Raw genomic sequence first — 72,089 nt, forward strand, 5'->3', positions numbered from 1 at the left:
TATATTCTATGTGTACTGTATATTGTAAGTCGGTCCCTAAGCTCAGTAAGTGACAGCAGCACAAAGCATGTGCAGGGAATCAGCAGAAAAGAAGATGGGGAGCTACTGGGGCATCTTTGGAGGTACAGACCTTTACTGCTAAAGGGATGTGGTTACCTTGGGCTGGTACAGAAGCCCAAAACATAATGTACAACATTTCTAGCCTACTTCTTTGGTTAAGATTTAATTCTCCTTTAAAGTTTGAATGATTTGATTAAAATGGAGTCTATGGGAGATGGCCATAATTTGGAGCTTTCTGGATAATGAGTTTCTGGATAACGGATTCCATACCCATATAATTTTTGTCACCCTCCAGTGATCAAACCTTTCATTCTCCTTTAAAGGAACAGTTCATTGTAACAATAAAAACTGGGTAAATGGATAGGCTGTGCAAAATAAAAAAAATTCTAATATAGTTAGTTAGCCAATAATGTAATGTATAAAGGCAGGAGTGACTGGATGTGTAACATAATGACCAGAACACTACTTCCTGCTTTTCAGCTCTCTAACTCTGATTTAGTCAGCGACTTGAAGGGGGGCCACATGGGACATAACTGTTCAGTGAGTTTGCAATTGATTCTTAGCATGCAGGTCAGATTTAAAAGCAAACAGTTTTGACCTATGTGCCCCCCCCAAGTCACTGATTGGTTACTGCCTGGTAACTAATCATTGGAAACTAAGAGATCTGAAAATCAGGAAGTAGTGTTCTGACTATTATGTTAGACATCCAGTCACTCCAGCCTTTATACATTACATTTTTGGCTAACTAACTATTACAAACATTTTTTATTTTACATAGCCGATTTACCCTATTATTTTACACTGAACAATTCCTTTAAAACCATTAACATTTATAATGAATGTACAGGTATGGCATCCATTATCTGGAAACCTGTTATCCAGAAAGCTACTAAATACGGGAAGGCCATCTCCCATAGACCCATACCTGTATATTGGAAAGTTGCTGAGAAAGATATTTTGCACCTTGCACTTGTAGATGACTCTTATAATTTCTGAACGAGCTTTGACTCGGCCTTTCATTGTTTAGGGTTGAATGGCATTTGTCGATCTACTGTATAAAACTACTACAGGGGAATATAATAAAGGTCGCTGGTGGAAGGTTGCAGTGCAAAAAATTTTTCTTTTGTGTGTACAACTGTCCCTTTGTGCATATTTAGCAACTCATTCTCCAGTGTAAAAAAGATATTCTATTTGCGCAAATAATATGTCATATTCAAGCGCTATGCATATTCAAAATCGCATATTCAAAATCTACAATGTATTGTGTGTCTAATGAAGAAAGAATTTTCCATTTATTGAACTCCCCCACATGTATCTATGTTATACAGGTATTGGATCTGTTATCCGAAACCCATTACCCAGAAATTTCTGAATTCTTTTAGATTCCCATATAATCAATTTTAAGACAATAATTCACATTTTTATGAATAATTTCCTTTTCTCTTTTATATAAAACAGTAACTTGTTTTTGATCCCAGCTAAGATATCATTAATCCTTCCTTAAGGCAAAACATTCCTATTGGGTTTAATTTAATTGTGTTTTTTTTCGATTTAAGGTATGGTGATCCAAATTATGGAAAGATCTCTTACCCAGAAAACCCCAGGTCCCAAGCATTCTGGATAATAGGTGCCATACCTGTACCTAAAGGCCCTTTACCACCATTTTTGTTCCATTCATGCTTTCTAATCCCTGTACCTAATGATGCTATGGATCTATCCATACTGACACTACTGTATGATTACTAGGCATCTCTCATAGTTTCCTTTTTGGCCACAAGAGAGACAATTGGCTGTTAATGAATCATAAGCAGTTATTATTAATGATAACAAGCACGCAAAGATTTGTAAGCTGTTAGATTTTAGTGATCAGGCTAGTGATCAGGCTAAAAATTTTTTATTTGCTTACATTCTTGCCGAGATGTAAATGTATTGCTATGAGAGCACTAGAAAAATAATAAAATCAATTATGTAAGCCTTTCTATATCTCATAAACAAGAAATTCCCATGATGGTAACAATTATAGTTAATATCAGCTTACAAATAACAAATACTCAATACGCTGCAGATTTGGTTTGAAGGCCACTGGTTTAGTATTTATGGTTCAGTACTAAAATACAAGCACAACCATAATGAGATTTTTTTGACCCAGGGAAAAAGTGCAAAAGGACTAAAAGGTTCAAGACATGGTTGGAACTAGGGGTAGGCAGAAGAGGCAGCTGTCTAGGGTTCTTGAACACTGGGGGCACAGTCAGCAATGCCTCTTCTTGTTTACCCCTCCAGCCTGTAATTTTTATTTAACTTTGCTCAGCAGTGTGCTCCACATACTGTAGGAATCCTCTGTAAAATACTCCCACAGAAATTAGGAGCAGAACGCAGCTGGACTGGTGCAATCTCTATTGTATGGTATAAGAAAGAAGTGCTTCGGACTAAAGGAAAGGGGATGGAGCAGTTAAGGGAGGTTTGGGAAGCTGAAGGGTGAGGGTGGTGGGGCTTGCCTTGAGTGTCATTATGCTGTGGCTGGGGTCTGTTGCAAGAGTGCACAGAGCACTTCCACCTGGTGGGGTCTGACTTTGGTGACCCTTTTTCTTTTATGAAGCACAAAGCATGAACTCTATTCTACCTTTTCAATGATCTGGTAGTGTTAAATGTATTACCAGCAATACAGTGCGTGAATTGAAGTGAAACAAATGGATGGATGCTATATGCACCAAGCAAAGAGTGGCATGCTAAAATAAGCCTCTCCCACAACTAGAAGCCTCACCCACCACCACTTTCTGGTTTCACCCATATTAAAGCAAAGTCATTTTTCTATTTCGATTTTGGTATTTCCTTCTAATGAACAGTTTGATGCCCAGTATGCATAGGCTTACCTAAGTATGTTTTTCTTGACTGCCAATTCTGCTTCTGCAAACACAGCATCCTGCCTATGTATTGTGTATCATAATACAGCCTACCCCAGCATATTCTATATTACTCCACCTTATTTCATATATATCATTCTTTCACCATTCCTCATTCTGCAACTGTTCTCTATCTTAATTTTCTTGTTCTTCTCTACTTATCTCTACAGCTTTCTCTGATGCCTCCACCTTCTTGTATGTCCCATAGACTTAAGAGAATTGGCATCTAGTGGGCAAAAAAACGTGTGTTTTAGACTATATTAATCAGTATCATTAGAACAATGAACCTCTTAAACATGGGCTATTAGTTTGTTGTAGAACTCACCCATTGTGAAGAGAGGTCCAGGTGACCAGCCTGAACCCTCAGCTTAGGGAGAGGACTACCATATAAAGCAAAAGGGCAGGCACTAACAGAGACCAATCTTCCAGGCAGGCTTGTCAAATCATCAAGTAGTTTATTTAAGTACACAAAGATACAACCTTACGCATTTCATATCACTCAGATACTTAATCATAGCCTAGATGTTTACACTTCCAATAGCATATTTAAATCAATAATTTATATTTCAACCAATTGGAGTTAGGTATAATACATCTAAGTAAACGAGGTTACAATTGGTATCTCTTGATATGCCATCATTCAATAAAGAATACTGGGCAGGTTAAGTGCCATCTTGGTACTCTATTTCGAGGTCAATTCAAATCAACAAAAACTTTATGAAGACAGATATAACAATAAATTTATAAACAAAGATATTCAAAAAGTTAGGAATATGGTGACAGGGATTAGTAAATCTATAACAGAATGTAATAGTTAAATAGTCTAGACTCTGTTCACTCCATATGATAAACTATTTGTAAACCAGGTTTACTTGATAATAATAATAATACTATCATAAGAACTATTTCCGTTTTAGAGAGGTTTCATTTAAAGAAGGAAAGGCTGTTTGCACCTGGGTGCCAAATGTTAAGAGGATGTGCCTAACATTTGTCACCCCCAAGTACAAATAGCCTTTCGTTCTCCTTTAAGGTAGCATTGCAACATCCAAGTAGAGATAGAGGACAGGCAGGAGGAGTCCTGAGCTAGGAGTTCTGGGTTGAGATCAGGAGAGGTGAGATAGATCTGAGTATCATCAGCATAAAGGTGGTATTGGAAGCCGTATGAGTTGATTCGTTTGTGGAGGGAGGAATTATAGAGGGAGAGTGGCACAGGACAGAGCCTTGAGGAACCCCAACAGAAAGAGGTAAGAGAGAAGATGCTACTCCATTGTAGGAGACACTGAAAGACTGATTAGTGAGGTAAGAAGTGAACCAGGACAAGGCCAAGCGAATGGAGGGACTGGAAGAGGAGAGAGTGATCCACAGTGTCAAATGCAGCAGAGAGATCAAGCAGTATTAGTAGTGAGAAATGGTTGTTGGCTTTAGCTATTAAAAGTTCCTTAGGTTAGGGCAGTTTATATTAAATTTTCCTGTTTGAGATAGTTCCCCTTTAAGAACAACCCCAGAAAGCTCATTGCTAGTATGCCAGTAGTTTAGAAAGCAATTGACCTCATGGCCTTCTACTGTGAAGGCAAAGGACTCACTACAGTATCTTAAACTGTATGTTTTTGTTCCAGAAGGAGACCATCAATCACAAACATCTTTGCTGATCCTCACATGTATGGCTGGATCCATACATTAGGAACTATCCCTGGAAAGACTGTTACACAATTTAAAATCATAACAGTACTAAACCATCTTATTTTGATTATTTTATCCCTTTATAAAATAAGTCTGAAAGCATTTAAAATATAAAAGAATGTGGAAAAGTTATAATTAAGTGACTCCTTAGAAATCTCCTTCAGTTGATAACTTGGGAAAGTTAACAGATGCCAAGAAAAAAGGTGGCTGACATCCTGCATAGTAAAGTGCATAAATCATTTACATAGCTTACAATATTTGCAAGGAATAAATATGGTAAGTCTCTTTCTTACTTAATTCAAGTTAAATGAACAAAGTCAAATGTAGCACATAGAAAGGATCAAAGGACGATAAGCTCAAGAAGTAATCTTAGACTTTCACTCTGTTCTGCATACTGTGACCTGAGACTATAGAAAATAGGTGTGTTTGTATCTGTTAGTTGCCAGCTCCTACACAATTTATGTGCTGCTCCCAGGAATGTATGACTTGAACCAAGAGTGCTGGGAATAGTAAGCATTACCCTTTCTCAAACAGATGAACCACAAAGGATTAGAGCTGAAGACAGGCCTGAACAAACCTCTGCCTGTTAAACAATTGTTTACCTTCTCTTTAGAGTCAGGATAAACCGACCAGTACCCCAGGCCACCTCATCCAAGATGAGAACCCCGAATTATGTGTCCCACCTTTGCAAGGCATGTGCCTATTCTGTCTTCCCCTTGTTCTGGCCATGTTTTGCTTCCTGTCTTGGTCTTGGACCTGCAAGACTACGATTAGTCCTTCTGCTTTTGGTACTTACAGCTTGGCCTCATTAGCCTCTCTTCACCAGGTCCAATCCCAGGAGGGCTGGATGTTGCTGATTCCTAAATCTGTTCTTTACATCAAGACAGGCAACAATCAATAAGGAAAAGTTGTGCTCACCACTAATTTTAAAAAACATTTTAAAAACATTAGGTGGGGGTGCAATGAGGTTGTGACCACAAAATACATATAGACAAATAGAAGAGGTCCTCTGCACTCAACCCATTATCAATATATTTAAGACAGAGACATTTTGTGCATACTGCTACTGAAAAATGCCTTTCCCATATGTGTGTATATATATATATATATATATATATATATATATATATATATATATATATATATATATATACGCTCAATTTTCATCTGATTCTACTGGTGTCTAATAAAAGGGCAGCCAAATTTGGGAGTTTTACTTTGAAAGCAGCTAGTAAGTTACAGGTAAAGCTTAGTCCCTTTGTAAAATGTATAATGAAGCAATAGAATTCTTAATGAATCTGAATTTTTTTCTTAATGAAAATTTAGCGTAGGACTGGCCAGATATGGGATGACTTTGACGTAGTTGGTCAGCTTAAATATATTGCAATATATGGACAAACAATCCCTGTTTTGTTTAAAGGGTAAGGCATTTTTCAGTAGCAGTATGCACAAAATGTCTCTGTCTTAAATATATTGATAATGGGTTGAGTGCAGAGGACCTCTTGTATTTGTCTATAGGCAGCAATCAATAAACAGGGCAAAGGCAGGAGGGAACAGAGCTTAAATTGAAAGCCAAAGTTGATTAATGCGTTAAAAATGCTGTTGACTCCAATATAAATTCTGTTGAATAAAATAAATATTTTCTTTTAGTAAATCTTATACTGTTGGAAAATAAATTATTTGAGAAAGACCAGAAAATGTAGTGGAATAAATATCCAAATGGAATTGGCTGGAATAAAGTAGACAAATGAATACAATTATTACTGGTAAACTCAGCCAGTGATGAAGTGAAGAAAAGAAAACTGTAAAAACACCTTAAATACTGTTCAAGTGTCTGATTAAGTGTTTTAGGCTGGCTATTGGTTGACTTTATGAAATATTTTAAAAGCCAAACAGGACAATCCTGTATACAGTAACATACTGTACACTGAGTGACCCGTGCCAACATTGAATTGATGGTTATATCCAAAGACTGCTTTGCAGACACTTACAGAGGGTGCTCTGATATTGTGATAGAATTTGACACTTTTACTGTATATTCTGGAAGACCATACAGATAAACCACTTCCTTAATGAATACATAAGCAGTTTTAGAAGCACAGAGCAGACCTGACTATGATCCAGTTTGGTTTAACGGTCACACAGTATAATGGTGACACTTTCCGATGAATCATTAATAGATGACTAAGGATGACTAAACATGCCAAAGGATGGGGTTTAGCACGATGTGCTAAGGGTCTTTCCTGGGACCATACCTCACTGTGAGGTATAACAGGTCCAGGTCTGCAGGAGGTAAATCTAGGAGTTATTTAGTGTTAGTAAGATTTTGTCATAGTTTCTCTAGGAGCAATAGAGAGGCTCAGGGTATGTAGTGAGCAGTTTCCGCTCCAATAAGAAGTAGTGGGGTATGGACCCCATGTGAGAAAACCACTAGCTCAGGGACTCAGTGGTGAAGCGAGGACCAGTGAGGGTGCCGAGACCCAAGATCCCAAGCTGATTATTCCTGGGTAGGAAGCTTTCACTTGAAAATAAAGGACTCTTACTATTATTCTGTGGACATCTGATTTCCTTTAAAACTACTTCATTGTAACTGTTCATTGTGAATAAGAAAGTTATTTTGCTGCAATCACCTCTCTGAATGGATCCTTTGCTGCACTGAACTACACCAGGTACTGGGTGTTGCCCAGGTACTTGTGGGTCTTTGGCACAAGACAAGCAGTTTTAGCCTGGTCGCACACAGCCATAACACACAGCTAAAACACACTCAAGTGTTGGCTACAGGAAGTAGAATGAAGAAAATGTATTTGTCCATGTCTCTGAGACAGTATACTGTATGTACCCTGAGAATAAAGGGTTGTGTTAGGTCAAGATGGACAAGGACAGGAGGGAGTAGCAAAGGATCTTTTAAATTTGTCAAAGGCTTCTTGAGCTTGTGAAGTCCAAACAAACCTTGACCATTCTTGGTCAGCTCAGTGATAGGCCTGGCAAGTGGCATTCAATATGGAAAGCAAGGGAACAAAACCAAAATCAGAACCAAAAGAAGTGGGTAAAAGCACAGTTGGGACGACAGTTAGAATAGATAGAACTTCTCGAAATGGCTAAAGATTCTTGAAACACGTTGAAGTCAAAGGGCGTCAAAATAATTTTCACATGTGACAAATATTACACACACAAAGTGTGTCAATGGGTGCCACAATTATTTTAACGCTCATCCATTTTTACACGCATTACTTTTTTGTCACAGAGAATTTTTTCGCTGGTTAATTTTTCGCAGCAGTTTCATGAAAAAATTTGCAGAAATTTGCCATGACTTCATCACTTCTTGGCATCCTAAAATAGCAATTCATTTATATTGGTTGAAGACAGAGTAATACAAGAATATAGTAACTTAGTGAACAGGGGCAAAGATTTCTTTTTTTCTACTACAAATATTATTTTAGTGCAAAATACGAAGTTTTTTTTTTAAAACAAAATGGAGTCGATTTGTACTTTAGGAGCCAATAGAGCCTGCTAATGTTTCTAGACTGTACACATTCACCATATTTCTAAAGTTAACGTTTACAAAACCCTGACATTTGCAGGCATGGTATCATCTAAATGATAGCTCTGAAAAAAACACTCAGATTTTCAAAAATCACTTTTAATGATTCATTTTTGATGGGTAGTGCACAGCTTTCAGTTTTAAAAGTATGTGTTAAGAGGATAAGAGTTCTTCTGACAAACTTCTAATGGGTACACTTCACAATAAATATTCCTTACTATTTATTAGCAAAAAGAATCTGAAATAGCACTTAATTTAATTAAAGGGTGGAAAGTTGGTTACAAATCACCTAGTACTCCATAAGAACTGCTGCTACTTTAAAGAAAAGGCAAGGCCTATTTACTTGGGGGTGCCAAAAGTTAGGACCCACAAATAATTGTATATACTTACCTGAAACCCCGGACCGGTGCTACTATTAGCAAAAAACTGCACCGTCCATGAGTTCTTCCAGCGAGCACCCTGGAGTGATCAGTTTCCACCTTTTTCTTTCTTTGTGCGGATGCACATGTGCAGTAGCTTGAAAAGTCGAAGGAAGAAGTCAAAGGAAGCCGATCACTCCATGGTGCTCGCTGGAAGAACCCCCAGATGATACTGTTTCCTGCTGATAGGAGCACCGGCCCGGGGTTTCAGGTAAGTATATACAATCACTTGGGGGTACCTTTACTTCTCCTTTAAGTAAAAGATATTGCTTATTCATTGGGGAAGTTGCTGTACTTTAACATCTAACACTGTTACAGAGCAATCCTTTTGAAATAAAAAATAACAAAAGTGGTATAAAGGTGATACTTTTATTGGCTAACTAATATAATCATAGCAAGCTCTCAGAACAGTTTAGTTCATTTTTCAAGCTAATTACAATGAAGCTGTGGTGTTCTCTGGTATGTATACAACATTCAGCTCACAGGTCAAATGACCAACAAAAAGGAATATTGGAGTGTAGAATCAAAATAATTCCATTTGATCTGTTAGTCCATATACACACATGTTGGTATTTCTGACCTGGTACAGGCATTTCTTTTCCTGCAATTACATCTAACACTGAAACAGCCCTTTACTGAGGTGGGGTCCTGAAGTGGGTCTTCTGACTCACTAAAAAAGTGGGAACTGCATATCTGCAGGTCAGGCTGTGGGTCTATATTTATTGTCTTATATTATATATATTATCTATATTTTACTAATTTTTTAAAGTTGTTCTGCCCCAGCCCAATTCTGGTGATGTTACTTCTAATTTGTAGCGACAGCACTTCCTGTTTGGGTCATGGATAGGGGGTCATGCATAGGGTTACGGATAAGACTCCACCTTTATGCTTTACGGGTGTAACTATGACAGCATATAAAAGGGGTAATTTATCATATGCAGTGCAAGGTGCCAAGTGCAAAAAAGGGGCTGCAATTAACCATGTTTTCTGCATTTTGCAATTTACACTGCACTTTGAAAAGAGACCTCTTTTTAGCAGCACTGTATTCATGAGGAGCAGTTAAGTATAAGCATGTATGGGTATCTCATCCTATAAACAGCCATCCACTAACATGCGTGACTGGCAAATTAGTGTGTGCCAGCAAAGGCCACAATAGAATTCTGTACTTATGGCCTGTTACTTATTTTCTGCCATTAAGGACAGGAATGCTTTGTACCAAGTGACCCAGCACTCAACACCTTGTGCCAGATTTTTTTTATCCACAGCTAGACCCTGGATGCAAGTGCTGTCTTAATGAGTCGTTGTTTTTACACCTCTTCGTGCTCTTGCACTTGCATCTAGGGTCTCTGTAAATGACCCCCAATGTCTTCTCAAGAGTCAACAAGAGTCACAAATTATGCATACCAGTGTCCAGTGGTTTAGGAGATTCCATGTTTGGGTTTGGGTACTGTTGGGTACTGTTGCATCCTATGTCCAGAATATCACTGGTCAGAGAATACAGACCAATGCCCTATATCCCTAGTGGACTGAAATAAGGTTGTGGTCTTCATTTAAAAGAAGGCTAATATTAGACATTGAAAGCGTTTTAAAATGTAATGTACTACTGCACTGGTAAAAGTGGTGTGTTTTCTTCAGAAAAACTACTATAGTTTATATAAACATGCTGATGTGTAGCTATGGGGGCAGCCATGCAAGCAAAGGATACACAGTAGTTCTGAAGAATTCCATTGTATACTGCATAGCTTATCTGTAATCTGCTGTGTATCCAGTGCCTTTATTCCTTTTTCAACTTTGAATAGCTGCCTCCATGACTACACAGCAGCTTGTTGATATAGACTATAGTAGTATCTCGGAAGCAAACACACCACTTTTACCAGTACAGTGCAACAGTAATTTTTGTTGTAATAACTTTAAAATGCTTTCATTCTTTGGTGGTACTGTCCCTTTAAGAAAGACAGATAGCAAAGATGGTGTATTTGTATTGATTAGGTCAAGCAGAACACTTTGGTGAGACTTCTAGAAGTGATACTGTGTGTCTAAAGTCTGATTTTTTAATAAATGTGAAATATTTTTTTATGTTTAATCAGCAAGTCAGGTTGCTTTTAATGTCTTCTTAGAGTCAAATATCCTGCATGCGATTGCCCAGTGGCTGAGGATATGGGTTCTCAAAGTGAATGTTTGGGTTCTGGAGCTTTGTTACATCTTCTGTCCAGAGTATCATTAGTTGCAGACTAGAAACAAATGTCCTATATCACTGATGGACTGAATATCTTTCAAACTAGTGGTGTAACTATAGGGGAAGCATACCCCACAGTCACAGGGGGGCCCAGGGGAACAGGGGGTCATGGACTGTGGGGTCTACTAATAGAAAACCCCCTCCTCTCCAGCCGCTCTCTTACCTGCGGTGAGAAAGGGGAACACAAGCGAGTGGGTGGATTCGGGGTGAGAAGTGGGTAGGGTAGAGGCAAGAAGGGAAGTTGGTGGGAGGATGGGGATCGGAGTGAGCTGAGCCCCTCTGAAGATTATTTTGCAGAGGGGCCCAGTGCACTTTAGTTATGCCACTGTTCCAAACTAAGATAATAGTGTTTTTATGTTTCCATGGTTATCCAGCAAGTCTGGTTGCTTTAAACTTGTTATTGCCAGATACTGTATATCATGACCTAGATGAATGAAAACCGTATACTATTTCATAAATGTACTAAATGCTGTCGCCACACAAATAGTCCAGCCAATAATATGCTTATTGTATTTTATTGATAATTATTTATGCATCTTTGGAGCATGCTACTGAAGCAGTTTTTATTAAACCACTCGATAATGTTATGAGCTAAATATTTCTGTCTGTTATGTAACATATTGGCAACCTAACAAGCAAATGTTTGCAGTTGTCAACTTAACAGAGTGGCAATGAAACAGTTAAAAAAACGTGCTAGAGAAATTTCTAGCACATTTCCAATTATGACTCAAACAGGGCTGTATTCATTATGTGCTGTGTGTCATAGCACATCTATTCTTAGCTTTGCCATCTGCTTTCTCCCATATATTTTTATTTATAATCTTAACACTTTGGCAGCAAGGAGAGTGGACCACAATGCTTTGCAAGTTGGCTTGACAGTTCTTAACATGGAAATGGCCAGGTGGACAGAGTTACAATTAAATTTCCCATTTTACTCAGCAACATAGGCCATGTGATGTAAATGGTGAAAAATGTAACAATCTTTGTGGTTTGTTTTTGTTTCTTTAATCCATTTTAATGCTACTGTTTTTAACACTTTTGAGAATCACCGAGTACATTAAGCACATGTTAAACTGTTACCATACAAGTATTTCAGAACATTTTTTCTTTATAACTTTTTCAAATTGTTTTCATGTAACAGGTTAATTACTGTATACAGTCTTCTTCGTAGATAGTAACATAGTAACATAGTAAGTAAGGTTGAAAAAAGACACATGTCCATCGAGTTCAACTTTTTTTTTTTTTATTAACTATCTGCCAGTTGATCCAGAGGTAGGCAAAAAAAACCCATCCGAAGCCTCTCCAATTTGCCTTAGAGGGGGAAAAATTCCTTCCTGACTCCAAAATGGCAATCGGACTAGTCCCTGGATCAACTTGGACTATGAGCTATTTCCCATAACCCTGTATTCCCTCACTTGCTAAAAAGCTATCCAACCCCTTCTTAAAGCTTTCTAATGTATCAGCCTGTACAACTGATTCAGGGAGAGAATTCCACTTCACAGCTCTCACTGTAAAAAACCCCTTCCAAATATTAAGGCGGAACCTCTTTTCTTCTAATCGGAATGGGTGACCTCGTGTCAGCTGGAAAGACCTACTGGTAAATAAAGCATTAGAGAGATTATTATATGATCCCCTTATATATTTATACATAGTCATCATATCACCGCTTAAGCGCCTCTTCTCCAGCGTGAACATCACCAATTTGGCCAGTCTTTCCTCATAGCTAAGATTTTCAATACCTTTTACCAGCTTAGTTGCCCTTCTCTTGGACCCTCTCTAATACAATAATGTCCTGTTTGAGCGATGGAGACCAAAACTGTACGGTATATTCTAGATGGGGCCTTACAAGTGCTCTATACAGTGGAAGAATGACCCCCCTCCTCCCTTGACTCTATGCCCCTTTTAATACAGCTCAAGGCCTTATTTGCCCTTGATACTGCTGACTGGCATTGCTTGCTACAGCCAAGTTTATCATCTACAAGGACTCCAAGGTCCTTTTCCATAATGGATTTGCCTAGTGCAGTCCCATTAAGGGTATAAGTGGCTTGTATATTTCTACATCCCAGGTGCATGACTTTACATTTATCAACATTGAATCTCATTTGCCAATTACAGTAGCTGCTCAGATTGCCAGTTTGTCAAGATCCTGTTGCAAGGATGCTACATCCTGGATCTAATTAACTGGGCTGGATAGTTTTGTGTCATCTAAAAACACTGATACATTACTTACAACAATCTCCCCTAAGTCATTAATGAACAAGTTAAATAAAAGTGGACCCAATACTGAGCCCTGGGCGACCCCACTAAGAACCTTACTCAAAGTAGAGAATGTACCATTAACAACCACCCTATGTACCCGATCCTGTAGCCAGTTTCCTATCCACGTGCAAACGACTTCATTAAAGGAGAAGGAAACCCCCAGGGCGCTAAACCCCTCCCCCCCTCCCTGTGCTGCCCCCCCTCCCTCCTCCCCCTGGCCTACCTGTCCCCCTGGGCAAATGCCCCTAACTTTTTACTCACCCTCTGCGCAGGTCCTGTCCACGGAGTACGCAGTCGCCATCTTCTCCCACCCGCGTCTTCTTCCTGCTCTGATCGGCGTTTTCTGGCGCATGCGCAGTAGGAACAGGTACCGGTACGGCTCTACTGCGCATGCGCCGAATGTCACGAAGTGAAATCGGAAAACTTTGTGACATTCGGCGCATGCGCAGTAGAGCCGTACCGGTACCTGTTCCTACTGCGCATGCGCCAGAAAACGCCGATCAGAGCAGGAAGAAGACGCGCGTGGGTGAAGATGGCGACTGCGTACTCCGTGGACAGGACCTGCGCAGAGGGGTGAGTAAAAAGTTAGGGGCATTTGCCCAGGGGGACAGGTAGGCCAGGGGGGAGGAGGGAGGGGGGGCAGCACAGGGGAGGGGGGGAGGGGTTTAGCGCCCTGGGGGTTTCCTTCTCCTTTAAGCCCAACAGACCTTAGTTTAGAAGGCAGTCATTTGTGGGGCACAGTATCAAACGCTTTGGCAAAATCCAAATAGATCACATCTACTGCCCCCCCCCCCACTATCCAGAATCTTACTTACCACATCATAAAATGCAATCAAATTAGTCTGACATGACCTATCCTTCATAAAGCCATGCTGATTGCTACTCATAATGCCATTCACTAGGACAAAATTTTTAATGTGATCCCTTAACAAGCCTTCAAATAATTTGCCCACCACAGATGTCAAGCTTACTGGCCTATAATTGCCAGGCTGAGATCGAAATCCCTTTTTAAATATTGGAATAACATCAGCTTTTCTCCAATCCATAGGCACCATACCAGATGAATCTGAGAAAATCAGAAATAAGGACTGGTCTAAAACTGAACTAAGCTCTCTTAGAACCCGGGGGTGTATGCCATCAGGCCCTGGAGCCTTGTTTACATTAATTTGTATTAAAGCTTTTTGAATCATATCCTGAGTCAGCCACTGACTAGATTGAGCTGAACCATTCGTGCAGTTATAAAGTGAGCCTGTGAACCCAGACTCCTCATACACTGAAGAAAAGAACTGATTTAACACATTTGCCTTTTCTGTATCTGTTACAACCATACTGGTACCATTATTTAATGGAGCAAGACTCTCAACCTGCATATTCTTATTATGAGTATCCACGTCCTGTTTCGGATTGGACACATTGTAGTGGCCTCTTGGGCTGGGTGTTCTGACTGGATTGTGTAAAGGAGTTTTTATGGAGGATTAGTCCATCAGACGAGGACCAACATTGAACACACGGGTACAGAAGAGGGGTGACAAAGGTCAGGGAACAAGAACAGGGTGGAGAGGGCGAAGAATCAGGGTCTGGCAGGATAGTGATGGAGTGCGCAATAAACCAGTGACAAGGAGAAGAGTGGGTATAGAGACTATGACGGAGCAGCTAAAGAACTGGTGACAGAATGGAGTAGGATGGAGAGGACAAATATTCATAAACAGGTTAACGATGCAGGCAAAGAGTGGGTGACTGGAACAGGAGCAGAATTAGACTATGAATACCAGCTTAATACCAGCACTTTGATTCTTACCATCTATCTGTAATGTGGCTGCCTGGATATCAGGAGATGAAACATTAATGTCAGTAGCTGGTCCTTGAAGTTTCAGATCAGTGTCTCCAGCAGCCTCCTCCTTTCCTGAGACGCTTAATGGCACTTTAATGGAAGGCATCTGACTCTTGACTTCTGTGCTATCAATGTCCATTTGAGAAATTTTCACATCCAGTATGGGTGCTACCACATCTACACCTCTATCACCTGTATCTTTTCTTTGACCAGGCAGGAAAATTTCAGTGCTTTGCACACTAATCCCTCTGTTGCTTTCTGGATAACTTTTAACCATTTGATCCCCTGATAACTCCCGCCTATATACGGGTGATAAAGAAATGTCTGATTTTGATTTCTGAGCAGAGATATTTATATCTGTTTTTGGTACTTTAACACCAATGTCAGATTGTTCCACTGTAAACCCCCCTGGTTTTTGCATGTCAAACCGTGTTTCTTTTAGCATGATAGTACACTGTAAAAAATAATACTTAAAATTTACTAAATTTTTATTTTGCAAGGTTTTGCACTAAGTTTTTTCAAGTAAATTTTACACTTGTGAAAATAAGTAAAATCTACTTAAGGAAGTTGAGTAAAACTAACAAAGTAAATAATGTAAAGAGGCCATGGTATATGTAATGATGTTAAGTAGTATTTACTTACTCATCGGATGTAATTAATTGATATAAATAAGTAAAACTGTGGTCTATTTAAAGTAAATTTTACTTGTTTTATTCAGTCAATGTTTAATTTAAAGAGGCCATGGTATATGTAATGATGTTAAGTAGTATTTACTTACTGATCAGATGTAATTAATTGATCTAAATAAGTAAAACTGTGGTCTATTTTACTTGTTTTATTCAGTCAATGTTTAATTTAAAGAGGCCATGGTATATGTAATGATGTTAAGTAGTATTTACTTACTGATCGGATGTAATCTATATATATAAAATCGGATGTGTGTGTATGTTTGTGTGTATGTGCCGCAATCACTCAAAAACGCCTTGACCGATTTGAGCGAAACTTGGTATACAGATCCCTTACTACCTGGGATGATATGTTCTGGGGGTCTTGCATCCCCCCTGCACACCTGGGCGGAGCTACAGATAGCAAATCAGATTTCACCCATTCATGTCAATGGAAAAAATGTAAAAGGCTGCCATTCTCACAGTAATCAATGTTGTATATTCTACAACTACAATACATTTATTTGCTCTCTGATTTATCTTTTGCTCATGTTTTTACACAAATCTTTTTGGACTCTTTCACTCTTAACAGGAAAGGGACAGGGTGAAACTGTATATTCTTGCTCCTGGAGGTGAAACTAAAAATTTTGTTTATAATCAAGTTTTGTGAAAGTTATATTGTATTCATTTTGTCAAACATTTCACATTATGATTTGTATATTTTACTTTTATAAAGCTGTAAAAAAAATAATTTAATTTACCACTATACAGTGTCTTCATTTGATTCCTTTTACAGTATAATATTGTTGCTATAAATAAATACCCGAGCAACGCCGGGTAATCAGCTAGTTAATTGATATAAATAAGTAAAACTTGGTCTCAGTCAATGTTAATTATTTAAAAAAAATAAATAAAATGAGTCACAAATTAAAAAAATTATTTAAAATCTAATAAAAATAAGATGAGACAAAATAGCCAAAAATAACTCTTTATTGTACATTTAAGAGCTTCATTTAAAGGAATTACGTAAATCTGTGAAATTTTGGTAAAAGGCTTTCTTTATGTTACAAGTTCAAATGGGAGCACACAAATATTCTCACCTGCACGCCAAGATTCAGTCAGACTGTGTGCTTAATAAAAAATGTATCTAATATAGTTAGTTAGCCAAAAATGTAATGTATAAAGGCTGGAGTGATTTGATGTGTAACATATCAGTCAGAGCTGCTTTGCAGCTCTCTTTGTTTACACTGACTGGTTACCCTGGTTACCAGGCAGTAACCAATCAGAGACTTGAGGGGTAGCCAAATGAGTCATATCTGTTGCTTTTGAATCTGGGCTGAATGCTGAGGATCAATTGCAAACTCAAAGAACAGAAATGTACTATATTGCTCCCCTTCAAGTCTGGGAGAATCTCAGAGTTACAGAGCTGAAAAAGCAGGAAGTTGGATTCTGGCTGTTTTATTAGACATCTGTTCACTCCAGCCCTTATACATTACATTTTTGCCTAACTAACTATATTAGATACCTTTTTTATTTTGCACAGCCTATCTATTTACCCAGTTTTTATTTTCACACTGAACTAATCCTTTAAAGGAATTAACATGCCCATATATAAACAAGATCAATGCTTAAAGGTACAGTAACACCAAAAAATGAAAGTGTTTTAAAGTAATGAAAATATCATGTAGTGTTGCCCTGCACTGGTAAAACTAATCAGTTTGCTTCAGAAACAATACTTTAGTAGATATAAACAAGCTGCTGTGGAGCAATGGCGGAAATTGAAGAATGGCTAAATGGCACAGGTTAATTAATGGATAACAGATAACACCATTAGACAGAGATTATCTGCTGTGTAGCTTGAGCTTTTTCTTCTTTGAATGGCTGCCCCCATTGCTACACAGCAGCTTATTTATATAAACAATAGTAGTCTTTCTTAAGTAAACACAGCAGTTTTACCAGGGCAGGGCAACACTGCATTATATTTTCATTACTTTAAAACACATACAGAAAATATAAAAAACCATTGTTCAAAAATTTTTATCAAATGATTGGAACTACCGTATATACTCGAGTATAAAATGTGCTGAAAAAGTCTCCCTCGGCTTATACTCGAGCGATAAAGCTAATGTGCAGAATCACCCTACCAAACCGCATCAATTGTGTGTGGTGTAACTACCAGGGGCTACTGTAACTCTCCCGCCTCTGTTTCAATTCGGTACATATTATTTTAATGCATGGGAATACTGGAGCATGTCAGTACGTCCGCCTGACTCGGGTGCGCATGGTAAATCTAGATGCTGTGGCACTGGCTATGGAGCTCTGGTATCTGTGCATCGGAATCCCTGTTGCTGTCACAGGGATCGGCTGATCCTCACTGTGGATGTCAGCAGCAGTGTGCTGAGGTGTCACCTGTACAGCCAGTCGGGTGAGAGATCTGTGGGAGCGCAGATGACAATGCTAAGAAAAGAGCTGTTTTTTGTTTCAGCTGCACAGAGAAGAGCCAGGGCTGTATCTTTTTTTTCGATTTTTATCTGATTTTTATCTGATTATCTTTATTTTGTATCTGATTTTTGTAGGTAAAATCAGGCCCCTCGGCTTTTACTCGAGTATATACGGTATTAAATGTGCAAACTCTGTTGTAACAATGTTTAAAGTGAAATATTCAAGTGTGCAGCTTGGTTTTCAAAGACCGTACTTTATGAGAAAGCTTAAGTCCATCAAGATCCAGAATGAGTTTCTGAAAAACCTCGAAAGTGTATTTGAGATTTGATGGATACTGTAGATTTAAGGCATAAATCAGTCCCATCAGAAGAGCACAAGCTTTGGCAGCATTCGCACATTTTGTTAGGACCTTGCTTCCTTCTATAACAATTGACACGTCTGGCTCTTCATCTCCATTTCCATGGACAAGAATTTTCATGACATCGTTACTGAAATCTTCTTGATTGCCATCCTATATAAATTAGATGAGGGGATTAGGAGGAAGAGGGGAAAGAAGAAAATTTAAAAAAGTTAAATTCAAGACCAGAGTTGGAAACCACTGCCACTGCCATTTACCTTACAACCAACTCTCAAATGTTGCTGCAGATTTCATCGCACTATACCCAGGCACTATACAGTTCTAAAGGCTGAATCAGTAGCTGAAATTAAATTGTTTTTTTGCCTGGCCTGACCTGACATTTATAATATCCCTATCCCCTACCCTGACAGATGGAGGGTAAGTTAACGCTTTCCCCCTTAAAAAGCTCATTGTGCTTTTATATACTTGTTTTTTGAACTTGCTATTTTGTTTTTTACTTTTGTCATTGTTTTGTTCATTTCTAGTTACAGTAGGGCCAATGTTGTGCATCAGTGCCAGTGTTATAGTGCCAGGGCCTGAATATCTGCCCCCAGTACCCACTGCCGCTCACTGTATATAATGTGCTGGTTTTGTAAATACAGACTGCGTCTCACTGTTATAATGTGCCTGGGATATCAGTACCCACTGCTTCTGCCTCTATAAAGCTAACTAAAACACATCGAAAGGGGAGGTTCACTTTTAAGTTAACGTTTAGTATGTTATAGAGTGGCCTATTCCCAGCAACTTTGAAATTGGTCTTCCTAATTAATTTTTTTTTATAGTTCTTGAATAATTTGATTTCTCTTCTGCCTCTTTCCAGCTTTCAAATAGGGGTCACTAACCCCGGCAGCCAAAAAGTATTGCTCTGCGAGGCTACAATTTTATTATTGTTATTTTTTATTACTTATTTTTTCATGCAGACCCCTTAACTATACATATTCCCATCTCTTGTTTAAACCACTAACTGGTTGCTAGGATAAATTAAACCCTAGCAACCAGATAGCTGCTGAAATACCAAATGGAGAGCTGCTTGACAAAAAGCTAAATAACTGCAAAACTATTAAAAATAAATGGACCAATTGCAAATTGTCTCAGAATATAAATGTCTACATTATATTAAAAATGAATATAAAGGTGAACTACCCAAATACAAGTGGATGAAGAACCCCTCACAGAAGTGCACGTACTTTTACATCCTAAGCATTTTAGGGTAAAACAGCTCTCCCACCCAGTCAGAGGGAACCACAAGAGGTAGTTGGGAGGTTAATTTTTACACCAGCAGCAAATCCACTAAGTCTCACATTAGCTGTAGGTCAGACTCTGTATGGCCCATCTTTAGCCTCCCCAAACAAAAAAAAGTTACCCTCCGCCTATAGCCGGAAGGTGAGTAAATGAACAGCAAATTTGGAGTAAACTAACATCATGTCTGGGACTTACTTTGCTGTCTTTGAATAGGTTCTCTGCCACTTCTCCGAGATACACAATGAGACTGCGGATTACTGCATCTCGTCTCGTCTCGATCCTGTCATCCTGTTAGGAAATATTGTATTAAACAATACTGAAAGATTGAACTATGAACTTCAAATACATTAGTTACAAAACAAAAAAGTTTGTCCAAACAACCTCTGAATTTTCTGAAATTTTAAACAGTTTGAAAAAAATTTAGTAAGTAAGAGTCCAGGAGACAGCAACGCAATGTTGATTTTAACTAACAGGGGTTGTGACCTGTAGTAAGGTGAGAGAGAAGATAAAAGAACATTGTAAGAGAGCGAGAAGCGAACACTGAACTAAGGACACCATTCCCTACTCCTAAAAGATTGTGCTCTATTTCAGGCTGAAAAGCATTTGGCAATTTAGCACTTTGCGGCAAGTAGCGCATCATGTTTGGTTTTCTAAATAAATCAGTGCTTTGACCTGATGTTATTCCAAATAGACAAAAATATATGTTTGACAATGTCTTGACTGAGCCCAAAACTGCTTAACAACACAAATAAGCACTAGATTTGCTAAATGATACATAAAACTATTGCGGCCTATACAAAATCAATTTAAAACAATGTTTGCCTGGTTTATACAGGCACATACCTGAATCAATACATTAAGTATAGTCTTCATCTTGAGCCCGGCAACACCTCCCTTAGCTTTCATAAGCTCCAAAAGTTTTGGCTTGTAACGGTCTAGTTTGGACATAAATGTTTCTTCAAGGGAAACAGCAGTAATTATTCTGAATTCCTGCTTTATCTGTAAAGAGTTATAAGAGTTAATTAAATCCTTTATGAACATCAAAAATTTATCAAGATAACTTTCCACAATATAAACCATTTTACAAGATGTAAACACCACTTGTCTAGAAACATACACAAACTTTAGAACAAAACACAATCAACAGAACATTTAGAATTGAAATGTTAAACATCTTTAAGACAATTATACGAGTGAAAAAAAAAAAAGCAAAAATTAAACAGGAAGTGCTTCTAGACCAGTGTTGTTTACACCTTGCTAAAAGATCTATAATAACTATAATATTGTAATTGGATTAACTTGCCTGAGCTTCATTAAATAAAGCAGGCCACCTCTGCTGGAAATCTTTAATTGGTGGAGCGAGGTTGACAACTTCATGTCTCCTGTATGAGAATGTTTTAGACATTTTCTCCGCAATGACTCTCCGATTGTCCTTCTTTTTTATTTCATCCAGCAGTGCTTTTTGCTCATTTTCTAAACTCTCAAGGGATTCCCCATGTGGGTGTGGAGGAAGATAGTTCAGTTCAGCCTTTTTTGGTTTCTTGACATTTTTGCTAGGAACTCTATCATTTGGCTCCTTTCTTTTGAGGGAGTTTACTTCAAGCTCTGGGAAGTCTAGCATCTGGTTTCTTAACTTGGAACGATAGTTGCCCATTTTGTACTTAAAACTTTGTTGCCAGCCATACATTCCCGAAAAACTTCCAGGTTCCTTCAGGCATGGGAACTTCTCTATCAAAGCCTCTACAACTGACAGAATCTGGAGATTTGTGGGATATGCAGTGTATTTAAATATTGATTCAGCAAGCTTTTGCATGATGTCAGATTTAATACCTTTATTAAGAAGGAGAGTACCATCTTCAAAAAATGCTTGATTTCCAGTTTGAAGAATTCTTTCTACATCAAAAGTAAACTGGGGAACAAATCTGTCTGGCCACTTTTCTAAGCGACCCTGATGTGGTGGCAACATCACTGTGTCCCTGGAACTGTCTGAGGCTTGGGTATCTGTAGAACACTGTTGAAAATCTCCTGAAGCAGGTGACAATGTCAGAATGACAGATGGCTCTTCTACTGGAACAACCTTAATTGAGTCTTTGTCCTTAAGGTCTTCAGCAGAGTTCAGGGTGAAAAACTGACCAAAATCAGTGTCCATGTACAGGAGTCTCAAATGTCCATCCAACTGAAAACTTTGTTTTATAACTGATAGAAGATCATCAACTGTGTTTGGAATCCCAGATGGAAGTAACAATTTTTGTATATCATGCTCTCCAAGTATAACTCGTAGCATAGCTGGGCAAGGTGAGGACATTGTTGATATTTTTCACAATCTTAAACTAAAAAAAAAAAAAAAGAATGGATATTAGCCTAGTCTTTCTCTCGCACATGTTCACACACACTTGCACACATGTTTATTCTCTTTCATATACACACATAATTACACCCTTTTGTCCAAAGTACCGTACATACTCTAGTATAAGCCGATCCGAATATAAGCAGAGGTACCTAATTTTACCTAAGCAAAAAATTTTACGAAAATGATTAGTATTGACTGGAGTATAAGCCTAGGGTGGGTAATGCAGCCGCTACTGCTAAGTTTCAATAATCAAATAAATAACAGATAAAATAATAAGATAACTTTAGGTCAGACTGGCCTACTAGAGGATGATCCAATGGGGCTCTGCCTAGGACACTTCCCATTAGCCTTTTGTTATTTTAGCCATAGAACTATATAACACCTAGAACATTCACCATAGTCAACAACCAGTTCTTGTGTGAGTGGCCCCTGGATACGCCCGTGTGACTGCTCCCTTTATCACCAGTGAATCAAATAATGGTTCTAAATAATTTAGTCCGTCAGAACCAGCGCAGGGAGGGGTTGTGTGCGCAAGGAGCGCGTTAACTCTGCAAATCGCGCCAGACAGGATCCAGGCCAGGCACATCGCGCGAGACAGGATCCATGTGTAGCTGCCCATGCCTATAGACCAGACTCGAGTAAAAGCCGAGGGTTACTTTTTAAGCACATTTTTAGTGCTGAAAAACTCGGCTTATACTCGAGTATATACAGTAGCTTGCAAATAAGAGCATTTTACATTTTGTGAAAAAGCTAACAATAAAATCTAGTTTACACACAGTTATATCTACACTGCTTTGCATTACTATTACCTAAAAATAACCATGACCGATTTTTTAAAAAATGAACAGGAAAATATTATAAATTAGGTACAATTACCTCTTAGTCAATGCAAATGAAGTGCTTCAGTGACACCACCTGCTGTCCTGCCACTGGGTAAGCTGGCAATGGATAAAGATCTGTTAGCTGGGCTTGTTGAAGGATTAGAATATTACGTGTGGCTTCTAAAGTAAAACACCTAAGATGTTCATTGTACCAAGCACTCTGCAGTCTAACAACAAAACTAAGCTTGTCCAGAACAACAATCATCTGAACAATTTCTGCAAAGTCTGGCAATCCTCCAGTTGATCCATATGCCAACATCATTCCTACGCTATACATTGTGCCAAAATATTAAATTTTATTTGCCACATGTACTGCTGTGGCATTGGGGAATTGTTCCTTCACAGTTTCTTTTATTCCTTTATCTAGCACTTCCAGCGGCACTTTTGTCATTGAAGTCACAGAAATGGCAGGCTTTGCATGATCAGAGTCATACAAATGGAACGCAATCATTGATTGATGCTTCCTTGCCAGAGACATCAAAACATTCCTGAAGCACCCAGTTTGCCGAAGAACCCTCTTAAAGAAGCGATGCTTTGCTTCAAACCTCATAGTCCATAATGCCACAAGGGGGCCAAATTCTCTAATGGCCTGAGGATAGTGCTCAAGAAAGTGATGTTTTGGAAGCAGCTTTTCTTGTGGAAAAAGTTCAAGAAACCTATATCGATGCTCAGATATCTTGCTATCGAGAAAACCAAGGCTTGCATCAGAAAAAGCAGGTGACAGAGCAAGATCAACAACATCTTTGAGTGTCATAATTAACTGCCAAGCCTTGTCATCTTCTGGTATTTTATCTCCAACCATCAGTGAAAGCAACCTCAATAAACACCAGTTTTCATGTGCATTTCCACCAATGTTCTTTTTAGACACAAAGTTTGGTGCAACACATTGTGGGGAGTTTGTTCTGTCACTCCATTTGTATGGGAACATTTTGATTTGTTTGTTGAGATCAGAAAGGGAGAAATACTTCATCCTGATAAACGCATCTAAACACAGAGCCAATTCAAAGGGTACAATGCCCTCAAACAAGTCATGAAGTACATCAGGAGGATACCCTGATACTACATGAAAGTGATTCAGCCTGTCAGTAATTGGGCATTGACGTTTCACCCCATAGCAACTTGTTGAAGTGCTCAAAGCTGTTTGAACATGCAATTCATGCTCTTGTTTAGTTCTTGGAGATAATGCACCTGATCTAACCTCCGACTTTTGGAATTGGGACCGTTCCCCAGTACAAAATCTGCAAATATGTGACCCGGAGAAGCTTTCTAGAAACCCTCCAACTGCATGGGCCCCAAGATTGTCAGCAATCACACAGAAAACAGTGCCCTTGATGAATCTCCCAAGAGAGGACACAAAAACACCATCTTCCTCCAAACTCTTCAGATCAGTTAACAATGGTTCAAGCACTTTAGAAAATCCATACTTCTTTGCATCATTTGCTTTACAAAGCACAGCCAAATAAATGGATGTCAAAGAGGAACGTAATACACTGCGAATATTTGCCAACACCCAATAGACAGCAGTAATTTTATGCTTTTTTCGAGATGTCCCGAGTGGATTACACACCTCAAAATCATCAATGTAGAGTATAAGAGAGATTCTTTCATCATCTCCAGACAAACAGCTATTTTCTTTAAAATGTGAGCCATCACAAAAGGTTTCATATGTACTCCTAGAACTATATACATTCTTTAACACTTTGTCATTCTTTTCCAATACCCGTGACAATGTTTTCAAAATTGGAACATACTGGAATGTGCTTTTTTCATCTAGTATATACTCTACAGGTTCAATAATACAGAATTGCTCCTTAAAAAAACTACCTCTTTTGTATGAGGTGTTGAAAGGACCCTCCACCCCAAGAGCTGTATTTAAAGGGTTAAGGGAGGTAAGATTTTCTACCAAGTCTGAAACTACAGATTCATCAACATTACAGCTATTCCTTTGCAAAGTAGTCTCAATTATCTGTTTGATAACTGGTCTCGAAGCAGCTGATGATATGAATTGCAACTCATCTACTATTTCATCAATGCACCTATTAGACACATTAAAAACGCTTTCTAATTTGAGGAAAAGGCAACCTAACTTATTGTTGACTATTTTGACAAAATCTTGTCCTTCCTCAACAACAGTCTCACATGAATCACTTTCATCAACACTTAAATCTGTATCCTCTGGTGTTTGACAGGTGTAATTTTGAAAGACAGATGGTTTAAAGTGCTCAAGTGAGTGGGGAGTATGCCTCCTGCTTTTATGAGATGCAAAAGTTGAATATATATTTGTGCTAAACTCACAGTTATTAAAAACACAGGTAACTGTTTCATACTTTTTTAGATGACTTCGAAGGTGCTCAAAGTATTGTTTTTCTGAATGGTGATTTAATGAATTACAGACAAGACACCTAAAAGAGACGGCCTGCCCTGCATCCAGTGACTCTCTGTGATCTCTGGACAAATGAGAGTACAGTGCACTATAAGTCCTGAAGCAACAAGGACAATCTGAGTATGGACAAAGAATTGAGTGGTTTCGTGTGCTGTGCCAGTGTTTCAGTCTGTAATGTTTCAGTAGTTCTGATCTTTTTGATGCAGTAAAGTTACATTTTTTGCATAGCCACATACTAAACAAAGTAATTAATAACTGTACCCCAGTGAAGACTGAAGACAACTAATTGTCTTTTCTGTTTCCCTTCCAAATACAGCTGACAGAATCCACATAAGAAATATATTCTGCAATATAGAAAACATAAAAAGAAGTAATTAGTAATCAGCACAATACCATTTACAAATACATTCACAATACTTTCACTCATCTGATGAAGCAAACAAGGCTAAACATAATAATCTCTGTTTTATATTATTAGCTGCACCCAGAATAAGATGAAAAGTGAAAGAGTTCCTGAAGGAAACAGCAATCACAGATGATTTTCTTTGGCAACACCATAAAAAAACAGCCTTTGCGGCCCACTAATTTCAAGTAGACTATCACAATGAATCAATAACAGAGCAGAATATTTTGGAAAGCAAAATAAATGCGTAAATTACCTTAACTTTGGCCAGGCGTGTAACCTTGACAAGGTGTGTGTTCAGAACCGACGCACTATTATCTACACCAGCAGATGAAACATAGAACTGAATATATAAAACAACAAGATATATCAGATGTAGTAAATCTAAAATTACATAATATTCATCAGATTATACAATTTAGCAAATGTGGCACTCTTTTTGGTTTTAAAATTTTTTTAATTGGCAATGCCAATTAACCTGAATGTCTTTGGACTGTGGGAGGAAACCGGAGTACCCGGAAGAAACCCACCAAGCACAGGGAGAACATGTACACAGAGATGGGAATCGAACCCAGCCAAAAATCAAACCCGAACCCTGGAGGTCCAAGGCGACAGTGCTAACCACTACACCTCCGTTCCTCCTAATTTTGTGGTTAGTACAAGTATGTGACTCCTCCCTGCTATCGCATTGCACACATAAAACCTATTATATATATAGTGTATATGTAATGAAGTGTAGGGCTCTTACTCACGGCTGTGTACAACATTAAAAGTGCAGTTTTGTATTCAGGATATATCACTACCACCACCAAATAGGGTATGGAACCTGTTATCCAGAACATCCAGATCTATCCGTCGATCTATCTTTCTGTCTATACGTCTATCTATCTGTCTATCCATCTATCTATCTTTCTGTCTATCTATCTATCATCTATCTGTCTATCCATCTATCTATCTATATATCTGTCTGTCTGTCATCTATCTATCTGTCTGTCTCTCACTGTCTATCTATCTGTCTCTCTCTCTCTCTGTCTATCTATATCTGTCTGTCTATCTATCTGTCTGTCTGTCTGTCATCTATCTATCTGTCTGTCTCTCACTGTCTATCTATCTGTCTCTCTCTCTCTGTCTATCTATCTATCTATCTGTCTGTCTCTCTCTCTGTCTATCTATCTCTCTGTCTGTCATCTATCTGTCTGTCATCTATCTGTCTGTCCATCTATCTGTCTGTCGTCTGTTATCTATCTATCTGTCTGTCTCTCTGTCTATCTATCTATCTGTCGGTCTATCTATCTGTCTCTCTCTCTCTCTGTCTATCTATCTGTCTATCTATCTGTCTGTCTCTCTCTCTGTCTGTCTATCTCTCTGTCTCAGACGACAGACAGATAGATAGATGACAGATAGATAGATAGACAGACAGAGAGACAGACAGAGAGACAGACAGACAGAGAGACAGACAGACAGAGAGACAGAGACAGAGACAGACAGACAGAGAGACAGACAGACAGACAGACAGACACAGATAGACAGACAGACACATAGATAGACACATAGACAGACTGTCTGTCTATCTCTCTCTCTGTCTCTGTCAGTCAGACAGACAGATAGATAGACAGACATAGATAGACAGACGACAGACAGATAGACATAGACAGATAGATAGATGACAGATAGATAGACAGATAGATAGATAGACAGATAGATAGATGACAGACAGACAGATAGATGACAGACAGACAACAGATAGATAGACAGACAGACAGATGACAGACAGAGAGACAGACAGACAGACAGAGAGATAGAGAGACAGAGACAGATAGACAGACAGAGAGAGACAGACAGACAGAGACACAGACAGACAGACAGACAGAGAGATAGAGAGACAGACAGACAGAGACAGACAGAGAGACAGACAGACAGACAGAGAGACAGACACATAGATAGACACATAGACAGACAGATAGACAGACAGATTAGATAGATAACAGGCAGAGATAGTTGAACTTTTAATTTAAAATAAACATTATCAGCAAATTAAATTCGCACAGTGTGACTCCTACTCTCTAATTAGTAATTCTGTACTCTAATTAGCAATTATCCTCCAAAATCCACTCAAATTAAACAAGTAGCTGTGAAAATGCGCCTGGTACAAATGAGTGAATGGAGAGAGAAGTGGGTACAACTGAGTTGGTGCCAGTGCAGATTTGTGGGAAGTAAATCTACTTGAGTGAGCGATGGAAACAGAATATCCGGGCTCCCCCTAATCCTTCCCGGCCGCCCCGACATTGATCTGCTTCTCTGTCCCACCCCCCAAGCACTTCCCAGGCCCGAGACTGAGCGCTAAATCGCACTGTGCGGATATTCATATAATAAATGTGCCCCCAGCCTCACACACATATTATATACATTATACAATTAGACTAATTATCAGACTAATGACTATACTTTGCCATTGTAACTAAATACATCCGCTTGGTATAGAGTAACCCACCAAACTGCCAGTTAGTATTTCTGCGGCCAATTAGACTTCTGACACTTTTGACTCACAGAGCAGCAACTTCTGAACTGACTCAGTCGATGTAACGTCCATATCAATTCCCTTTCCCTTTGCGCTAATTGCGCACTCTGTGTAATATTTGCCTGCGAACTCCCACTCACCCTCATTATTATTATCATTATCTCTATGTGATCGAATTAAATGTATATATTTTTCTTATATATGTGGCTCCTGTATATTTAGAGCACAAGTAGCAAGTTGTCCCCCATACTGGTGACTCTCTTTTCAATTGGACTCGAATTAACCTGGGGCAAGTGGAGAGCAAAAATCCTCACCCGACCTCTTTTCCCTCTTCTTCATTCCCTTTAAATCTGAATTCTTTATTATATATAACCTTATTTTACAATTACGCCTTCAACTCAACCACTTCCAACCCCTGGACTGGCTATAGACTGGGCCAAACTGGTATCTAGTGACCCTGCCTTCATGTCCCACTTTACTTACTCACCCCTCTTCCTTCCAAAAGCTGCTGCTCTTTGCTCCCCCTTTGTGCCCAATTAAAGTGCCCCTATTTGCACCCAGCACAGTCCTGCTTAAAGGGCTGTTTAATCTTTAAATTAACTTTTAGTATTTTATAGAATGGCTAATTCTAAGCAACCTTTCAATTGCTTTCCTTATTTATAGTTTTTGAATTATTTGCCTTCTTCTTCTGACTCTTTCCAGTTTTTCAAATAGGGGATAACTGACCCCATCTTGCAACTTTATTTATTACTTTTCTTTCTATTCAGACCCTCTTCTATTCATATTCCAGTCTCATATTCAACTCAATGCATCGTTGCTAGGGTAATTTGGTTCCTAGCAACCAGATGGCTGACATTAAAAACTGGAGAGCTGCTGAATAAAAAGCTCAATAACTCAAAAACTACAAATAATGAAAAATGAAAACCAATTGCAAATTGTCTCAGAATATGACTCTCTATGTCATACTAACAGTTAATTTAAAGGTGAACAAACCCTTTAAATGCAATTGTGATTTCTGGGCACAAACCACTGATATCAGTTGTATGGGATTGAGTCTGCTTATAGAGGCTTGAGATATGTTATTGCTGAGCTATATTATTTGTCACATAGGACTGCTTTACCTTGGGTTACATATGGCAGCCTCACCAGGGGTGTAACTACAGAGGATCAGACCCTGCAGCTGCAGGGGGGCCAGGAGGTATAGGGGGCCCCATGAGGCCCTAATTATTGAGCAATTTCAACATATATTGGTAAAACAGGACAATTTCTGGATAAATTTGGGGCCCTAAAATTAATTTGCTGTGGGGCCCAGTAACATCCAGTAAATCCACTGAGCCCCACAACACAGACACACTCAGATCTTTTTTATATCAACAGACCATATTTCACTACAGTTTCCAGAGCAAAAACCAACTCCCCTCCCCCACAAAATGTAAAATTAAAATTGATCAGATTTATATTTTTTAGGATTTTTCTTTATTTTTCATTATTACAGAGGGCTGTGAGTAGTGTTCTGCCCAAACCCTAATGATAAGTTCAGCTGCCTGATGAACACCATGAAAGTCTAATTGCATTGTTAGGGGCTGAACTGAAAATCATTTCTATATTATTTCATCAGAACAAGAGAGATTTTCTGAATACCTTAAATATTAAATAATAATTAATATTATATATAATTTATTTAAATATATAATTCATATTAAAGGATATTCTGAGTCAATTTGCAATTGGCTTTCATTTTTTATTATTTGTGGTTATTTAGCTTTTTATTCAGCAGCTCTTCAGTTTGCAATTTCAGCTATCTGGTTGCTAGGGTTCAAATTCTCTTAGCAACCATGCATTGATGTGAATAAGAGACTGGAATATAAATAGGAGAAGCCTGAATAGAAAGAGGAGTAATAAAAAGTAACAATAACAATACATTTGTAGCCTTACAGAGTATTTGTTTTTTAGATGGGGTCAGTGACCTGCATTTGAAGGGTGGACAGCGTTTGAAGAAGAAGGCAACTAAATAAAAAACGATAAAAAAATAAATAATGAAGACCAACGAAAAAGTTGCTTCGAATTAGCCATTGTATAACGTACTAAAAGTTAACACAAAGGTGAGCCACCCATTTAAAAGCCTCAGTTGGTGTTAGGTGCAAGATGGGTGCAAGGGGCACTTACTGAATGGCGCACTACTGCGCTTGACTCTGCGCCTGCAACTAATAAATGTAACATCACATTCCGTTTTAGATTTAGCAAAATACAAATCTTTTGAAACCGAAGTCAGACACAAGTTAACTTTCCCTTTAATAACCCCTTGGACTGAGTTTTCGCACCATTGTAGGAAGAATCGAAAAACCTCAATTAACCATGAAGCTGGGTTCAAATGACCTTGGTAAAATGACATATGAGAGTGTTTACAAGCGCTCTAATTATTTAGTTATTATCTATATAAAATATATCCCATATCCCACCTACGTGACCTACAGTTCTAGTCCCAGCACTTACCATGGGGCAGAGTCTTCTCAACTGCAGGAGAGCAGTGACAGGCACCATTGAGTAGAAAGCAGTCTCTCTCTCTCTCTCTCTCTCTCTCTCTCTCTCTCTCTCTCTCTCTCTCTCTCTCTCTCTCTCTCTCTCTCTCATAATAAAGGTTCTGGGAGCAGATGGAGTTTCCCTGAGTGAAAGGGGGATAGAGTTACTGGGGCTTTATTCACTTATGTGCAAAGGCATTTTACAACTAACAGTTAATGGCTTGAATGACTGGTGCCCAGAAATAAAGGATTCACTGATCATTGATTTGATACTGCAGCTTTCAAGGGTGATTAACAGAAAGCCCCCAGAATGGGTGCATTTTATTTTTATTAAAGGGAAAGTAAAGCGGAAAAATTAAAGAAGAAATGCAAACTGAAAAGTGTGCACTTAGTTTAGTAAATGAGCATAGCACAGAGATACTTTTCTGTGAAATACTACACGATAGACCGACCGACCGACAGACACAGACAGACAGACAGATATTTAGACAGACAGACAGACATTTAGATAGACAGACAGACAGACAGACAGACAGATAGATAGATGGAAAGACAGATAGATAGATAGATAGATAGATAGATAGATAGATAGATAGATAGATAGATAGATAGATAGATAGATAGATAGATAGACAGATAGGTAGATAGATATTTAGACAGACAGACAGACAGACAGACAGACAGACAGATAGATAGATGATATCGATAGAGAAATAGATGGGTGATATATTGATGATGTGGGTTAGAAAGACAGTTGTATATAGAGATAGGCAGATTACTATAGACAGATAAACAGACACCTAGATAGGGATTAGATGGTCAGATTTAATCGTGATTTTATATTTCTGAAAGAAACTGCCCTTTATTGCCAACGGCTCATGTATTGTTTTGATCATTACACTGCTCTCAGGTAAGACTGTTGACAGTGAAAATACCTTTAAAACCCTGTCCCTGCTTCCCACTGATACCAAGTGGAGATGCTCTATCTGTAGCAGATACTGGAATTGACATGTTCACCACTTTAAAACAATTGCTTCACCGTTTCTGGGTGGTGCCCCCCCCCCCTGTCAATGCCAGCATCTACCATTGACAGAGCATTTACCTTTACTTTGAATGAGAAGCGGTGACAGGAGAATAAAGGGGTTTTGAATGCAGCAGTTCCCACTGAGAGCATTACAAAGGTAAAAATGTCCCATGTGCCGCATAGTGTTCTGGAGTATTTTTTTTACAGAGATTTTTTTTTTTTTGTAACTTATATTTTTTATTGAGTAACACAGAAATCTTACATTATCATGAGCCATGCAAAATATCATATGTCAACATTAGCCAAGTCAAACGATTACAGGATCCATGAGGCTCAATGTACTTTGAGAACATAATAAAAATGAAACTATAACAATCAGCCTTGAAGTCATAGTACGGTTAAAAGCCAGAATCTACAGTGTAAAAGGATGAGTTTATGTTAAAGCGACATCTGGGTATGTACAATAACAATTATAAATTATTCAGCCAGACCCTCAAGTATCCAAACAGACCAGACCTGCAGAAATTTAGGAGTTTTATTCTGAATGTAAGCTATTCTTTCTTCAAAGTAACGATTGCTATTGACCCTATTTATCACTTGTGACAGGGTCGGGGAATCTATTGACTTCCATTTAGCTGCTATAGACAATCTGGTTGCCGTTAGGATCTGGTTGACTAGGGTCTGGGACTGTTTGGAGAGTCGAGGGAACGGTTTTCCTAAAAGGTAAGTTAAGGGGTCTTTAGGCAGGTTATGGGCTGTTACACGGGTTAGTAAGGACTCTACATTAGGGATGTAGCGAACGTCGGAAAAAAAGTTCGCGAACATATTCGCGAACTTGCGCAAAAATGCGAGCGGTTCGCGAACGGTTCGCGAACCCCATAGACTTCAATGGGAAGGCGAACTTTAACATCTAGAAAAGACATTTCTGGCCAGAAAAATGATTTTAAAGTTGTTTAAAGGGTGCAACGACCTGGACAGTGGCATGCCAGAGGGGGATCAAGGGCAAAAATGTATCTGAAAAATCTGCCTGTGTGTGCTTGGAAGAGATAGTGTAGGGGGAGAGCTGTTAGTGATTTCAGGGACAGATGATAGTAAGTTTGCTGGCTAGTAATCTGCTTGATACTGCTCTGTATTGGAGGGACAGAAGTCTGCAGGGATTTGAAAAAAAGTGACTCCGGTGTTTTTTCTGGAGACGGTAATATTATGGATATTTAGACAGAATGGGAACAAGGTCACACAGCTCGATGGCGGGTTGAAGAAAACAGTGTGCAAATAATGCCTACAAGGCCAACGTATACACTACTACAGCGGTGGATACGGATTACGTAAAATATATGAATGCTGCTTGAAAAAAGTGACTCCGGTGTTTTTTCTGGAGACGGTAATATTATGGATATTTAGACAGAATGGGAACAAGGTCACACAGCTCGATGGCGGGTTGAAGAAAACAGTGTGCAAATAATGCCTACAAGGCCAACGTATACACTACTACAGCGGTGGATACGGATTACGTAAAATATGTGAATGCTGCTTGAAAAAAGTGACTCCGGTGTTTTTTCTGGAGACGGTAATATTATGGATATTTAGACAGAATGGGAACAAGGTCACACAGCTCGATGGCGGGTTGAAGAAAACAGTGTGCAAATAATGCCTAAAAGGCCAACGTATACACTACTACAGCGGTGGATACGGATTACGTAAAATATATGAATGCTGCTTGAAAAAAGTGACTCCGGTGTTTTTTCTGGAGACGGTAATATTATGGATATTTAGACAGAATGGGAACAAGGTCACACAGCTCGATGGCGGGTTGAAGAAAACAGTGTGCAAATAATGCCTACAGGGCAAATAATGCCTAAAAGGTCAACTTATACACTACTACAGCGGTAGTAAAATAAAAAAAAGTAAAATAAAAAAAAATGAATATTAAAAAAAAAAAATTAAAGTTGGTGCTGCTGAACTACTAGGAGCAGCAGATTAGCACACCAGTCCCACTCCCCAACACTGCTAGACTAATAGCACTGGGCTCTTATAGTAGTAGTAGTAGTAGTAGTAGTAAAACAACAAAAAAATAAATAAAAGCAGTCCTTACAAGGACTACTGTTATTGCAGCAGTCAGCAGATGAGATCAGAAGCAGGACAGCTGCCCACTGCAGCTACATACAGAGCACTGCAGTAGAAGGTAGATTACTAGCCAGCAAAGCTACCTAAGCTAAAATGTCCCTCAAACCCCTGCAGACTTCTGTCCCTCCAATAACAGAGCAGTATCAAAACGATTACTAGCCAGCAAACTTTCAACTGTCCCTGAAATCACTAACAGGCAGCAGCTCTCTCCCTACACTATCTCTTCAGCACACACAGGCAGAGTGAAAAAACGCTGCAGGGCTTCGGTTTTTATAGGGAAGGGGAGTGGTCCAGGGGAGAGCTTCCTGATTGGCTGCCATGTACCTGCTGGTCTGGGGTGAGAGGGCAAAAAAAAGCGCCAACAATGGCGAACCCAAAATGGCGAACGTCGCGCGACGTTCGCGAACTTCCGGCGAGCGCGAACACCCGATGTTCGCGCGAACAAGTTCGCCGGCGAACAGTTCGCGACATCTCTACTCTACATCATCCCATAGTGGTTGTAGTTTAGCACAGGACCAGAAAATATGCTTTAATGTGCCCACTTCTCCGCATTGTCTCCAACAAGTGTTTGGATGGTCTGGGAATAACGTATGCAACTTCTCCGGGGTATGATACCACCTCATAAGCACCTTGTACAGACTCTCTTTTTGCCTGGAGCAAGTGACCATCCTCTGGGCATTGAGCCAAACAGCCGTCCAGTCCTCCGCATTTAGTTGTTGTCCTAAGTCCTCTTCCCAATTGGTCATATATGAGTGTTTGAAAGGGTTATCTGGCTCTGGGTTCAGTAAAATTTTATAGATCTTAGAAATTAAGCCTTTCTGTGGTAGGCCTGATCTGGATAAAAGCTCAAATGGGAGGGGAGTGGTGGATTTTGCCTGCCGAATATATGGTTGCAGAAAATGTCGCAGCTGAAAGTATTCAAATTGATGGAGTTGAGTCCCTGGGGCTTTTTGACACAGTTCACCATATGTCCAAAGAGAGTTGGTGGGGGTCAGTAGATCCTTAATTGTGTGGAGATTTGTTTCTTGCCACCTAGTACAGAACCCCTGTGATGAGCCTGGGGGAAAATCTGAGTTTTTAAGATAGATCGTGTTCAAGGAGAAGGCAGAGCTTAAGGTGAATTTTGTTTTGAGTTTGTTCCATATTCCCAGAGTATGTTGTGTGGGTCTCAGAAGATCGGACTTCGGGGTCCTATGCTTATTTGAAGACCATATTAGGTGGTTAAGATGTTTTCCTGGGACCTGGTCATTTTCAATATGTCCCCATACTGTATTAGGCTTCCAATGGGACCAGGCCAATAATTGTCTGAGGTGGGCTGCCTCGTAGTATTTCTGAAGCAGAGGGACGCCAAGACCCCCATTCCTGGTCTGAGTAGTCAGTGTTGTTTTAGGTATTCTATGACGCTTGTTTCCCCAGATGAAATTGTGAAACGTGGCTTGTATTTCCTGAAAGACTTTGTGAGGAAACAAAATGGGTAAAGTCTCGAATAGGTATAAAAATTTGGGGAGAATATTCATTTTCAACGCAGCTATCCTCCCAAACCAAGACAAAGAATGAGAATTCCAACGTTGCAAGGTAGCCTTTGTTTGATTGATGAGTGGAGTAAAATTATGGACAAATAGTTGGTTGTATGAAGGGGTGATTTTGGTGCCCAGATAAGTTATCCAGTTTGATTTCCAATTATACTTAAATTTAGATTGTAGGGTTTCCAAAGTTGCTGGAGATAGTTGGATTGGCAGGGCTTCCGTTTTACTTAGATTGATTTTATGTCCTGACAGCCTGCTGTATTCCTCCAAAATTTTATGTAGGGATGGTAGAGTTAGCAGAGGATTAGTAATGGTTAATAGCACATCATCGGCAAACAAAGATAACTTAAATTGCTCCTGGTTAACCTGTATCCCAGTGATGTCCTTATTATTCCTTATCACTGCTGCCAGGGGCTCTATACTAAGAGCATACAATAGAGGGGAAAGAGGACACCCCTGTCTCGTACCATTGGAAATTGGGATAGGACTGTGGGCCTGTCCTGGAAGTTTAAGGTATGTTGACGGTGTACTGTATAGGCCTCTTAGTGCTGTTAAATAAGGGCCTGACAGGTTCAGGTGTCGGAGGAGGGCAAACAAGAAGGGCCAACTTAAGAGGTCGAATGCCTTTTCGGCATCAAGGCTGAGTAATAGCATTGGTTGACTTTGTTTGTGAGCCAATTCTAAAAGATCAATGGTCCTTCTTGTGTTGTCCCCCGCCTGCCTCCCCTGTATAAATCCTACCTGGTCCTTATGTATGAGGCGTGGGAGTATAGGGGCAAGTCGGTTGGCAAGGATCTTAGAGAACAATTTTAGATCCGAATTTAGCAAAGCTATTGGTCTATAATTAGTGCACAAAGTTGAGTCTTTACCCTCTTTGGGAAGCAGAGCCAGATATGAAGTCAGATCTGAATGAGGGATAGGGGTACCTTGCAGGTATTGGTTAAAAAGTTCTGTGAGATATGGAGAAAGAATATGTAGAAAGGCCTTGTAGTATTTATATGGGAGCCCATCTGGACCTGGGGTTTTGGCACTCGGCATTGATTTAAGTGTCGCTGCAATCTCTTCAGAGGTAATGGGTTGGTTAAGAATTTGCAGATCTGATTCCATAAATTTTGGCAAATTGGCCTCTGAAAGAAAATTGGTAAGGGGGTTGGAGGCGGTCCCTACATCCATCGATAATGGTAGATCTAAATTGTATAATTTATGATAGAAATCGTGAAATATCTGTCCGATTTGATCGGGGTTATAGGTTAGCTGGCCTCGTGGGTCCCTTATGGCAGTTATTCTATTGGAAGTATTTTGTTCTCTTAATTTTCGTGCCAACAGTGTGTGCTGTTTGTCTCCCTTCTCGTAGAATTTTTGCTTGGTCCACAGTATGGCTTTCTCAACCTCCTTATACTTAGCATGTTTGAGTTTGCTCCTTAATTGTAAAATCTGTGTCAGCACCGCTTCAGAGCTGTGAGTATTATAAGTATTTTCCAAGGTGCGTAATTGGGATTGCATTTCTTTGTATGTGTTGGTATGTAGTTTGTTTTTTTTGCGCAGTAAGCGCTATAAATCTGCCTCTGATGGTGGCCTTGTGGGCCTCCCAAAGTGTGGCCAAAGATTGTACTGAATTTGTATTGAATTGAAAGTATTCCTTTAACGCTGTCTCAATTTGTTGGACTGCATCATTATCATGTAAGATAGTCTCGTTTAGCCTCCAATGTGGTTCCCTGCCCGGAGGAGCCGTGAATTGTAATTGTAAGGTTATGGGTGTTTTACAGAGATTTTTAATGATTCTTGAAGACCAGTATTCCATCAAATGTATGCAATGTGCATGAAAGTTATCTGCTATGTGTTCTTTTTAAAAAAATTCTGTGAGCAAGGTAGTGGGAGAGCCCATGCAAGTATTATGTATCATACAACTATATGTGTGCATACATCATTTTCTGTGCGGTCCACAATTTGTTTTTCATGCTGGTGCTATAATGTCTGTGTATGTACTCAAGCGCTCAGCTTAGTAACCTTCTTAGTAACTGGGGAAATGCACATTCTAATGTATAGTTGACTCTGATTGACAGCATGGTAATCAAGTATCATTCAATTTCCATGCAACTCTATAAAAAATAAATGGGGAGGTGATGGTTGATGCGAGGTGAGTGAATCTGAATTGAGTTGTATGGTTCATCTGCTCAAACACAGATGCAGTCAGATTGCATGCCATGCATGGTTAGTGTGCCAAAGGAGTGTCTGCCAGTGCATGATCTGAAGCAGTTGAGGCTAATATATGGCAGGTAACTGCTACTTACAGTATAAAGCATACTTCTTGCATCAGTTATCATGCCTGCATATCTTCAAAGGAAACAAATTAATTTAAAAACAATGGGCCATATTACAATTGTATTTTTTTTTTACATGAATCTTTAATTTTTGCATTATACAGGCAAATGAAAATCCGGACAATTCAAATGGCAGCCTTTATTCTGTTAAAAGCTGTGATTCTTATGGATTGTCACTGCTGATACAAATGTATCCTTTCATGGGGCATGCATACCAGGCTGCCCCAGGCATAAATTCTCCAAATATAACATACAGCAGAAGCTTTGGCACTGAATTGCCATCCCTTTAAACCCATCGAGCAAATGCTTGTCAGAGAGGACAGGCCCGGCAATTGGGCTTATGGCAAGGTGCAAAGGAATGTGCGCAAATCACCCCCTTTATCCTTACAATACCAGTGTGCCAGGCTGGAATGCATACACTATGTGCAGCCAGGCCCTGCCATATAGACAACAATGCATCCTCTCCAGCCCTCACACACATATATATTATATATATATGTGTGTGTGTGTGTGTCTGTATATAATTTATATATATATATATATATATATATATATATATATATATATATACCTCTATATATACATTTAATTCCATACAAATGTATCCTGTAAAATGCAGCCTCATTGATATTTAACCACTCTGAAATAGTACATTCAATGTACCTGACAGGGCCAAGACTAAAGCGGGTACACAGATCTATGTCCTTTTAGCCATAGTCATTTCATGTAAGGGCTAGTTATAATAATAGAAGGCTAGCTGGCAAGTAAAAGTCATATTAGTGGCGTTAATGTTACACATGTGCTTTGTACCTGTGAGAGCTCCGTGTGTACACTGGGTGGGGGCACAGGCTGAAGAGGTGCATTGGGCTTGCATGGGTACTACGCTGCTGTAATTGGATCGAAGTGACCTAATGCTCTCCACGGAGCCGCTCCGCTGCAGGAGGAACCTGTAGTGCACTCCCAGTATAACGGCTTCTCAGCACCATCACGATACGCGGTAGCGTTTAGCAGCGGGCGCACGCGCCAAATAGCGAAGCCTCCACATATTATTTGTAATATAGTACATTGTACCTTTTGGGGGACGACCCGGGCCGCTGTCATTTCACCTAATAACATTCTCCTTTCCACTGCCTTACTTATTAATCACAATTTGCATCACTATGAGTTGCATCTTGCTGCGATTTGCACTCCTATGGCCCCGTGCTGCCATAACCCTCTCTGGTCCACACAATCTGCCCTCTACCCGAGCGCAATCCGAGGTTCCCTTGGCTGGAGCAAGTCCAGCAACATGCTTCATTTACTTGCGGCTCCTGTGGCCCTATTAGTACCCAGCCCGCAGCCAAACCATTCCCTGGGAGCTTCTCTACCCTAAAAAAAATCTAACCGAGCTTACAATTTAGAGCATATTCATCTCTTCTTTGTGCTCGATTTAGGAGATACGCATGCTTCATTCTTTCCAATGTCTTGATTGAGTTTTTTTTATTTATCGCTGCTACAAAGGTGTGTATGTATGTGTTTATATATATATATATATATATATATATATATATATATATATATATATATATATATATATATATATATACACTATATCTATACACTATATGCAATAAATCGGCGCACTGAGGACAGGAGATGAGTGGGGTTAGAAGGGAATTGTACTTACAGTCAGCAGTGAAAGCTCGTGCCACGCAACTAACAGTCAGTCAGAGCAGGGTGTGGCTTTTATTGGGTGGAGTAACGCGGTCTGCACAGAGAGACTCTCCCGCCTTTTTTTAGACAAGTGCGATTGGCTCATTTGCCTGCCTGTTCCATTTGCTGCTATACGCAGCAGAGTCTGCAGGCCCCATGGGCCTGCAGACACACAGAGAGTCAACCGTCTGCCATAGTGCTCCTTCTCCCTTGTATACAGAAGGGGTATGGAGAAGTCCCTTATATAAACCCAAAAAAATTCCCTCTTTTTTTCTTTTTTTTTTATATATTTTTTATTTATTTTTAATTTTTATAGGAAGAGGCAGGGGTACTCAGCAATATGGGGAGCCGAGGGTGAGGTTCTCGTAGGCAGTGAGGGCCTAGGAGAACTATTACAGAATGGGGTTAAGTGAACAGGTGGTACTCAGCTGGTTCGTGCCCTTGATTTAATCCCCCTGTGAAAAACAACAAAGCTTTCTGTCTCACATGCAGCTTCCTGTCAGATTACCCAAAATCATCTTAAATTCTACTTGATTTTCTAAAGGTACATAAGTACTTTATTGATTTGTTCAGATTTTTCAAAGAATCATAAGTAACATTTACTTAACTGTTGAATGTTTAATGTTTGCAAGTTCAAATTAAGTAAATATATAGATTTTACTTAATACTCTAAAGTTTTCACTTTAACAAAATTATTATTTGTAAAAAATATAGATTTTTTCTGTTTCATTTACATAGCCTTAGAATCATTTTTTACAGTGAGATGACTGAAATCCACCTTTAGAAATCCCAAAGGTTTTGTCCATGCTGGCAAAATCAGTGTTTATGGTGGATTTTCCTGCACGGTCAGCTTCATCTCCTTTAAGTAAGGAACCTTTCATCATGTCAATGGATGAGGTTTCTGAATCATGCAGGCTTCTTAATTGATCCTTTTGGGTAGCTTCATATACTGATCCTTTGACATCTATGTGCTGCTCATAACTCTGGTATTTTGGTCCAGAAAAACTTGGAGAGTCTTTGCTGCTTATACTTATGTTACCATCACTGTTAATTCCGTGAAACCCAAATGTTCCCGCATTTGTAACCTGTGAGTAAACAGAAGAGTTGGAAGTGCTCTGTATGCCTCCTGTCACTGAGACTCCAGACCCTTTTGTTTCCAAATGAATCTCTTTTCCAATCTCAAAAGTTCTTCCAGAAATATCAGCGCTAGGAATTTTGATCACAGTTTTTCCCTTCTCTGTCTCTATGCTAGTTTTGGAAATCTCGGTTATCTCATGCTTTGGAATTTTAATCTTGTACTCCGGGCTACTAATATCAATCTCCTTTGTGCCTTTAGAACCAGACACATCTACTGTGTAAGCAGTTACCTTCCTGGTGACAGTAATTGTCCTTGTTTGTGTTTCCAGAAATTCCTCTGACTTCAGACGTGGCTTAAAGGGGTTGTTCACCTTCCAAACAGTTTTTTCAATTCAGTTGTTTTTAGATTGTTCCCCAGAAATAAAGACTTTTTTTAAATACTTTCCATTATTTATTTTTTACGTTTTTTCCAAAATCTAAGTGTAAAGTTGAATGTTTGTGTCTGTGGTGTTTGAGTCTGGCAGCTCAGTAATTCAGGTGCAGACTCTGAACTGTTACAATTTTGCAACATTGAGTTGATCAATTTCTCAGCAGCATCTCTGGAGTATTAGCAACAATTGTATCAAGTCTAACAGCTGCCTGTAATGAAACCCAGAGATTCTGCTCAGCAGGGACAAAGATAAGAAATGTATCAACTAAATGTATCCATTTAGAACAGTTTGCAGGATCGGCGACCCCCCCTCCCAGAGCTGCTTCAGAAGGAGAGAAATGACAATTTACACTTCAATATTATATAAACCGTCACACATAGAAAATAGAAAGTCATTGGAAAAAGTCGTTATTTCTGGTGATCTATCTGAAACCAACTAGTTGTTTGAAGGTGAACAACCCCTTTAATTTTCTTTGTGTAGATTCTTCTGTACTCTTCATCATCCCCACTCAGAACAACATCGGGACTTTTCAAATGGAAGACATCATGGGACCACGTCATTTCAGGCTGTGGGGAGTGATCTCCTTTCCTCTGGAGTTTTAGTCCCACGGTGTGATGCCCTACATTCGTTAGAAGTCTCTCAATGTCCTCTGAAGACATGCTATCAAAGTATACAGTTGCACCAACAATCTGGTCACCTTCTTTCACAACCCGTTAACAACATTAACAACCCTTCTGTCTCTAAACTTCTCTCACTAACCTCCTCCCTAGGCTTATCTTTGTGCTCAGACTCCCCCCTCTCACTCCAATGGTAATGCTCTGGATCTCATATCAACCACCAATTTTACTAACTCACCATTTCCCCTCTCTGATCACAATATGCTCACATTTCAACTCTCACTAACTCCCTCCTCACCCCCTGCTATTCCCCAAACACGTACTTACCTTGACTTGCAAGCTGTAGACGTGTCACATCTCTCTTCTTCCTTTGACTCTCTTCACTCTAATATTTCAGCCATCTCATGTCCTAATGTGGCTACCTCTGTTCTGTCTACTATAGTACTCTCACCACTGCCCTAAATGAGCTTGCTCCTATAAACGTTCTAGACCCAAACCACTTCAACCTTGGCATACTGCTCATACAAAAGCGCTCCAAAGACACTCACGTGCACTTGAGCGTCGCTGGCGCAAATCACATTCAGAATCAGACTTTTGGAGCTACAAATCTGCCCTGCACTCCTATAACACCAGCCTCTTCCAAGCCAAACAAACATACTTTACTTCACTCATTAACTCCCTTTCTAAAAAACCAGCACAACTTTTCTCCACCTTTAACACTCTCCTTTCCCCTTCTCCACCCCCTCCATGCACATCTGTCTCTGCTCAAGATATTGCTGAGCACTTCAAAAACAAAATTGACACTATCAGAAGGGACATTACACTACTCAACCCCCCTAGACTTCCACCACACTCCCTTCACACTCCCCAGTCTCTCCTGTGCTCCTTCACCCCTGTCACTGATGAGGAAGTCTCAAAGCTTCTGGCCTCTTCTCACCTTACCACCAATTCCCTCAAAACTTTTCCGCAATACCAATCCTTGTCTAATCAAAGCCTTAACTCACCTATTTAATCTTTCACTCTCAACTGGAATGTTTCCTTCTCAACTAAAACATGCTCTTGTCACCCCCATTCTGAAAAAAACCCTCTCTTGATCCCTCCAATCTTGACAACCTCCGACCTATCTCTCTGCTACCTTTCATCTCTAAACTACTTGAGCGCCTAGTCTACAACCGACTAACCTTATTCCTCTCTGACAATAACCTGCTGGACCCCCTACAATCCACGGAAACTGCCCTGACTCGACTAATGACCTTTTAACCGGCAAAGCCAACAATCATTTTTCACTACTAATACTGCTTGATCTCTCAGCCGCATTTGACACTGTAGATCACCCTCTCCTCCTCCAGTCCCTCCAGTCGCTTGGCCTTTCATGAACACAGCCCTGTCCTGGTTCTCTTCTTACATCACCAATCGTTCCTTTAGTGTCTCCTACAATGGAGTATCATCTTCTCCCCTACCTCTTTCTGTTGGAGTTCCTCAAGGCTCTGTCCTGGGACCATTACTATTCTCCCTCTATACTTCCTCCCTCTGCAAATTAATCAACTCGTATGGTTTCCACTACCACCTCTATGCTGACAATACTCAGATCTATCTCTCATCTCCTGATCTCAACCCAGAACTCCTAATTCGCGTCTCCTCCTGCCTGTCTGCTATCTCTACTAGGATGTCGCAACGCTTCCTTAAATTAAACCTCTCTAAAACTGAAATGGTTCTCTTTCCTCCAACTAACACCAGTAACATCCCGGAAGTATCCATCATAGTTAACAATTCCACTATCACCCCCTCTCCCCAGGCCCGGTGCCTTGGGGTTATCCTAGATTCTGCCCTGTCATTCACTCCTCATATCCAGTCACTTATTAAATCATGTCACTTCCACCTAAGGAACATATCCAAAATACGATCATTTATCACACAAGATGCTGCCAAAATTCTTATTCACTCTCTCATCATATCGCGTCTAGACTACTGTAACTCTCATTCAATTGGCCTTCCCCTCCAGAGACTGTCACCTCTCCAGTCCATAATGAACACTGCTGCGAGGCTCATACACCTCAGCAACCACTCCTCCTCTGCCACGCCATTCTGTCAATCCCTGCACTGGCTTCCGCTACCTTTCAGAATCAAATTCAAATTAATAACTCTGACATTCAAAGCACTTCATAACTCTGCCCCACCATACATCTCTGAACGCATCTCTATATACTCACCCAATCGCTTACTACGCTCCTCTACTGACCTGCTACTCAACTCTTCTCTCATTACCTCCTCACATGCTCGCATTCAAGACTTTGCAAGGGCTGCACCCCTCCTCTGGAACTCTCTCCCACGGTCTGTCCGACTTTCTCCCAACCTTTCTGCTTTCAAGAAATCTCTTAAAACGCACTTCTTTCGAGAAGCCTACCCTCACTCTGCTTAACTACCAAATGCAACACCACATAAAATACCACATTTCTCACCCACTTAATTCGATATTGCCCACTCCCACACCTTATGTATTACTCCCTTCCCTTTAGACTGTATGCCTATGCATAGGGCCTTCCTCACCTTTTTGTACCTGTATTGATTGTGATGTTTGTTACTCCATATGTTCTATGTATGTAATTCATGTGATTTAGTTGTATAATCACATTTACTTTACAGTGCTACGCAATATGTTGGCGCTATATAAATACATGTTAATAATAATAATAATAATAATGAACAAGAGCCAGAAAGGAGTGGGACAAGAACAGGTTCAGGGTGCAGGACTAGAGCAGGTTAGTAACTACATGGTGGAGAAATGAGCCAGATCAGGGAAACCAAAGGTCAGGGATATGCCTCAGTGCTTATGTGCATAAGCCAATGCTTAGGCACAAGCTGTGAGGAGGGTTGGGCTTTAATAGGCAGGGTCAGCCCTGATTGGCTTACTCTATCCAACCAATAAGGCTGATTGGGTGATGTAATACAGTACAGGGAAAAATGTGGAAAGGAGATGAGCACGTGCTGGTTGTTCTCCCAGGCCATTGGGTAATGAGAGCTACCAACAACCAGAAGGTCCTGGGTTCAAGCCCCAGCAGAGCCTTACAGACTGCACTGCACTGGAATAAATATATGCATGTACTTTTCATGATATTTCAAAGAAACATTCAAGAAACCCAATTAAAAAAGCAACTGAAACATGATTTGCCAAAGGTAATGTTGCAGTTTCTGTTGATCAAGGATAACAGGAATTTTAATTAGTTACCTGAAGGCAAATAGCTGACTAGTTGCTATGGGTTACTAAATGTTGCAACTTTTATTACATTCCTCCAAATAAGTACCATTGGATTATCCCAAAATAAAAGGCTTCTGTTAAGTCCCACCTTTGGGATATATAAACCAAGGGCATATGTACAAAGCAATGGCATATAAACTAAAGGAATGTATACTTGCTAGGTTGCACCAACAAATGAGTATCACATTTCTTCCTATTACAGTTAGAACTTGCATCACATTTTCACCCTACTTACCTGCCTTAAAGAGATACTGTCATCGGTTAATAGTGCTGCTCCAGCAGAATTATGCACTGAAATCCATTTTTAAAACGAGCAAACAGATTTTTTTTATATTCAGACATATTGTCAGTTTCCCAGCTGCCCCCAGTCATGTGACTTGTGCTCTGATAAACTATAGTCACTCTTTACTTCTGTACTGCAAGCTTGAGTGATATCACCCCATCCCTTTCACCCCCCAGCAGCCTAACAAATGAACAATGGGAAGGTAACCAGATAGCAGCTCCCAAATACAAGATAACAGCTCCCTGGTAGATCTAGAAATGATACTCAATAGTAAAAGCTAAGTCCCACTAGGACTGATTCAGTTACATTAAGTAGGAGATTGGAGAAATAACAGCCTGCCAGAAAGTAGTTCCATCCTAAAGTGCAGGCACAAGACACATGACTGGGGCAGCTGGGAAACTGACAGTAGGTCTAGCCCCATGTCAGATCTCAAAATTGAATATAAAAAAAACTGTTTCCTCTTTTTAAAAATGGATTTCAGTGCATAATTCTGCTGGAGCAGCACTATTAACCGATGACAGTATCCCTTTAAGGCAGGTAAGTAGGCTGGAAATGTGGTGCAAGTTGTAACTGTAATAGGAAAAAACGTGATACTCATTTGTTGGTGCAACCTAGCAAGTATACATTCATTGAGAATTGGATTTCAGTGCAGAAGTCTGCTGGAGTAGCATTTTTAACTGATGCAAAAACACTTTTTCACATGACAGTATCCCTTTAAGGACTAATTGTGTCATCTCCTGCCTCAGTTTTTATCAGAATATACTTTATCAGAATGTATTTGATTCATTGAATTAATTCTGTAACAGAAAAATAAAAGGAAATCTTCTCTTGAGTGGGATCTTGCAGCTAAACCACATCAACAGGTGCAGGTGCTTAAATGTGTACCATCCATTTGAATACACTTTTAAATATAATCAACTTTTGAATACTTGTATCTTGTAATGATGTTAATTAACATCATTACAAATGTTCATTTTTCCTCCATTTAATAGTAGCTCATTCATATTATAGAATAGCTTCAGGCTGCCTTGTCAAATAAAATTTTGCATTAGAAATGCAGTTGAAATGGTAAAATATGAGAAGAAAGGTGAAAGTCTTTAAATTATAACTTTGAAAAATATATAGTGTATCTATCACTCACATAAATATGGGAGGCCTTATTTATCAAAATCCAAATTTTTTAAATAAAAAAAAACTCTGATCAAACTAGAATCCACAATGTGACCTTATTTTTTAATAAAAAAGCACGATTTAATCGGTATGGGGACAAACTCGATAAAATGGTCCGAATATCCGAATCATTATGGAGTCTTTTTCGCGAATCGCTGGATTTTTTTTCAGATTTTTGCCTGAAAAGTCTGAAATAGTCAGATTTTTGGGGCTAATTTCAGCGCACACCGCAGAAACTTTAAAATAGGATAGGGACCTCTCCCATTGACTTATATACAACCTCGGCAGGTCTTACATGACGGATTTCCAGATTCAGACTTTGTCCATCCTCAGGGTATAATAAATCTTGAAAAATTTTAGGTGTTTTTGCTCACTAAAAATTGGATTTTATAGTAAAAAAAAACTTGAATTTTCGAGTGTTTTGCATTCAGACTTTAATAAATAACCCTCTAAATGTTATTCTTATATAAAATGAGGCTCAAGACTCATCATAAACCTTTCTTATCTACACAATACAAATATTTTATCTTTGTAAATGTAAAATGTGCACAACAAATGAAATAAGGGAGTGTATTGGACTGTTTTAATTGAATGTTTTAATTGAATGTTATAAATGCTACACTTTTAATTGAATGTTATAAATGCTAAATGCTACGCTTTGCGTTTTGCATAATTATTCACCATCTCCAAGAAACCTTCATCTGCTCATATAAGTATTCATGCCAGCTCTTTGCTTATAGAAGTGAAACACAAATCTATCCCAGTCTGCATACCAGGTAGAGCCTGAAAGTTCAGCCAACCATTAAGATTAAATAATACAAAGCTTCAGAAACAGTTATCTAAATGAGGAAGATTGTTCCCTTTCAATATTATTTAGAAATTACTGGATTATATTTATATATTTTATTGACTCCATTCTGATGACCACTTCTTGATGCCATTGAGAGATTTGATGCCATTGAGAGGGGTTGTTCACCTTCCAAACACTTTTTTCAGTTCTTTTCAGATCGTTCACCATAAACAAAGACTTTTTTCAATTGCTTTCTATCTTTTATTTTTTACCATTCTCCCAAAAATTTAAGTTTAAATTTTAATTTCTTCTGTCTCTGGTGTCTCAGTCTGGCAGCTCAGTGAACCAGGAGCATCTGAACTGTTACAATTTGATACATTCAGTTGATACAATTAGTTAATGCATTTTTCAGCATTATCGGTGGAATATTAGTAACTATTGTATCAATTTTAACAGCTGCCTTTAATGAGGGTTTCTGCTCAGCAGGGACAAACATAACAAATGTATCAACTAAATGTATCAATTTAGATCAGTAAAAGGGTCAGTGCCCCCCCCAAGCTGCTTTAGAAGGTGAAAAATGAAACTTAGTGTTTGAAGGTGAACAACCTCTTTAAAGTTAACATAGTATTTTTTTTTACCTTTCTGTGCATACTCATTTTTTACCTTTCTGTGCTCTGCAGTAGACAACACATGCCAGAGGGGATTGGGGCAGATGCTTTATTAAAGCTTAATGCTAATAAAGGCCATGTAAAGCATAGTATGTTCCTGTAATAGCCCCCATCTGTAAGTGTAAGTTGTATGTCAGGTGTATGTAACTCAAGGACTCCCTGTACACAATTTAAAGGGATAAACCTGTTAAACAGTACAGTAATATTATTTTTGTCCTTCAAATTCCTACAATTATTGAAATGAAAAAAAATACAAAAAAAGGTTATGGCACATGACCAGCCCAGCCACACTGAGAAAAGTGGGAGACTTGTGGGAATGTGGGATGACCTTGTCATTTTGTTTTTGGCACATCCGCATTGTAACACATTTCCTCTCAGTGGTAGGGTCAGCTGCCTCTATTTGCATTAGTAGGACAATGGCTTATACACTAAGATCCCCATGGTAGTTGACCTGCTGTTGTGTTTTTTGGCTGAGGATTAGGTAAACAGAACCAACAAAGAGAGAGAAAGCAAGAGAACATGGAAAAAAACTTGAACATTGATAGCTTTTCATTAGGGAAAAAAAGTGAAAGTGTATGCATGCCTTAGACAGACATGAAATTGTCTTTTGGGGAATTGCCTGCTCTGAATATTATGAACATGTGAGAATGTGCTTCAGATAAACTGCCAATTTATTATAGTTAATCTGCAAGGGACTTTCTATTTTAGAAATGTATTTTAAGTACCTGTACTTACTTAGGTTGAAAAATACCATTATGTTAAGGTCAAAAAGTATGATGGATGTATTATTAGACAATAGCTGCTTTTATTAAGTAATATAGAAATTTGTCATTCAGAAAGTCTCTTAGTAATAATATTGGCATCCCAGGGGGGCAGCAGAAATATTTAAGGCATATATTTAACACAATAATAATGCAACTTACGGCACAACATAAACAAAAAATTATTAAGCCACTTCCGATGCTTGGTCTGACATAACATTTTAGATTTTTCTGATCCAGTTCAGCTGTTTCTTCATTGTATATGTGTACAATGGTGCTTTGTTTGTGAACCCTTGAAAATGTTAAATATTTTTATAGGAATGTAACTTAAAACATTATTTGATTTCAAACAGGTCCAAGTCAAATAAGGAAAAAACACCCATAAACTGTAATGGATAGTAAAAAGGTTTGTAAAATTGTTGCGCTAAACCACCCAATGACTTCAGTGCATTTGGCAAACCTTTTGATGTTTCCCAATTTTTGGTGAATCTTGCTGTTTCCTGAATTTTTGGCGAAACGGGTCAGATTTGCCCATCAATACTGTTGATCAGACCTGCACATGAGGAATTTTAGTCCATTACTACATACAGAACAGCTTTGACTTGGCCACTCCAGAACATTCACTTTATTATTCTTTAAACATTCTTTGGTAGAACATATTGTGTGTTCAGGATTGTTGCCTTAATGCCTTACTGAATGACCCCACTATCTTATAAGATTCAGTTCACAGACAGATATCTTGACATTTTCCTTTAGAATTGTAACATATGGTATCCAAAACCCAGAACAAACTCCAAGGTCCCGGACTATCTGCTCAGGCTTCTGCCTCTAACAACTGTCTTTCACTTCGGGAGGAGCCCTCTGCTACTCGCATGCAGCCGGATCTTAAAGTGAGAGGACCAAGGGGGGAGTTCTGGGTAGGCAAGGGAACCATAATGTAAACAGGAAGGACAGGGAACAGAAAGAGTAGTTGTGGAACAGGCTGTGTCAATACCAATGCAGGTTTAGGAGCCAGGAGCGTAGACAGGATAAAAAGGCCACGGTCAAAACCAGTTGTTAATACGGTACAAAGGTACAAAGTCCGAATCCAGAAGAGTGGTAAATAACAGGCAAGGGTTGGTCCAGGCAATGATACAGCAAAGGTCATAACAGACCAGGGTCAGGAACAGAAAATCAGATACAAATCACACCCATGAAATAGACCTACGTTGGGCAATGAGTCAGTGCAGTGTAGGGGGTTTTATAGGCAAACTAATGGCTTACACAGATCACCTGTGGCCAGATTGACAACAGGTGAAACAAGCCAACCAGGCCGTGAAAGCAATAGGAGCTGTCTGCTCACATAGCACAGTGGAAATGAGAACAGCCTAGAAACACCAGGTGCAGGATATTACAAGAATTTTCCAGGCCCAGATGCAGCAAAACAGGCCCAAACCAGAACACCCCCACCACCATGTTTCACATACTGTATGGGATAAGGTACTTAAAGGGCATGTAAAGTCTAAAATAGAATAAGGCTAGAAATGCCTTTATTTTGTATACTAAATATAAACATAAACTTACTGCACCACAAGCCTAATCAAACAAATAATTTATGCTTTTCAAAGTTGGCTACAGGTGGTCAACATCTTGTAACTTTGTTAAACATCTTCTAAGATTGTGCACATGCTCAGTGTGGTCTGGGCTGCTTAGGGATCGTCATAAACAAAGCTGCTTGAGTTCTGCATGGCTGGGAATTAAGGCAGCGCCCCCCCCCTGCTATTCATAAGTATGATTGTTTCCCTGCTCAGCAGTTATGGACCATCTGACAATTCCTATCCACAGCAGTAAATGAAGGGAGAATTTCTCTGCATACAGTCAGATTTCTTATAAAAATGATACACATTTTTTAATTAAAGTATATTGAAGATAGGTTTCTTTTTCATTAAAGAAAGTAAGAATGGGATTTTATTTTTTTTTGCCTTTACATGCCCTTTAAGCCAAAGGTATATTTTGGCTTCATCCATGATCCATAAAACATTCTTCCAATATGCTTCTGGTTTTTCCACATGATCTTTAGCAAACTGTCAGTCAGTAATATTTTTTGGGTGAGAATAGTGACTTTATTCTTGCTACCCCGCCATATACACCATTGTTGTTCAGTGTTCTTCTGATGACTCATAAACATCAACATTTGCCAATGTGAGGCGGGCCTTCAGTTATTTAGAAGTTACCCTGGGTTCCAAACACTTTAGAGATAGTTTTCTAACCTTTTCCAGCTTTAAGGGGATTGACAATTCTTTTTCTGAGGTCCTCGGACACCTCCTCCATGCCGGGGATTCTGATTTCACCTTCAAATTATATGATCATCCTAAGGATTATGTGCCACACACACAGATATGTTATTGGATCTTTTTTTCTTTTTCTCTATAAATACATGATGTTTCATTTGTTTAACTAGGTTTCCTTCATCTACTTTTAAGACTTGTTTGAAAATCAGATGATATTTTAGGTCACATTCTTATAAAATATAGAATTTTTCACAAACATTCAAGCACCATTTCATATACATATATTTGTTTTAGTGCTATTTATTATGCCATTACAGGCATTTGAATTAAACCAAAAATCCTTTAAAAAAAGAATACCTATTCATAAGGTGATATCTTTAGGGTTTTAATCATTGTAGGAGTCATGCTCAGGAAGATGCCCTGCAAATACTTACCATTCCTCTCAATTACAGATGTGCTCAGAATAATAGTGTGTTTAAAAAAGTAGCATTTATTTCCAGACACGCAAATGCATTGGGAACACTGCACATTCTATTCTAAATCAAAACATGAAGAAAAATGTATCAAATTTGTGTTATTCCTTTACAGAAAGTGAAGAAAAGGAAATATTAGACTGTTGAAAAAATAGCAGGGTCTGCACAAATTCAAATATTCACTGAAAAATGTGTCAAGATTTTGCTTTCCTTTGATTTACTGAACTAATATTTAGTTGTATAAGCACTGTTTCTGAGAACTGCTGTACATCCATGTTGCATGGAGTCTTCTGGCCCATCATCTGGGATGAAAGGACTATATTCCTTAAATTTACTATTGGATTATAATATAATTTCTACCAAAAACAGTGATTGATCAGGTTAGTGATCTGCTATTATTCTGAACATAAATGTATATGGTTGTGCTTTACTTTGGAGGGATAAAGGTGCATCACTGAGCCCAACTCATACATCAGCATAACCTCTGACTTCTGGTATTTGTTTTTATCAATGATCTGACAGCTGCACAATATTGGCAATAAGGTACATACAAAAAGAATGATGTCCCTTATTAGTAATTGTGATCCTTGCTAGGGAATGAACCCTTGTACCTTTGATCCTGCAGTGATCACTGACTATTGCAGGAGGTTTTGGGACACAAAAACATAAATTACTTCTGTTGTTTTAGACTTACCACTGCTAAATACTGTAAATGGGCCTGGATGTTTTGAATCAGACAGCCTTTTCGCTGTATTTATACCTGGTAAATTATACTGTAAATAACTTTATGCATATTATTTTACCACTGCCAAATAATGTAAATCACTTTATGAATACTATTTTTCAAGGAACTTTTTATCCCCTTTAATATGTACTTCTTGTCTGTTGTGCTCAGCAAACTTTATTCTTCTGTCTCTTCCCTGTTATTGATCCATCACCTCCCCATACTGGGTTTAATAAACTTCTCCTTAAAAATTGAAGGTGAAGGTTTTACAATAAGGCATATCAATTTTGGCTTCAGCTAATTCTTTCTGTGCCTTTGTACTATTCATTGATTTTGTACTATTTTGAGGCCTACAATTATTTACTATTTTCCCAAACACATGTAGGCTCATAGTTCTGTCTATAAAAGGCAATGAAAGAACTGTGATAATCTTCTGAAAGTTTTCAAAGCACAGGTAGAAGTCTTTAGAACATTGATATAGCATGGTTTAAAATCTGGGATAAAGTAAAGATCAGTGGCCATTTGAGACCAATGTGAATATAGTTCTGCAACTGAAGTTGTCTTTAAGGGGCAGATTTATCAAAGGTAAGTGAAAATTCTAATTTAAAAAATTCTAATTTTGAGCAAATTTTTGTGTACTTTGACTAGGGAATAGTCCAAATCAAAAATTCGAATTTATTATATACTGTCTCTTTAAAAATTCGACCATTCGCCATCTAAAACCTGCTGAATTGCCTATGACCCCCTTGAACCTATGTGGAGTCAATTGGTGGACTTTGAACAATCAATGTTTGTTTTGGAAAAACAATCAAATTCGATCAAATGCGCTATTACTACAATTCGAACTAGAGTTTGACTTTTGTTTTTTTAATTTGATTTTTAATTAGGAAAATCTATTAAGCTAAGTGACAGTACTAGACATTGCTGAGAAGGTATACTGTATACGGTTCACATTAAATTCTCCGAAGCATTATAACATTTTGCATTGCATGTACTGTTATTGTTCAATACTGATGGCTGCATTAATAACATCCAGGTGTCAGGACTGCCCGAAGCACCCGACGGACCGGCTCACCTTCTCAGCGTTCATGATGAAAATCCAAGATGGCGGCGGCCATGTTGAACACATGGGTGCAGCATTGCTGCATGATGACGTCATCACTGGTGCCGATGAAAATCCAAGATGGCGGCGCCCATGTTGAACACATGGGTGCAGTGTCGCTGCATGATGATGTCATCACTGGTGCCGTGTTTTTGTCATAAAAGGGAGCCCTGGACACTGAAACCCTGCCCAATTATAGGTTTCTTGTGCTATAGAACCTGGGTGTGTTTACTATTGTTATCCTGATCCTGATTCCTGTCTGAAACTCTGACTTTGAACCTGATCTGCCTGCCTCCTGAAACTTTGCCTGGACTTTGACTATTCTCTTGTTTAACCCCTCGGATATCACAATCTTGGACTCTGGTTGGATAGATAAAAGCTCCTTTTCACCATAAAGCGTAGACTGCCTATACTTTAGAAATGGTGACACTTGCACATATGGTTATAGCAGCCACTGAGAAACATAGCAGAATCGTATAAGTTAATTAAACGTCATGTGGAAGTATCTTGGCTGACTTCCTTAAAGAAGATTAACTTTCCTTCCGAACTACATGAAATCAAGATTCCATAAAGACAGCTAAGCTTCCAATGATGACTTCGTATAGAGTGTATGCTTCTGGATACAGATAAAAATGTATTTTTGTATTTAGGGATTCTCACAATGCATGACACAAAGCAACACACTCTTTCCAGTGTTCAAATCTTTAGGTCCTGCTCCTATGGGAGAGGGAAGTCAAATGTAGCTCAAGGGCAACTATAAGACATGTTGTTGGGCAATTTAGCAAAGTGAAAAGAATAAAAATAGCAATCAAAAGCAGGTCAGTCAAAAGGATAACTAATTCTTAAATAATGTTGAACAGATTTTGTCTTTAGTTATATATATTTGCTTGTGTTGCCTGTGTTCAGAATAAGCACCATTTTCTATTTATTTACAGCAAAAGGAGGCGCTTAAAGGAGTCACTTGAGTAAATTCACTAACAAGCTTCATCAGATCTGCTCTAGCAGTTTGCATGGTCTGAGGTGGCAAAGTCAACTCTGGCGAAAAAGGTAAAGTTCAGTAAAATTCATGCTTTACTGAATTTGCAGAGTAACGACCGTTAGCCACAGCGAAAAAGTCGCCTGGTGATAAAGTGCGAATGAACTATATCGACAGTACCATTCGCTAGCAAATTGTCGCCTATACCTGTTGGTAAATTGCTGATGTCCCTGTCAATGGGATTTCTAGTGAAATGTCACTAGGGTTTTAGTGAATCTGCACCACTGAGTAAGCAACTGCAAGGAGCTGTTGACTACACAGTTATTTGCCAGTGTTCTTCCCTAGTGAACCTTTAGATTTTCTTCCACCTTCTGCTTGTGTAGTAATCCATCTGTGACCTTGTTTAGGGAAGCTGCCTATGATCTTTCTTATTATTATGTGCCTTTATACGCCTACCTGTTTTCACTGCCTTCATCAGCCATCATTCTTGGTCTCACCTTTTTTTGATTCTGAGTACCCTTGTTATGTGTTCTAGAGTTCTTGGTTCTTTTTTTCTGAATTCTAAGTTCCAGGTTTCTTGTTCTAAGTTCTTTGTCCTGGAGTTCCTCACCATGAACCTGCCTCTATTATGAGTTATTGAATGTGTCTTGTGCTGGTCGTTTTCTTCCTTGTTGGATTCCCTGCCCTGTTCTTTGCCTTGTTTGCTTGTTGCCCTGGTTTGAGTTACTAGGAGCTCTGATCTTTCTATGCGTAGTGCCCTGTTATAGGCTTTCTTCAATACTTTACCAGGGTATACTCTGGCTTTCAATCTGGACTTTAGTTCTTTAGCCTGTTCTTTAAAAGTGTCCAGTAAAGAGCAGTTATGTTTCAATCTTAAAAACTCTCCAGTTAGGACCGTTTTTTTCACAGGGTGATGATGGAAACTGGAAAATGTTAATAAAGAGTTGGTGGCTGTAGACTTCCTATAATTTTTTGTCTGGAGATGTCCCTCTTGGTCTTTATCAATCATGAGATCCAAAAAGGAAATGGAACATTCCCACATATTGGATTTTTAAATTGGATACCATTACCCCAAAAGGAATCAATGAGAATAATTTATTTACCGCTTTTATTTAAATATACTGTATACACCCATGGGTAATATCCCCTTTAATTATAAAAAATGTTTTCTTTCAATAAGTCCCTTCACCCCCCTTTTTTTTTCCTCTTTCTGTATATTTTTCCTTTTTCTGTTTTTAAAATAGCATATATGATCAGCATAAACCATTTGATGGCTGCAAATAATTTTATTAACTATATACGAATAAAAACTTATTTTAGTTGATTAAAAACTTGCCATACCTTATATAAAATTCATAAACTACAGTGTTAAATTCATAAAACATATTATATAAAGCAGATGGGGACATTTTCCTACTTTGGAGGCCACTGCAGGCGATGCTGTATTTGTATTAGCTGGATTAAGTAACAGCACTGAAACTCCCTCTAGATAGAAATAATTTCTCCCTTGTAATATGATTGGTCCGGTGGGTGAAGGGAAATGATTCGGTTTAGGATCGTCCTCCGAATTAACCTCTGACGATGTGATGACAGGATCAGCGTAAACCGTCCGGACCAACTGAGGCTAAGCTATCGTGAGATTCAGCAAATAACGTTTGATGACGCTGAATGCTTTCTAATTCATTTATTTTAAACTACTACTTTCAATATCTGTTCGATCGAGGTCTACTGGAGGTGTTGGATTTGAGATTCATTGGCGTGATCCTTCTTATCTTTAAACCTCTTATAGCTTCCTTCCTTTCTAAGGGGCCGTGGATTTGTGGCTTTTTAGGGTTGCTCAGTTCTCCTTCAAAGTCTAGGGCAAGTTAATAGATCAAGGCCACAGTGCCGGTTACCCTGTCCTGCCTTCTACGTTGTGGTATCCCAGGTTATAGAAATTGAGTAGGCAGTTAGGTTTTAGGACAGCTCCACCCTCTATCCAATCTTTCCAATTTCTCCATCAACTTTTTTTTACGGATTTTTAGCAATGAATTGTATCCATTAACTCACCCCCCTTTTTTGGTTATTAGGTTTACATCTTTTTAGATACTTAATGAATTGTTAAGTAATCCCTACTATTTATTGCACTAGCACTTTAACTATTTAGGAACTGTGCTTTGGTACCATATGGTGATTAATTGTAGTGATAAGGTACAGATCTATGAATAAATGCCTGCAGTAGTTATTTTTAATTAATTTATTAAGATCTTACTTCATTTATTGATTAGTGCTTTACTAAATTAATTAAGCAATATTTTTTATGCTAATTAATTCTACTTATATATGTGTATTAGGTTAATGAATTCATACACGCCATAATTGGCACTCACATCCTATTAATTATTATCACATATATTTATCAATTCCCTGTATTGTTTGTTGGTCTCACTTTACTCAATTCAATCCATTACATTTTAAACTACATGTGCCTTGTTGTGCAATATTGATAAGGTAACACACCTCTAATTGGAATTACTACAAAATCCTGTTAGTTATAGGCAGGGTTCTTTTCTCTCTTTAGGTTTTACATTTATTTTTCTGACAACAGTCAGACCTTTGCATATAACGATCAGACTTATTACATTAATTAAGTGGTTCTACAACTTTTTTCCTCAGTGTTTTACATTTGTAAAAATAGCTAGTGTGGTCATGTTGACAAGATAAATATGCCTCTTTTGATCTAGGAATGACTACACTGACCCTTATTTCTTGACAAGGAATGCCAAGAGCATGCATGCAAAAAGAAAATCTGAGTCAGCTTTAAAACATTTAAAAATGTATGAAGTGGTATAACATGGTTATTTCACAGAATAATTCACAATACACAAATTACATTTAGAGTTCAGCACCAGATCAGAATGACCAGACATTTTTTGTTTGTGCCCATACTCACTTGGCACCTTCTGTCATCATCTGACTTTTTCATCTTATGTTGATATTCAATCTGCTGTAGTTGAAGGGCACCATTTATATAACTGTGCTCTAAGGGCAAAATTCTGTACTTATTTCCTGATTTGGTATATATTGACAAAGCAAACATTAATATGCAAATGTCAGAGCCAAGGCAATGAGTATTGGGACTATATGAATGGAGTGTTAATATGGAGCATTATTATGGAGAGGGAGAAGGCATTTTTAAAGAATTACTCGACTAGTGAAATAATAAACTACTGTATAACCTTAGGGAGAATAGTGGACAAAAGGCTTTAACACTGTGAGCAGGTTTTAATTGGGGAAGTTCAGGTAAAATGTGGAGAAGGGTTAATAGAGGAGTGGGGCAGAGGCAAAATTGATTTTATTTGGTTCAGATAAATAGTAATCACTTATACAATGAAAAGAATACTTGTCTCTTTATTTCTTTAAATCTTTCCACTTCTCCGTCTCTCCTTCTATCTTTATCTCCCTTGGCTTTAATTCCCTCTATGTTTTGAATTAAGTTTCTGTTGTTTTGGTCCTCAAGAAAGGTCATAAATGGGACTGCAATGTTGACAATAAATTTCTCTGCATTATGAAGCCCTGGAGCACATTGGTTGCTGATACATATATATATATATATATATATATACAGTATATAACTCCATCCATATATAACTCCTACAATTTCTTCTGAGTGTTCTTTAGTTTTTTTTCCCAAATTGCTTGGTTTTTTTCAGGCCTTTTCCCAAAAAGCCAGAGACTTTTCCCATTGACTTAAATACAACCATGACAGGACTGGGGCCAGGTAACCCCCGTTTCTATTCCCAACACATTAGTATGATAAGTATTCCGGATTTTCCATGCCGCTTTGGTCAGCAATGTCCCCCAAGGTGCATATGACATCTATGTCTCTGTACTTTGACAAAAGGTGGAGGAGTCAGCTGAAATGTTAGGTGCACCCTGAAGGCATTCACAATCCTCCAATGATCCAATGAAGTGGCAGCCTTTACAGAACACATTAACTCAGTGGACAATGACATCAAGTTCACAAGGGAAGGTGTTCACGAGAACAAACTTGCCTGTTTGATATGCATCCAAGAGGGGGGTAACTTGAAAACGGAATTATACAGGAAACTCATACAGATCAATATCTGTTGTTTAATTCCCACCATCCGCTGAAACACAAACTGGGTGTCATTAGAACTGTGCGCCACAGGGCGGAATGTGTGGTAACTGATACAGAGTCCAAAGACAAAGAGCAAAAACATCTCAGAGGAGCTTAGAAAGTGTGTGGCTACCCAGACTGGGCCTTTGTCAAAACAGCAGCAACTAAGCCTAACAGGAACGACAATAGAAATAACCGCCCAGAGACACATAGTCAGCAAAACATAGTCATTCCATATGTAGCTGGAGTGTCAGAGAAACTCAGGAGGATTTTCAACAAACACCATGTTCCTACACCAGTCAGTTGAACTCCAGTCAGTTTAACTGAAGAAGCTGCCCGGATGAGTAGTGAAATGTCTTCGATAATTTCTCAGCAAGTCCAGTTGTTTTATAATTACTTATATTATATGTTCCTGTCCCTAGTGTCTCCGTCTGGCAGCTTAGTGATCCAGGAGCGGATTCTGTTCTGTTACAATTTGCTACATTTAGTTGATATATTTCTCAGCAGTATCTGTGGAAAATCAGCACCTATTGGATCAGTTCAAACAGCTGCCTTTAAAGGAGAATTCAACCCCTTCAATGCTAAAATCCCTTCCCCTCCCATCTCTTTCCCTCCCCTGTGTTGCCCCCCCTCCCTACCTTCCCCCCGGGCAAATGCCCCTAACTTGTTACTGACCCCTCCGTGCAGTTCCTCTCTTGTTGAGTTCACGGCATCCATGTTCGCCCATGCGCTCTTCTTCCTGGATTTGCCAGCTGTGGTTTTGCCCGGGGGGGGAGGTAGGTTGGGGGGAGGAGGGAGGGAGGGGGGAAACACAGGGGAGGGGGGAGGGATTTTAGCGCCGAAGGGGTTGAATTCTCCTTTAATGAAACTCAGGAATTGCTCAGCAGGGACAAAGATAACAAATGTATCAACAAAATGTATCAATCTAGAATAGCAAAAGAGTCAGTAACCAGAGCTGCTTTAGAAGGTGAAAAATTAAACTTCATGCTTCAATATTAGAAAAATCGTCACAAATAGAAAATAGAAAGTAATTGGAAAAAGTCTTTATTTCTGGTAAACTATCTGAAACCAAATGAACGGAAAAAAGTGTTTGAAGGTGAACAACCCCTTTAACAATGGCAAGAAGATAACTGAAAACTTGATGCCCAACAAGATGCCCAACAAGAGATAATTTATTAGTGGGCAAAAAAGGAGCCTTTTAAAGAAAAGTATAATGGGTATTGAGAAAAATATGCCAGCTCACCATTAAAGCTGCTTCTCAAACAAAAACAAATAAATTATTTTTGTCTTGCAAGGTTAATTTGTTTCATTAATGGACACATGCTTATTTATGCAGATATAGTATGAATAGTATGTAATTTGGCACTTTTCATGTGTTTACTGAGTTTCCTGAATTTATTTTTTAGCCACAATGCCATCTGTGCTTTGAGAGCTGCCGGATTTATCATTTGCCTGATTCTGTTTTAGAAACTGGCATAGCTACTTGTTATGACTTTTGAAAGGGTTTTCTTTATTAAATAATGACTTGATGGTCATTAAAGAGTTTGCAAAATTCAGGGTGTACCTTCTGTACTATACTTTTCTCCATTTTCTTGTTTTTAACATATGCAGTGAAATGACATTTGTCTTTCAATTACTGTTCTCGAAATTAAAGTGTTTGGCTCATCACTTTGTTTTTTTAAAATAGATTTGGCTCCCTTGCAATGATATTATTCGGCAATATGTCACATGGCAATCTAAAACCATTTTATAGTTTATTAATTACATTGCTTAAATGCACAGATTCAAAAGCAACAGACACTCTGTCCCTATCAAAAAGGTTCTGACACATTGGGTATTTACTACTGCAATGTGGTGTTTTCATTATATAGTCATTCTTCAATTTTGACTCATCTTGAGTAAATTGTAGAGCAAAAAAAAAAATGATCACTTTTATTCACTCAACATTAAAGTTGCCTGTACATTGATTTCAGTGAGTCCATTATGTTCATATTTGTGCTGTAGGACACCTTCATTCTTGAAAATTGTAATACAGTTAAATAAGTATTAAACAGTTTTTTCTCACTAAACATATTTCTATTGGGGCTATTGACATGAAATTACACCAGAAGTCAGTAACAACCAGGGCAGGAACTAGGGGTAGGCAGAGTAGGCGGTTGCATTTTTTTTTTCATTTTTCATTTTCTTTTCGTTATTTTGTTTTTAAGCGATTATTTAATTATTTATTTTTATAGTTTTCACGGCACTCTGGTCTGGGGCGAAACCTCCCGCCTCCTTCCGGCGCTTCCACCCACCCTCTCCCTCTTGCCGGCAACTTAGCACTGCACTGTTTGCAGGCACTGAAGATTGGATTCTTTACTGTGAAGGTTCCTGCTGCTGGCACAGCCAGGTACAGATTTGGGGCCATTTTTTAATGTTGCTGCTGGGCTGGCACAGGTACATTGATACTTGGGGGGTCTGGGGGGGCTGCATGATCTAATTTATTTTTGGCTGCTGCTGGCACAGGTAAAGATTGGGACCAGGGGCAGTATGATGGCTGCTGGTACAGAGGGGGGGGGCAGTATGATGGCTGCTGGTACGGGGGCAATATGATGGTTGCCTACTGGCACAGGTACAGGGGGGCAGTATGGTTGGCTACTGGCACTGGTACAGGATGACTACTGGCACAGGTACAGTTGAGCAGTATGGATGGCTACTGGTACAGGTACAGGGGGGCAGTATGGATGGCTACTGGCACAGGTACAGGGGGCAGTATGGATGGCTACAGGTACAGGGGGCAGTATGATGGATGGCTACTGGCACAGGTACAGGGGGGCAGTATGATGGCATATGATGGATGGCTACTGCCACAGGTACAGGAGGGCAGTAAGGATGGCTGCTGGCACAGGTACAGGGTGGCAGTATGATGGCATATGATGGATGGCTGCTGTCACAGGTACAGGGGGGCAGCATGATGATTGGCTACTGGCACAGGTACAGGGGGGCAGTATGGATGGCTACTGGCACAGGGCGGCAGTATGGTGGCATATGATGGATGGCTACTGGCACAGGTACAGGGGGGCAGTATGGATGGCTGCTGGCACAGGTGCAGGGGGGCAGTATGATGGCATATGATGGATGGCTGCTGGCACAGGTACAGGGGGCAGTATGATGGATGGCTACTGGCACAGGGGGGCAGTATGGATGGCTACTGGCACAGGTACAGGGGGGCAGTATGGATGGCTACTGGCACAGGTACAGGGGTGCAGTATGGATGGCTACTGGCACAGATACAGGGGGGCAGTATGATGGCATATGATGGATGGCTACTGGCAAAGGTACAGGGGGCAGTATGGATGGCTGCTGGCACAGGTACAGGGGGGCAGTATGGATGGCTACTGGCACAGATACCGGGGGGCAGTATGATGGCATATGATGGATGGCTACTGGCACAGGGGGCAGTATGGATGGCTGCTGGCACAGGTACAGGGGGCAGTATGGATGGCTGCTGGCACAGGTACAGGGGGGCAGTATGATGGCATATGATGGATGGCTGCTGTCACAGGTACTGGGGCAGTATGATGGTTGGCTACTGGCACAGGTACAGGGGGCAGTATGGATGGCTACTGACACGGGTACAGGGGGGAAGTATGATGGATGAGGCTGAAGGATTGGCTGAAAACTCTGCAGCTACATATTTAGCTACCTCAAAAATGGGAGGGCTGGCAGCTTAAGGGCTACCTCGTCACTGAGGGGGTTTTAGCTTATTGCACTATTCTCATAGGAGTTGTGTTAAAAGTAAAATGTTGTGGCCATTCCAGTATTGGTGTTAAGTGAACCCTTCTTTTCCTATTATTTTGTTTTTCTGACATTTACCTTATTTTTGTTACCATTACACACACACACACGCACGCACGCACACACACACACACACACACACATATACATATATATATAAATGAAAAGTTTCATTCATTAATGTGTTGTACACTTTCTTGTTTTCTTTATTTAAATATCCATGGTAAGGTGGAAAATGGTAATGCTCTTCCGGCAGGGGGCGCTAATTGAAGCTCTTGCCTAGGATGCCAAACTACCTTGGCCTGGCCCTGGTAACAACCCAAGTAATCCACACATACTCATACTCAAAACTCAAAGCAAATAAGTCCATAAATTAAGTTATGTGTAATAAAGTGTAATGTAAATTTCATGTTAGCAGCCCCTTTACTGAGAAAAAATTCTCCGCAAAAAAAAAGTTGCACAGAGAAACTTATCACTCAGACAAAAAAAGTCACCATTAAAAAAAAGCCAATTGAGCCTTATGCATTTGGACAAAAAAGTCGTGGAGACAAAAAAATTGTTGAGACAAAAATAGTTCTTTCTTTCACGATTTTTTTGGGACAGATTCACTCATTACTAATGCCTACAAATACAAAATATTATATAAAGTATACACATAGGTATGGGATCAATTATCCACAAAGCTCCAACTTACAGAAAGGCCATCTCCCATAGACTCCATTTTTTTCAAATAATTTATATTTTTTAAAAATGATTAATGTTTACATGATTTTAAAGTAACATACATGACATAACATAACAGGTCCCATACCTGTATATCACATATATGCTAAACCATCTTCATTTAAATATTACGAAATGTGAATTTTGTCCATATTTTTGTATATTTGCACCCTGCCCTGCATTTGCTCCAAATTGGAGATTGGAAAAAAAAAAATTATATATGTATATATATATATATATATATATATATATATATATATATATATATATATATATATAAATATAAATAAATACATTTCTTAAATTTCTTTTACAATTGATACTTGGCAGTATATACAACTAGGCAGGGCCGGATTTACATAGTGGGTGCCCCTAGGCCCACTGCCGTTCGTCGCCCCTGTCCCCTCCCCTTTATCCGTGCAAATTTTCATCATTGGGACAGGAGCAATGGGGAAATTTTAAAATAGTCATATCTCCTGTGAATCCCAAGTGTTTTTGAACCAATGTGGGTGTGGTTGGCCAGCATGCCGCCCCCTGAAATCCTGCAGCCCTAGGCCTGGGCCTTGGTGGCCTTTCCACAAATCCTGGCCTGCAACTAGAGATTGTGTAACTATAAAGAGCACACAACTGTGTATATGAAACATTATAGAAACATATGTTTGAATCTTACATTCCTATAGAATCACAGAATCGATTACCTTTTACCATAGGTAATAGAAAAATGGTCTTTAGAAAAATGGAAGTGACTTATCTAATGAAAAATAAATTCTCTGTACTGGGGAATGATCCAGTTGAAAATGTTATAATTGATCTTACTCTTGTCACAAGCATTTACCCTGGACATTTGTCTGCTCTTTGTAGCTTATTTTGATAACCTGTGGTCTCAATGCAGTGTATGATTATGTATAACATTTTATTGAAGAACAATGGATAACATTTCCTTTTATAGAGATCATGTGGCACATTGCTCTGATTGGGATCATTGTGACTTCCATACAGCTGTTCTTTTATGAAAAGAAATGACCTGGCATCAGCTCCCAGACAGACTTGATTCTTTTAATTGCTGCTAGTTGTCACATATGTCTAACTCCCATGAACTAGCAGAGAGACAGAAAAGTCATTGTTCAACACTAACTACCAAGATGACAGAGAACATTAACTAGAGTACAAATGGTACTTTACTCTATCAAGCCTGATTCATGTGCACCCAATAAAAAAAGGGATGAGCGGCATTTCATTGTGCTATTTTAATTTTATATTATGGGGAGGTGGCTCTCTTTTCAATGCCTTCTCTCCCAACCCCTGCTTAATAGGGTCTTTGGAAGAGATCATGCTAAATAAAGAGAAAAGCAGGTATGGTCTTTCTTCCCCCAAAGATAACACTTTCTCTTTTTTCACGTAGTTAGGACTGACGCATGGACACTACCATATGCTGGAATCCTGAAATAACCTTTACATTGGCCAGATGTACTGTAGACATATTGTTTTAAATTCAATATAGGTCCGGGTCCAACATGTGGGTTAGCTGACCTACTGAATTGAAAAGGTTGGGCAGTTCAGCTTTAAAGGGATTCTGTCACAGGAAAACATAAAATGCACCAGTAAATAGATAGCATTGCTCCAATAGAATCCTGCATTGAAATACATTTTTCAAAACAGCAAACCTTTTTCTTTATATTTTATTATGAAATTTGACATGGGGCTAGACATGTTCTTTGTTTACCAGATGCCCTTATTCATTCGTAATGGTCAAATCTTCTCTTCACCGAAAATGTGCAAAACCGAAATGCATTGAAGTCTATGGACAACAACATTTATTTTTTATGTGTGACATATTGCGCTACAAATTTTTTCTATTGGAGTCATTTTCGTGGTGAAACTTTGTGAAAAATTGCACTCATTACTATTAGTCATGTGACTTGTGCTCTGCTAAACTAAAATGGGAAGGTAACCAGATAACAGCTCCCTGATGCCTACATTGCTACCTAGTTGTAGATATGATAACAGCACTCAAAAAAAATTGTGCTATCCCAGCTCGCTACTCCAATTAAATTGAGTAGTAGAAACAATAGCTTATCTGAAAACAGTTCCATTGTGAAGTGATGGTTCTATCTAAAAGCACATCACCATATTAGGTAATATTTTTTTCCTAACCTAAAGAATATCAGAGCAGCCCTCTTTCTTTCTCCTGACAACTTCCTTGACTACTTGGTGGTCAGAATTATCGGAAACTGACCAGCACAGCAGGTGGAGCTAAAATTCATTTATATTAACAGTACATGTATCCCTTAATATCTTGGAATAAAAAAAATGGATGACCCTAGAGTTGTTTTCAAATTGATTTAATAAAGTTTGTAACTTTTTCAAAGGCTTATGGTGTGCAGCTACTCATTTTGGAAATGTAAAAAAACGTGTTACAAAGCTTTATGTGGGTAGCAGCTGGCTCATTTGTTGACTTATAATGGTGTGTAGAAAAACAATGACTGTTTAAAAAAAATATATAGTGAATAAAGTACCCCCTCTTGTAAAATACAAGGATATTATCATGGCTTTTGTGTATATATATATATATATATATATATATATATATATATATATATATATATATATATATATATTTATATTTATATCGAAATATAGATATATAAAGTACATAGTATATCCCACTTAATTAAGTTATTAATAAAAGAAAATAATAATTACATTTAAAAAAAACATGGGACAGTTGATGTACTGTAGCATCATTTTTATATGTAATGCACAAGTACAATATTTTTTTCTTTTAAAGTGTAATCAAAACAATCTTTCAGCAAAGACATTGTTCCCATTTGAAAGTCTGCAGTTTCATAACCTTTTCTTGATTAGGAACTACATTACCATTTTGAAGTTGGACGTGATCCACACTTTAAGTAAAGGCATATGTTATCATCATTTAAAACCACATTCAGTGCAGAATAGAGATACGGAATAGAAGTCAGTTTCTCGTGTGTTTGTTTGTTGAATACTGCACAAGAAGATTTAATGCCAAAATATAGCATAAAAAGTGAAGTTTTATTTTCAAGGAAGTGTTCCCGATGTTAACTAACTGCAAGAATGAAATAAAAAAAATAATATATGCAACACAAGAGAGACCATACAATAGCCTAGGTTTATCTTATGCTTTGCAACGGAGCCTTAGATTACACCTCAAACAAAGTCTAGTTCTCTATATTTTTTTTTGTTTTGCAAAAAAAAAAAAATGGGGCTCATTTGTAAACATGGCGCTACACAGAATGATTCACACACAGTGAATATATTTGCCCTGTGCATGGTTATGCTTAAAGCTTTTTTTCTCTTTATAAAGAGTTTTTTCTCTGAAAAACTTGAATGTCAGGAAGGCTCTTAACATCTTCAAATGGGTCAACGGACTTCTGCCATTGACTTCTACATGAACTCAGTATGTTTTAGGTGGCGTACTATCGAATTCGAGTTGTTCCCAGGGTCAAGGTATGATAAATCTTGAATTTGAATTTGGATTTTTCCAAACTCAAATTTTCGAGGTTTGACCAAAAAATCTACCCGAAAATTCAAATTTGAATTTACCATTCAAACCTTTATAAATCTGCTCCCTAGTAAATAATAACCAGTTACATATGTTCCCCTCTTTTCTTCGTACTTTACTATATGGAGGAATGGGAATCAGAGGCTTTTCCTCCACACCTCTTACATTGCACTATATTGTTATTATAGCTGTTGCACAGAAAACATATCATGCACATGGGTAGCACCCCCATTGTGGTTTAGTATAATATATGCACCATGCTTGACATAGAACTGATTGTAATGCCAAAAAATATATAAAAATAAAGTTAAAAAAATTGGTTTAAAAAGTATGGAGCTGAAAATCTTAAAAGGGTGGTTCACCTTTAAGTTAACTTGTAGATATTAGTATTTTAGTATATTACAGAACTTCTAATTCTAAGCATCTTTTCAATTGGACATTTTATAGTTTTTAAATGAATTGTCATTTTCTTCTTACACACCTCCCCTGCTGCCTCTAATGCTCCTGGTCCAGCCCAGGCCTGTAAAGATTGAATCTCAATTTCTGACACTGCACACAGTATTTAGCATGCATCATATTATTTTACAGTAAATAGCAAACAGGTTCTACTAGTCTTTCAAGGCCATGTTGCCAGTCTCAAGGCTTTAGCAAAATGGTTGCAACACTGGGTCATTCTTTCAATTTTGTCTTCAGAACCAAACAACCAGAAGATCACCCACGGCTGAGCCTAAAGAAAAGACTGAAAAACACCATTGCCAAGAAACTTCAGAGGATTTGGGTAATCTCCTTTAGATATTCTTATTTATACCATGTGGTCCGATATTAAGAATTATAATACACAATTGTATGACCAATTCTCATGCAGAAACCCTTCTATAGTACCTGTCTATGGCTGTATAATGCCATAAATTTGTGTATATTCAGTGAGAATAAGTTTTTCTTACCAACCATGAAGCCTCAGTTACTCCCCTGCAGGCAGATGGGAATTGTACTGGTGAGATTATTGTGCCCTTATTTTCCTATTTTAAGGTTGATATATATTCTGCTCTGGGCGCAGTGCCCATGCTGGTTACTACATATGCCATCCCCCCAGTAATTAATTAAGAAAAAAATCATCCTGCAATTACCAATCTAAGACTGTGCCTCCTTTCTTAATGCTGAAACTTTACCAGCTTCCCAACAAACCATCGACACTATACCAGATATTTAATATTTTCCATTTGTGTTGGCAGCTGCAGCTAGGGATGAGCAAAACATTTCTCCTTGTTTTGCCGAGAAAAAACAGTATTGACAGTGTGGGAATATTAGTATTTCAACATATCATTGTCTTTCTCATTGATTTCCTTAACTTCTGTGGTATTTCTGATTCTGCTTATAACTCCCAAGTCATTACGCTTTCTATAACCTTCATTATTAACTCCATAGTTCTCCTGCAGTGTTACAGCCCCCATGCAAGTGACATGTGGCATAACAAACTATAGGGCATGTTTGATATTATTTTGGGTGTGCCCAGTAATTGAATATTATAAGGAAAACACCCCAAAAGTTGTCCCATATGCAGACTGATGTGAAACAGTGACCTGATCTGCAAGTAATGCATGCAGGAACACGCAAAGAACATAAAGAAATAGTGGGTCTTGAGTTTTTACATCTCCCAGTATACTATGATGTTGAAAGGTTTCAGTCCGTAACCCTGCAAGCTCACGGTAAAATAAAAAAAAAAAAACATAGGCATGGTAGTGATTTGGGGACCTATTGGTTAATTTTAATATAATTAAAAGCACGGCTTCTCCTGACTCCAATTGTTGTGAGACCTCTCTACCCTGACTGTATAGAACAGGTACAACCACTGCAATGGGCAATCTTTGCCAAATAACTGAACTCACCAGACACTTGGCTTTAACAAAGTTTCTTTATTAAGTGTGGATGGACAAATGTTGAAGGTCCAAGGGAATATTTCCCTTCCTAACCTCTGGAACAGCTCCTCACAAGGCAGGAACACAAAAGAAAGGGAAATAAACACCTTTGAATATGAGTTTGGTCAGTAGATGGAAACATAACTGTACTTAGGCATGTAAACAAACATGTGAACCCATGGGTGCATACAGGGGCACTGCTACCATAAGCAGCATTCCACAAATTACCTGGGGTGCTAAAATCTGCTCCTGTAGTTTAGAAGGTACAGCTCCTAGATTTGTCTATAAATACCACATCTTCAGGGTAGACTTTGCCTGTGTACAGATGCCAAGCTAATACCAGGTTTTAGCAAATTAATTTATTGGCAAAGTTCAGTATATAGTATTTGTTTTGCATTCCTCTCAAATGCTTCTAAAGTTAATAAACAATAGCCGTTTGCATCCACCTCGATAACATATTCAGCATCTTACACTGATACTTGAGATTGCTGTACAACAAAACCAACTAATTAAAATGAAATTTGACTCTGTTTGCATTTACAGACTCATAAGCTCTGGTCATGTATTAAAAAAAAAAGATTAATACAGGTAATTTTTCCCTTTCTGGAAGCAATTACTCAGTTCTCTTAACTCATATGTTGTAAAAGATGCTATGATTACATAGATTTTATGTTGATACTGATGCATTAGGGTCCAAAAAAATCTAATTATATCGAAAGGCATCTCCCTAGTGTGTAGTGTTTGCAAGTCAATAGGGTACATTTAAGCATGCAGGTATAATTGTGGTCCTGCACTGTTGGTGCAATCTTTGGGGTTATGTAATAAAAGGCACAAAGTTTGCCCAGGGTCAGTAACCCATAGCAACCAATCAGCAGGTAACATTTATTGGTCACCAAGAGAGAGAGAAAAATTGCCAGTGTACAGTTTGCTTTTAAAAATAATTATTACAAAATATGAGGTATTAGTACCAAACTTTGGCCAAAATATGTAAACTCGTGCCATATCAAGGCCAATCATTGTATGTCCTACACTATCCATTAGCATTCTTTTTGTTTGTAGTACATTTAAAATCAAGTCCCCCAGCAAACAATGAGGGGCTTGACTTGCCTTAAAGTGTGGTACTTACACCTTGTTTTTTGTAATAATTATTTTTAAAGGCAAACAATGCACTGGAAATTTTTCTCTTTCTCTTGGTGTACAAATATTGGCTTTTTATTGTTTATAGCAGCTGGTCAACTCCAGATTGTGGATTAGACTGAGCGCTGGCATTGCTTTCTGTGTTTCATGTACAAATTGTAGCCAACTTTTGCTTATAGGTGCCATTCAGCCTTTAAAACAGAGAATGATTTACAGATGTACAGTATGTTAAAGGGATTAGGCTTAAAGCTCCTTGCTTTCTCACTAGAGCTTCTGAGTAAACAGTAAGGTCACTGTTGGTCTTACTACTCAGTCACACTGTTTACTTGATTTTAAATGAACTACATATTTAGAATGCTAATGGAAAGTGTAGGACTCACGTACAATGAGGGGCCTTCACGTGGCATGTGAGCTTACATATTTTGGCCAAAGTGTGGTACTAACACCTCATTCTTTGTAATAATTATTTTTCAGGGCAAACTGTGCACTGCCAATTTTTCTCTCTCTCATTGTGTACAAATATTAGCTTTTTATCTATTATTGCAGCTGGTCAACTCCAGAATGTGGGTTAGACCGAGCGCTGCACAAGGGTGCTTCTAGCAGCTGGTCAAAGCCACAGCATGGGTTAGACCGAGCACTGGTGATTTTTTTTTGTGTTTCGAACATTTACTGGTCACCTGTTTAAAAGCAAACATCTTATTGGTTATTATGGGTTACTGTTCCTGGGCATACTTAGTGCCCTTTATTGCTTTGGGAGTTAGACATCTACTGTATTGACACCACACCATTCATTAAAGGTTCTTAACCATGCTATTCCACCGTCCTGTCTGTTATTTTGAATTGTGCATAAGAGCACTTATAATGCAGGGGAACCCTGAAGTTAATGTCACCCTGTAACCTGTCAATTATTTCAGATGAAGGCAGTGGTGAAACTATAGAGGAAGCACCAACCTGCCCCCTAACATAACACATTTCTTTGTCCCAGTTTTGATTTGGACAAGGGTGGTAACTCTGATCAGGGTCCTATTTCAATAAAATAATTAATAAACAATTATCTTTTTTTCTTTGATTCTGTAATAAGAGTACAGATAAAGGATACCATTATCCAGAAAGTTCTGAATTACAGAAAAGCACATAAAAATACTGTATCTATATAAACCTGCTCATGGCATGTGAAGCCAACCACCAACCACTTTTTTATCCAATAAAACTCCCAGACACCTTGGTTGTAAGGAGAAGGCCACTATTATTATTTATTAACCATAACACTTAACTTCAGTAAATGTCTAACATTGGTGACCTCTAACACAATCGTTCATATAGCAAATATTTACATTAACAAAACAGTCCTTACTTGCCTCTGATTTCCAGAACTGACTGCTGTGGAGGAATGATATACATTTAGGTGACCCTCCTTCTGGCCACCACCCTGGACACTTGAACTGGCTTGCCACCTTTAGAATGAGAGGGAAAGAGGACAGGCTGCCTGTCTAACCCATGTCATGCCCAGCTTCCCTTTGCTGGGCATGACAGGGCCAATGGCTCTTATTCTGCTAAACTACAAAATACATTTGTATTTCCTGCTAACCTCCAAACTCATGTACTCCACTGTACCTCACTACAACTCATTTGTGTCTTCACATGTCGGTGGTCATCTCCTATCATAGCTTGCACTATACTGTATAAACACATGATCCTGCCTTAGAGGAATAGCAAGTTTCCCAGTCTACTTATTGACCAGTGACTGTGCATTTATGAATAGCAGCATTAATTAGCCAATTTATCTGGCCATGCTCTACTTGTATAACATATGTTATGTAATATTTTTATTATGCATATTTAATGCTATTATTGTATATATATATATAAATAAATATATATATATATATATATATATATATATATATATATATTTTTTTTTTTTATTGTTTTGCTTATCTTCCTGTCTGGATTATTACTGATAAAATGTACAACATATACACTCTATAAATAAAGATATGCATATGTGCACAAGAACTTAATTTTTAGATTTTTCCCCCACCTATGACACAATTTATGTTTAATAGGCTCAGAAACATGTCTTCTGCACCAAACTCAGGGGTCCGTTTACTAAAGTGCGGTAAATCTGACTTTAAGTTTCCGCATGTTATCGCTGAGAATATTTTTACGCCAGAATATTCGCAGCGACTAAGTTTACTAAACAGCGATGTGCTCAGAAGTCATTGCAATCACTTGCGGTAACTACGTTAAGGAACCAGCTTACGTTAGCGGTAATTTTAGCGAGTTGCGAATTTTCTGGCGAAAAATTACGTTTTTGCGAATATTTATGCTATAAAATAGTCTTATTTTATGGCGGTTATTATGGCAATTTTTACTGTGACATTTATGGCCAGAAATGCATCTTCAAAACTCATAAACTTTATTGACTGATGATTATACCATCCAACAACATCACCAGAGTAACACCAATCAAACATGTATGCATCATATAAACCCTTCTGCCAATAGAATCATAGGAACTTGAAATTATACCAGTCAATCTCTTTGCTTCATAGAAATGCACAGTTAATGTAGCAAATCACAATGAAACCAAAAAAGTGTAGAGGCTGACGAATCCTTGGACTGTGATGCCCTCTGCCAATAATACGCCTCTGAGCTGAAACTGCTGCTGTTGCAACAGATAGAAGCAGAAGCCAAAACATCCTGTCAGCAATAGCTACAGATCTGTCTCCTGTCAGCAAAGAATGATGGGTAAAAAAAACAGTATTATGGGATATTTCCTGCCCCTTGAGTATTTTCTGGCAAAAAAAATACTTTTACGCCACTGCATAGGTGGCGGTAAAAGTTTGCGAATAATCTGGCGT

The 72,089-nt window shown here is 38.7% G+C and overlaps 1 protein-coding gene across 1 annotated transcript; it reads right to left on the reverse strand.

Moving 5' to 3' along the window:
- Nucleotides 1-14,834: 14,834 nt before the first annotated feature.
- Nucleotides 14,835-41,631, reverse strand: LOC108712272 (neuroblast differentiation-associated protein AHNAK-like; the record flags this gene model as incomplete). Its single annotated transcript, XM_041589025.1, has 3 exons — nt 14,835-15,378; nt 40,176-40,843; nt 41,380-41,631. Coding segments are annotated over 3 exons (1,449 nt in total), but the record flags the coding sequence as incomplete, so codon positions are not given.
- Between the last annotated feature and the right edge of the window lie 30,458 nt (nt 41,632-72,089).

This window comes from Xenopus laevis, chromosome 3S (genome assembly GCF_017654675.1).
Source record: "Xenopus laevis strain J_2021 chromosome 3S, Xenopus_laevis_v10.1, whole genome shotgun sequence".
In the NCBI taxonomy this organism is placed as follows: domain Eukaryota; kingdom Metazoa; phylum Chordata; class Amphibia; order Anura; family Pipidae; genus Xenopus; species Xenopus laevis.